Here is a 72,089-nt window from a genome sequence, read left to right as displayed (position 1 = left end):
TGAAGTTCATAGAAAATACACATTCTCAGGCCGGCGCCGCGGCTCACTAGGCTAATCCTCCGCCTTGTGGCGCCGGCACACCGGGTTCTAGTCCCGGTCGGGGCGCCGGATTGATTCTGTCTCGGTTGCCCCTCTTCCAAGCCAGCTCTCTGCTGTGGCCAGGGAGTGCAGTGGAGGATGGCCCAAGTCCTTGGGCCCTGCACCCCATGGGAGACCAGGAGAAGTACCTGGCTCCTGCCATCGGATCAGCGTGGTGTGCAGGGCGCTGGAGGATGGACCAATGGCAAAGGAAGACCTTTCTCTCTGTCTCTTTCCCTCACTGTCCACTCTGCCTGTCAAAAAAAAAAAAATGCACATTCTCTTTTAATACGAGCTTCCATGAGCTTTTTGAGGCTCCTTTGTGTTTGTGCCCCTGTTGTGGCAGCATTATCCACAATGGCTAAATGTGAAGGTGACCTGCTGTCCTTCCACAAATGAAGGACTAACCAAAATGTGGGCTACCCATACGGGGGAACAACCTCCAGCCTTCAAACGGGAGGAAACCCCATCAGATTCTACAAAAAGGATGAACCTAACAGCCATTATGATAACAAATATTACATGATTTCACATACATGAGGAACTTGGAGTTGTGACAATCGTAGTGACAGGCAGTAAAACAGCAGTGACAGAGATGAGGAGGAAACGAGGAGACAGTTGTTAATAGGTACAGAGTTTGGATTTTCCAAGGTGAAAAGACTCATGGAAGTAGATGGTGGTGATGGTTGTGCAACAGCGTGAAGACATCTACTAATACCAAAGTGTACATTTAAAAATGTCCAAGATGGTAGGTTTTATGTGAGAAAAAGGGAGGAAATATTTCTAACTGTCCAGAAAAAAAATCAGGTCTATTTCTACACAATAGCAATGAGTAATCCAAAAGTGAAATTTGAAACATTCATTTATTTATACTACTGAAGTAACCCCCTGACAGTAGGGACTCCATTTTAGAGTCCTTGAGACTCCAACACCCCCCCCCTCACCGTGAGACTCTGGTCTGAAACTATGGTTTCAAATAGTCAAACAATAGCAGTACACTATATCACCCTTGGCAGAGCACAAAAACCCCCTAGCATGATTGCTCAAGCTTACAAGCACAAAAAGTTGCCCCTGGGTTACCTGGGTTCATAATGAAGATGTGATTTGTCTGTGTCTTACATTAATGTCAAGTCCTAATTGCTAATTGTAAGATTGTAACTAGTATTGTCAAGATTATGATAAATATTAATTTCACTTAGGTTTTGGGTTATGTTGACCCCAGTAACCATGTACTCTTTTGATTCTCCTTTGGTCTTAGCAACCGTGCATAGCAACCGTGTATCCCCCCCTTCCCGGTTTTGCGGTTTTTGCCTTTATAAACCCTAACCTTTGGTTATTCGGGGCTGCTCTGTTCATGTATGATCAGACAGCCCCAGCATGCTGGATAATCAATAAAACTTCCCTGTGCTGTTTGCATAAGAGACGTGTCTCTTGGTGACGTTTTTCGGGTGGTCGACTCTCACACTACCTCAAAAAGAATAAAGAATTATGCTTGAAATTAACAAAAGAAGTACCAGGCTGACACACAACAAAGGGTCATAGCAAAAAATTAAAGAATTAAATAAACAGGAAGAATTAAATAAACATGAACCCCATGTTCATGAACTGTAAAACTTCAAATTGTTAAGTGATCAAACTTGTTTAAATCAATCCTTAACCATAAATGCAGTCTCCACCAGAATTCCAGTTGCCTTTGTTTCCTTCGTGCTAAAATTCACAAACTTGTCCCTAACCTCATAAGGAAATGCAAAAGACACAAAACAGTAAAATCGGTGTGGGAAAAGTACAGCAAAGTAGGGAGACCCATACTTAATGATTTCATAGCTTACTACAAAACTATTGAAATAAGGACTGTGCTGTGCTGTCATGTTTATAGACTTACAGATCAATGAAATCCAGTTGAGAATTCAGAAATTAACCTGTACATTCGTGATAAATTGATTTTTGACCAAGGTGTCAAGACAGTTCACTGCAGAGATATTAAATAACAGTCTTTTCAACCAATGGTGCTGAAACAATTAAGTATCTATGAAAAAAGTAGGACATTGCAACTCCTCCTTCCTATCACATAAAATAATTACCTCAGAATGGAATGTATACATAATATAAATGCTAAAACTATAAATTTAAAATAATTTCATATGTTCATTATTTGAAAGTCAGAGAGAGACAGAGCAGGAGAGCAAGTGTGCTGCCATCTGCTGATTAACTCCCCAAATACCTGCAACAGCCAAGGCTCAACCAGAACCAACCCAGGTCTTCAACATGAGTGGAAGACACCCAATTACTTGAGCCATCACTGCTGCCTAACAGGATGTGTATTAGCAGGAAGATGCCGTCAGCAGCAGAGAAGGGTGTTGAACCCAGATACTCTGCTAGGGGACTTGGGTATCTTAACTGGCATCTTAACCAGTAGGCCAAACACTTGCCCCTAAAACCATACGTTTTCAGAAGGAAGCATAGACACAAATGTCAGGGCCTTGGATGAGGTGGCAATTTTTTATATACAACACCTAAAGCACAAGGAATTAAATATAAATCGAATTTCACCATAACCAGTTGTGCCTTGAAGGACATTGTCAAGGAAATAAAAAGTCATTCTAAAAATTTGAGGAAATAGTTGCAAATCATAGAGAGTCTGGTCTCAGTAATTTATTTATTTATTTATTTATTTATTTATTGTTTTGACAGACAGAGTGGACAGTGAGAGAGAGAGACAGAGAGAAAGGTCTTTCTTTGCCGTTGGTCCACCCTCCAGCGGCCGGCGCACCACGCTGATCCGATGGCAGGAGCCAGGTACTTATCCTGGTCTCCCATGGGGTGCAGGGCCCAAGGACTTGGGCCATCCTCCACTGCACTCCCTGGCCACAGCAGAGAGCTGGCTTGGAAGAGGGGCAACCGGGACAGAATCTGGCGCCCCGACCAGGACTAGAACCCGGTGTGCCGGCACCGCAAGGTGGAGGATTAGCCTAGTGAGCCGTGGCGCCGGCCTTTTTTTTGGGGGGGGGACTGGTCTCTGAAATTTATAAAAGACACAACTAAACAATAAAAGATAAGCAGATTAAATACAAATAAAATCATGTCCATCAGGTAGGGAGGACTTAAATAAATAAAAGTTTGAACAAAACTAATATTCAAATGTGTAGAGTAGTATTATTTATAGTAGCCCAAAGATTAAAACCCCCCAAATTCCAATCTATTGAAAACTGGCTAAACAAAACATCATAGGTATATACAACGGAATAGGATTTAATCATTAAAAGCAGTGAAGTTCTAACACACCCTAAAATGTGAATAAACCTTGACAACATGTTAAGGGAGGAAACCAGACACAAAATGCCACATATCATGTGATTCCATTTATACAGAATGTGAAGAACAGGAAAATCCATAGATTCAGAAAGCAGAGCCGTGACTGCTGGTGTGGGAGGGAGAAGCACTGTGGACCCACTGCTAAAGCACATTCGTTGCTTTTTGGGATGATGGAGTTGTTCCAGAATTAGAGGACCTGGTTGCAACTTAGTTCCATCTACCAAATACTGCTGATTTATATACTTTGCAAGGGTGCATTTCATGGCATATGAATTCTATTTTAATTTTAAAAGCATTTTTTGGGCTTAAGCTAGTACTATGATAGTACTATGATAAAGAACAATTTTGGGTTTCAATAAACAAATAAATCACAGTTCATTATTTATAAAATTAAAGCCTTTCGTGCATAGGGAGATTACTGATGCCATAAACAGGAGTGTCAATTTGTAAAGTCAACAACAGGAGTCACTGTGCACTTACTCCTCATGTAGGATCTCTGTCCTTAATGTGCTGTACACTGAGGCTTAATGCTATAACGAGTACTCAAACAATATATTTCACTTTGTGTTTCTATGGGGGTGCAAACGATTGAAATCTTTACTTAATGTACACTAAACTGATCTTCTGTAAAAAAAAAAAAAAAAGAAGAAAGAAATTATCAATTCCCAACTTGACTCTCACTGGGATTAAACATGACAATAGGTCTGATCTGATTTCATCATCATTTAAAAAAAATCATCTATTATTTTTCACTTTATGTTTCTGTGTGGGAGCAAACTGTTGGAATCCTTGCTTAAGGTATACTAAGCTGATCTTCTGTATATTAAGATAATCGAAAATGAATCTTGATGTGAATGGAAGGGGAGAGGGAGTGGGAGGGGGGAGGGTTGTGGGTGGGAGGGACGGTATGGGGGGGGAAGCCATTGTGACCCATGAGTCGTACTTTGGAAATTTATATTCATTAAATAAAAGATAAAAAAAAAAAAAAAGAAATATTTATCTGAGGCCGGTGCCGCGGCTCACTAGGCTAATCCTCTACCTTGCGGCGCCGGCACACCGGGTTCTAGTCCCGGTCGGGGCGCCGGATTCTGTCCCAGTTGCCCCTCTTCCAGGCCAGCTCTCTGCTGTGGCCAGGGAGTGCAGTGGAGGATGGACCAAGTCCTTGGGCCCTGCACCCCATGGGAGACCTGGAGAAGCACCTGGCTCCTGCCATTGGATCAGCACGGTGCGCCGGCTGCAGCGCACTGGCCTCAGCGGCCATTGGAGGGTGAACCAACGGCAAAAGGAAGACCTTTTTCTCTGTCTCTCTCTCTCTCTCACTGTCTACTCTGCCTGTCAAAAAATAAAAAAAAATAAAAAATTAAAATTAAAAAAACAAAAAAAAAATTAAAGCCTTTCTATCATTAATTAAGGAGCATTGTGGCTAGGCATCCCCAAGGGATGCTTGCATCCCACATTGGAGTGCCTGTGTCCGGCTCCAATTCCAGTTCCAATTTCCTGCTAATGTACTTGGCAGGCAGCAGGTGATGGCTTAAATACTCAGGTCCCTGCCACCCACACAGGAGACCCAGATTGAGTTCCAGGCTCTTGGGTTCAGTCTGACCCAAGAGCTGTTGTAGGCATCTGGGGAGTGAATCAACAGATGGAAGATCTCTATATGTTTATCTATCTGTCTCTATCTTTTTCTCTGCCTTCCAAATAATTTTTTTGTTTTAAAAAGGAATATTGATATAAACAAGCAGTTTGCTTAATGTTCTTTGTGTTTTACATATGAAGTTGAAGGTAACGTAATGATTCACAAGGCTAAATAAAGCAATTGAAAAGGAAGAGCTTCCCCAAGAGGAAAATAATTCCAGAAAAAATACACTGTCACCTTGATCATCACTGTGTGGTCCTATGGAACAGTAAATTAGTTCATAGGCAAAATGTTATAAATTATCTTTGATTATGTTTTTTAAGTTTATTTCTTTGAAAAAGAGAGCGAGAATGGGGGGGGGGAGATAGAGAGAGATGTGTGTGTGTGTGTTTGATGGGGCTCCCACCTACTCGTTCACTCTCCCAGTGCCCACAATGTTTAAAACTGGCCCAGGCTGAAGCTAGAACCAGAAAATCAGTCCAGATCTCCTTTATGGGTGACAGGGACCCAGCTACTTGTGTCATCTCTGCTGTCTCTGAGGGTGGGCGTTAGTGGGACGCTGGAATATGGAGCAGAGTTGGAACTGATGTGGGATGCAGGTGCCTTAACCACTATGCCACAGACCAGCCTGCTTTCCTTTTACAACATCATACGGATATACTTGTTCAACAATATCTGAGGGACTCCAAACCTCCGAAAACTAAGCTAGCAGGTGGCAGTCAATGGAACTCGTTTTATAGATGAGAGAACAAGTTGGGCTACAGAAGTGACAGACCTGAGGTCACCCAGAGACTCAGTGGCTGAGCTCCTGGTGTTCTAACAGCCTGTCCTAGGCTGGCGCATCCATGGAGTTCCATACCTTTGTCTTTATTTGCACCTTGCAGAAGATTTTATAGGGAGCCCTTGCAAAGTCCAAACTGAAGCAGGTGTCTGGAAGCCAGTGAAGTGCAGAGTAGGAAACTGTTCAAATTAAGACAGCTGACCTTTCAAAAAGCAGCCAGTAGATGGCAGAAAAATCCACGCTTTTTGATATGGGACACCAGCTCCAAAGATTTCAGAGTTTTGAGAATCTAGAGACTTTCTACGACCAGCTCATTGGCCAAGTGGGTACTGTGAGCTACGAGTCATTGTGATATCAGCAGATTTCCCAACAAGGTGTTTTCTTAGCCTATTCTAATATGCTTCACCTCCATGTCACACATCCAACCCTGTAACTCTCAGAGAGTCTTGTGGTTTTTGTACCTATCTCTTCATTAAAACCCTCCAGGGGGAAATAATCTACTTTAAACCATTTTTCAAAAGACTTAAACGTGGTATTTTCTGTTTCCCACTGGATATTTCTGCAAGACAGTAAAGAACGTGTAACAGTGACAATGACAAATCTCTGATGGTTGGTGTGGTCATGTTAGGGAGGGTAGCACTAGACTTTCAGTAAGGTAATACGGGCGGTGCAGTCGTTTTATTGGCACTTGGGATGCCTGTATCTTACATCGGAGTGTCTAGGTTCAAGTCCCAGCTACTCTGCTTCTGATCCAGCTTCCTACTGGTGCACACCCTGGGAAGCAGTAGCTGATGGCTCAAGTACTTGAGTCCTCAATATCCCATAGGAGACAAGAATGGAGTCCTGAGCTCCTGGCTCCAGCCTAGTCCAGCCCAGGCTGTTGGAGGCATTTGGGAAGTGAACCAGTAGATGTAAGATCTCTCTCTTCCCATCTGTCCATCAGTATCTCTCTTTCTCTGTCTTTTGAATAAATATGAAAAAAGTTCTTTGAAAATCAGCTCATTATTATTACTGAAAGTATAGCACTGCCTTCACATTTGTAATGGTTTCAAGAGGGTATGGTCCCCAAAGTCACAATGGTGCTGAGAGGGTAGAAACTTAATTCAGTCAACCATAGTGTCTGGGAGTGGGCCTGGTGGTATCCTTCTGTCACTGGGGTGCTGACCCTAGAAAGTAGTTCTGAAGAGAGGGCTGATTAGGAAAACCATGGTGAGCTTGGCTAGTCTCAGCTTCCTGGCTCACCAGGAACCATGTTATGTTTCCAACACTAGCTTTTGGGTGTGACTTTTCTTCTGCAATACTCTGCCACTGCCATCCTCAGGCATCACCAAGAGATGGACCTAATGCTGTTGCCCAATCTTGAACTAGGAGGCAAAACCATGAGCCAGAATCAACCTGCTTTCTTCAAAATGTCTTGCCTTAGGCATTTGTAGTACTAAGGAAAATCTGATACAGGAGGTCCTGATGCCAGAGAGTAGCAGAGCTGCGAGGGGCAGAGGCAGACGGGGAGCTGTAGGGTTACTGAGTCAAGGCATCCCTGAAGTCAGGTGCAGTTCTCTCATCCAATTTATCAATCCTTTCTTTTTCTCTTTTGCTTAAACGACTTTGAGTTAGTTTTATGTCACTTGAAACCAAATACACTACTATGTACCCCAATCCACGACAGTCTCTGAGAGGCCCATTGGCCATATTTAGTCACTCTTTTAATGACAAGATTGTTTTATGCATAAAGATCTCCAATTAGTCAGTAACAGAGCCCCAGAATGTTACTACTCATCACTCTTCAATGAACCCCCTATGTCCAGTGCTGGAATTTATAACATAGGGTTTTGCACCAATAAATAATTCACAGCTTTAAGCATTTTGTCTTTTTATTATTTGTTTTCTCTTAGGTGAAGAGGGTAGGGACAAGTCATGAATTCATTTTCTTTAGTGTTTTTACTTGAACGGGAACAAGAGGGAAGGACAGAGTGTTCTCCCATCTGCTGGCTTGGTTGAGCCCACAATGGCCAGGGTTGAGCAAGGCAAAAGCTGGGAGCTGGGAACACAACCCACGTAACCCACAGGGGTGGCAGAGATGCAACTCTGTGAGCCATCACCTGCTGCCTTCCAGGGTGTACATGAGCAGGACAGTGAAGTCAGCGCTGGATCTGGGAGGCAAATCCATGCACTCTGATATGGGATGCAGGCATTGAAAGCGGTGATGCCAAATGCCCACCTCCATGAAATAATTTTCTTTGCATAAATGATCTGACTTGAAGGGAGAGTCCATTAAAGTTTCTCAAACCTAACATTAGGCATTCCTGCAAAACTAGGTAAAATGCATTTAGCTATAATGACCCTCATCACACTGCATATTATACTTGCTTTCAGTCAATAATTTGCTCTTTCTAATTGTATTGCATCCTATAAATTTAATTCCATGTTATGTTTCCAACACTGGCTTTTGGGTGTGAATTTAACCATTAGAGCAGTATCAAAGCAGTTAGTGCTTGCAATATTGTGCAAAGACCTTAATTTTTCATTGTCTCAGACTTCAGAAGCTTTTATGCTTTGCTTTTCTGGTTGTGATGGGGCTGTTCCTGCTTTCTTTGATAAGCCTGCATCAGCACTTTCAATATAACCTGTTAATTTCAAGCCACTTTATAAGCTGGCTGTAATCCACATCCTCAGAATTGGGGAACATCTGTGTTTTTTGAGATAGAAGTGTTTTTTTTTCTTCTTCTTACTTTTTTCTTTCTGCTGAAAACATGGAGTGCTATTCTTTCAGGTACCATGTGTGTCTTTGACAACACACAACCTGCTCTAGCTGCCTTAATGAATATTACCCAGCTGCTCAGCTATGATAATGTTATTTTATTTTTAGTTTTAGGGATGACTAAGAGCCCCTTGTGCACCCAAATGTCAGTCTGAATCACCAAGGCCTTTCTGAGTACCAGGGACTCTGTGCTGCAGAGGGCGCTAGCATGCTTCATTTCTCTAAGCATACACGAAGGCAAAGCATTAGTTACAATTGGTAGTTGGCCGCTATACATACGGGGACCCCAGATCCCTATCTTTACTGGCCTCTCTCCCCTGTATGTCTATCCAAGCAGCATCAGAGGTGGCCCAATGGCACTTGTCTGGTTGTCTGGAAATTGATAAAAGAGACTCAAAGCCGAGAGAAAAGGGGCCAGAAGACAAACAAGTAGGGTCCGAGGCACAGGGATATTCTCAGGTTTCTTCTGTTGACCAGTCATCAACCCAGTCTCCCTGCCTGCCAAGCCTCTATGAACTAAAGCTGAGAAAGAGGGGCTGTGTTGTGCTATGGCTCCTCCCACCATGCTTTCCTCTTACACCCCAACAGTGGAGAGATTCTCCCAGAGGCTCACCTAGGCCGGGGAGCTTACGGACATTCATAAACTTCAGGGCAACACATCGGCATTGTTTTGCCACAGAAGGACTTCTCATCCAGGAACTAGCTTGCAGAGTGGGAAACAGAACCCAAGCCTGGGAACAGAAAGGAAGGAGGACGGAAGGCAGTGGCTTCTCATTGTGGAGCAGCCCCCACGTGTCACATGGATCCAGCAGAGGCTACTGGAGAGGAGCTGGTCTCAGGTCTTCTTGCCAGCTTTATCCTATGCTAATCAGTAGATGTTATAAAGCCTCCCTCTCATATCATTGATAAAACCCCACGGGGATTCTAGTTCTGCCCATGAAAGATAATAATGACCTGAAAACTCAAGATTATATATTTATGGCTTACTAGTTGATAATTATTTTCACAAGACACATGAACACATGTACAACCACTTCATAGGTCAACTTTATACATGCCAGATGTTTTATATAATTTGATTTGCTACTCACACAATCATGTGATTGGAGAATAATAGCCCTCTTCTGAATCTTGGAAAACAAAATTCAGTAGATTATCGCCTGCTGCCTTGGCAACTCGCTGGGGACATGAGAGTGACTGGAGTTATCTGGATCAAAGACCAGATCTGGTCTACCTGCAGGTGGAGTCTCAAGGATAGACGTGGAAACCTAAGCTATTTCCAAACAAAAGCGTTAGACATCCTGACATTATGAGAAAGCAAAACGACCCTAATACACAGCAAGTGCATGTTGTGTCACGAACTGAATCCGCTTACTTCTATGTGTTGCCTTTCTTAATCCTTAGCACGGTCCTATGAGGCAGATTTAATGATGAAGATATTGTAGACAACAAAGTAGACTGACAGAGTGGTTCTCACAGGTAGGTCATGCAGCAGCCGGGATTGGGATCCATGAAGCTGCAAGAAAGTGGTTTTCCAGAGCATGTACATCCACTCCTGGTCGCCACCATAGCACGGTCTTGGTTCCCCTTCTGTGGAATTGAAGGGCTTCCATGCATTTTATTTTCCAACAGTCAGTCCATGAGATATTTTTCAATTAAACTCGGAGTTGTTTGGGACTGGATCCATCTGGCTTTTGGATTTTTTTTTCTGAATGAGTTCACATAGGCTGTGTCCCTCTGTGACTATGGGTTTTCCCTGTGTTTAATAGAAAAGAATAAGAGGTACTTTCTTGTTAACTGTAGATCAGAAACAGAAGTCAGGGCTCTCGCCATAGTATTCACAGCTTATTCAGAGTTCTGCAGACACACAGGACCAATAGGGTGTAAAGTATATAGAGATGAGATACTTATTTTGAGAAGTTGGTTCACATAGTTGTAGGGGCAGGCTGGCCTCAGCAAGAGCTGATGTAGCTTTTTTCATTTTAAAGATGTGTTTGAAAGGCATAGTGACAAAGGGAATAGGGAGGAGAGAGAGAGACTTCATGCCCTGGCTCGATTCCCAAATGGCCACAACATCCAGGCCTAGGCCAGGCTGATGTAGGAGCCAGGAATTCTATCTGGCCTCCCACGTAGGTGGCAAGGCCCCAAGCACTTGAGTCATCATCTACTGCTTCCCAGGCACATTAAAATAGAGGTGGATCAGAAACAGGGTAGCCAGGACTGGAACCGGCCCTCTGATGTGGGATGCAGGTGTCTCAAGCAGCGACCTAATCTACCATGCCTTAGTGTCCACCCCAATGTTGTAGTCTTAAGTCCAAGGGCAGACTGAAGGCAGAATTTCTTCTCTCTCAGTGGACTGAATAAACCATTCAGTAACCTGGATGAGGCCCACTTCCATCATGAAAGTTAATGTGTTGGACTCAAACTTCACAGATTCAAATGTTAATCATATCTGGAAAATCCTTTGAGAGTAACAGCTAGACTGGTCTTTGACCAAACACTGGGCACCGTGGCCTCACCAAATTGACAGACAAAATTAACCCACATGATGGCTGTCTAGTCCCATGGGGAGAAGAATGTCTCACTCAGCACCTCAGTTCCAGGTTGAAGAAGCAAGTCAGGGTCTGTCCACCAGATGGGAGGGCAGGGAAGTGATGGAAACCAGAGTTTGCCCACAGTCTCAGCAGATGCCAAGTCAATGGAGAAGGGGTGATATGTCACCTTGTTACCACACCAGTGGGGTGTGATTCAGGCTCTGTCCCCAGTTCCTATGCTCATCACAACTGGTCAGGAAGAAGAGTGGGGTGATTACTTTCCCTGGTGATCACGTAGATGGGAGGAGTACTGGTCCAAGTGTTCTCTTTAATGGCTTGACACTTTCCTGCACCTTTCGCATGAGAGATCAGACTTTTCTTGGAGCTTTTTGTTTGCACCTCCTAGTTGTGGGCTTCTCCAGTACCCAGGCCAGGGTATACGGGAGCAGGCAGAGGAGGAAGACAAATGGAAGTAATCTCCACGTCGTTTCTTGAATTTCCGTCTCCAGCCATAGCACTTTCTCTTTTCCCTTCTTAAGAGTTTTCATGTTTGTGTTGTATTTTGCTAGTGTTTGAGGCTATAATTAGTAGTGTAATTACACTGCAATGCGTACACTCTACCTTGTTTGAGAACAAAAGTGAGCCACAGGTGCTCTGAAGATGTTGTTCAGCGAGTAGAGGGAGTTCCCTCTTATTCTTAGTTTTATGATTTTTTTTTCGACAGGCAGAGTTAGACAGTGAGAGAGAGAGAGAGAGAGAGAGAGAGAAAGAGAAAGGTCTTCCTTCCATTGGTTCACCCTCCAAATGGCCGCTACGGCCAGCGCGCTGTGCTGATCTGAAGCCAGGAGACAGGTGATTCCTCCTGGTCTCCCATGGGGTGCAGGGCCCAAGCACTTGGGCCATCCTCCACTGCACTCCCTGGCCACAGCAGAGAGCTGGACTGGAAGAGGAGCAACCAGGAAAGAATCCGGTGCCCCAACCGGGACTAGAACCTGGTGTGCCGGCGCCGCAGGTGGAGGATTAGCCTAGTAAGCTGTGGTGCCAGCCAGTTTTATTTATTTTTTTTTAAGAAAGAATGAGTGGAGGTTAATTTTCAAATGCTTTTAAATCTTTGTTTATGTTTATTTCTTCTTCTGAGAAAAGATTGACCTCCTAATGGAAAAGACAGAATATGCTTCATTCTTGGTGGGTGGGAATTAGTTTTCTCACAGAGGGTCCTTTTTTCTGTAGCTGTGATGGGACCTAATTTGTGCTCACATGGCCTATCAGGGCCTATTTCAGGATCATGAAGGGGTCTGCATCGGTGCGTGACTTGTGCTTCACTTTCTTAGGAAGTCACAGAGCTGCACGTCTGTCACTTACTGAGTGCTGTCTCTATTACTGCATATCATGGAGCCCACAGCCCCACTGATGTCACCAGAGAACTCCAGTCACTAACTCAAAGAGCCAACATAATGAGATTACAAGTTGCATATGGAAAGCATTTCAAAACCCAAATCAGCAAAACCAAAGTCTACCCCATCAACTCCTAAGACTACACATTTCATATTGTTGAATCTTCGGGCCCTTTTTGACTAAAACTGCAGACTCCTGCATCCAAGCTGACCTCTCCCTCTTGGCTTATTTACATATGGCCTTCTACTGACCTAGCAGATAACTTTATCATTGGTACTAGGCTATGCGCATGTTCAACCTCATGGGCTTCTTAAAGCCTACACACACATCCAAGTGTGTAAGGCTGTGTGGAAATGAGCTATGTCCATGCAGAGATGGTGTGGGTATCAAGTACGTGAAGTAAGCACGTTCAGATCTAAACTGGTGCTGGCATTCTAACCCCTGTCACTTCTTTTCCATGTTCACCTCCCTGACAAGGGCTATGGGCCCCTAAGTTCCCCTTAGCTGCTAAACCAAATACTGAGGTCAGAGAATGTGAAAGCAGAGGATTTGAAACATAATGACCAAGAAAATCTGGAAATTACCAAGCACATTATACTTCAACATATATGTGCAAGGCACTTTAAGGGCAGGACCTCTCATGCTATGCATTGGTTGTCTCACAGAGAAATAGGTAATGCAAATCACATTTTCACTAAACACCCTGAGCGACTTGGGGAAATGTCTCCTAAAAGATATTTCAATCTCACATTTTTAGAGTCTTTATACTTTCTTAGATGAAAAAAATCAGTTGAAAAGTAAGAACAAATAAGTAACTGCCACCATTTAATTTTGTTGCGTTATTTTAAAGTTAGTGTTTATGGTTATAGTCAGGTACATACACTATGTTACAATGGATTTACAAAGGAGTTGTAATTTAAGTATAACACATGATATATATTTAAGTAAAATTTGCTTTGAAAAATAGTAAATTTCTAAAATATACTTTTACATCATTGAAAAGAAGAGCTGAGGAGTACTGATCTATTGAATGTTAATATAGAAATAATAATAATAATAATAATAATAATAAAGAACATGGTAGTGGGATAGCACATCCAAGCTGGCAGTACGAGGAGGGTGGCAAATCAATTCCCGCCCCTTCCAATCAATGGAAAAACTGAGAAAAGTTACAAAACCAATCACTTAACGTCTGAAATCAAATGCACATAGCTAAGAAGCACTTATCAAGATGCTGGAATGAAACGTGGTAATAACAGCTACCCCCGAGACGTTTTACACTTGGCTGGGCCCATTATCTCCCAGTGCTGTGGCATGGAATTTCTACCTGAGTACCCTGGACATGTTGTGGACACTGGATGCTTTGCTGCTCTGCTGGAGGGGCTGACTCACCACAGAGAACAGAAAGATAGATGCCCAGGGACAATTATGAAAGCAGTGGTATTCTCAGCAGAAGACTAAGACCGTAGCCAGCCCAAGGTTGCAGTGCTGAGTGGATCAGGCAGCAAAATGACAAAGCAAGCACACACTACAGAGGAAACAGGCCCTACAGAACCAGTCCAGGAAAGTCACTAAATAAACCAACGACAAGCAAAATAACAACAAGAAATCAGCAACAAACTACTTTTGTGGGAGTAAAAGAATGTTTGTTATTATAACATATTCCACAAAATGCCAAACTTTGTATAATACATGAGAAGAAATGAGAAAATACGATTCAAACAGAAGAGAAATCACACCAGTAGAAACTCTTTTTGGAGGAATAAGCCATTAGACTTAACAACAAGGATTTCAAAACAGCTATTATAAGTGTGTTCAAATAACCAATTAGACAACCAATGGAAATGATGTTTAAAGAATTATGAGTCAGGACTGAACCATAAGATGGAAATATCAATAAGGATATTGAGAGTGGAAGAATAAACAAATAAAATTATACAGATAAAGAATAAACTTAACAGAATATTTGAGCTGCTAGAGAAAGAATCAGCAAACCTGAAGATAAATCAGTAGAGATGACTGAATTAAAGAATGTAAAGAAAAAGTAATACAGATAAAGGAAGAGAACTTCAAAGACTACTAAGAAACCATCAAGAATGTCAACATGAATATAATTCTATACCCAGCAGGAAAGGAGAGAGAAAAAACAAACCTACATTAAAATAATAATGGCTAAGGTTACTTGAATTTCCAAGAAGCTCAATAAATTCCAATTAGTTACAACAAAGGGATCCATACCTAGACGCATCAGGGAAGTTATTGAAAATCACATTCAGAAATAAAATCTCAAGATCAGGAAAAGAAAAATGTCTCATCAGTTGCAAGTAAATCAAATCACCATCAGAAACAACGGGGAACAGAAGTCAATGTAAAGACACATCCAGACTGATGAAATAAATAAGCAAACAAACTGTCAGCCAAGGATTAATTTTTCTGGAAATGCAATGGCAATTGCATTCTGGAAGGATACTCTTTTCAACAAATAGCGAGGTGTTAATTGGCTCATGAAAGGATTTATAAAAAGCAATAAAAGAAAAAATAATAAGCTGAACATCAAACTCCAAATTTGCACATCAACAGACATCATTTAAACAGTAAAATAAACCACAGAATGTGAAAAACAGGTTTCAAATAACATACCTAACAAAAGCTTTGTATTTAAAATATAAAAGATATTTTAAACCCAATAATACGAAGATAATCTAATTTAAAAGGGGCACAATGGATATATCACCAAAGATAATATACGTATGAACAATAAGCAAAGGAAAGGATGCTAAACATCATTTTCATCAAGGAGATGCAAATTAAATCCATAATGAGATATCACTTCATACCCACTAGGATGGATACAATGAAAAAACTAACAAGTGATGAGGGCAAGAACCCGAAAGGCTTGGAAACTACTTCCGGGAAATTACAATGGTGCAGCCACATTTCAAAATAGTTTGGCAATTTATCTACAGGGTTAATGTAAATTTTAGCACCCAACTCAGCAATAATCTAAATATCTCCTCAAGATAAATTGGAACATATGTGCACACGATTACTTGCATTTCAGTCTACATAGATACATTACTCATCATAAGCAAAGTATAGAAATAAACAAAAATGTTCAGCAGCTATTTAACAGGTACATGTTGTATATCCATGCAATGGAGAGCTGTTAGTCAACAAGAAAGGAATTAAGTGCTCATACAGGCTACAATATGGACATGTATGCTTAGAAATGCCATGCTACATGAAAGCAGCTAAACACACTATACTACCTGCTTTGTGACTCCATTTATATGAAATGCTGGGATGGGATTATGAGCATTTAAATGGATGGACTCAGTGCTGAGATTGCTAGCACCAGTGAACTGTAGAGCCAATCATGGTGTTCTGTGGGGCTATTACACTTCAAAACCAAAGGGGGATCAATGGTAAAGGTTGGACTGACGGAGATAGCAGATTTTGGGGGTGGTGATGGTTGGAAGTTATGGTGGTGCTCAAGAAGACCACAGCCAATGATGTGGGAACTGTTGGTTGGGAGGTGGAGATAGGGTAAGAAGCAAGTACTTCCCCCGCTGTGGGCTGCCCTAGACTCACTGATATCTGATAGGCAATAAGTTATCCAGGTTAGCGTACCTTGCCCTCACAAGATTAATCAGGAGTATCTGACCAGGGGCAGGGAGAAGTAAAGAATGGATGCAGGGTCTATTGTGGTCACTGAAGGCCAAGAGAAATAATATGAGTCGTGAGTATTTTCTGTCCCAAATCTCCCCCCATCTCCAGCCAGAAAGAGAAAGAGGGCTGCGTTTGGGAGAATTTCACTTTTCTAAATGCTTGGGGGGCCATGGGGAGAAGGCACAGGTGTTCTAAGTCCCATGGTCCTGTGAGCAAGATGCATCTAACACTTTCCCCGATTCTGTGCAGGATAAATAGTTATCTGCATTTTGAATCTTTTGCGCATGTTAGTAGGGGAGACACCAGGTGATGATGAATTCAAAAGTTAATTGCAATCATTTTTCTCAGCTTACTTTCTATCAGCCACTCTTGGACTTAGTGGCTTTATTTTCTCTTCTTTTTGAAGTAGCCTCACAATTTAAGCTGTTTTTTTTTTTTTTCAAAGATTTATTTGAAAGGCAGAGTGGGGGAGTGGGAAGAAAGAGAGATATCATCTATCATCTGGTTCACTCTCAAAATGACCACAAGAGTCAGAGCTGGACCAGGTCAAAACCAGGAGCTAGGAGCTTCATCTGAGTCTCCCTTAGGGGTGCAAGGGCCCACATACTTTGGCTATCTTCCACTGCTTTTCCAGGCACATCAGCAGGGAGCTGGATTGGAAGTGGAGCAGCGGAGACTTGAACTGGTGCAAATATGGAATGCTGGTGTTGCATGTGGTGGCTTAACCTACTACGACACAATCTTGAATAAACTTAAGGTTTTTTTAAAAAATATTTTTCATAGGATTTGAAAGGCAGCAAGATGGGTAAAGAGAGAGAGAGAGAAAGGAAGAGAAAGAGACACAGAGCTTACATCTGTTGGTTTACTCTCCAAATGCCTGCAACAGCAAAGGGTGGTTCAGGTTGAAGCCAAGGGCTGGGTACCCAGTCCAGGTCTCCCACATGGGTGTCAGGGACCCAAGTAGGTGAGCATTGGTGCTGCCTTCCAGGGTGCACATTAGCAGGAAGCTGGGTGGGAAGCAGAGTAGCCAAGACACAAACCAGGCACTCGGATGTGGGAGGAGGGCATCCTGGCAGCAGCATAACCACTGCATTGCACACTGTCCACACAATTTAAGTTTTTCAAAGAGCTATCTACTTTGGAATACTTTCAGGCTTATAGGAAAGTTGGAAATTTAGTGTAAACACATTATATACCTGAGAATTTGTCAAAACTAAAATTTGAAATGCTGTTAACAAACTACAAGCCTTATTTGGATTTAGTAAGTTTTTCTGCTTATAGCCTTGTCTAGTTCTTTGATGGAATCCAGAATTATGGATTACAGTGAGTCTTCACATGCCATTAGTCTTCTTTAATATGTGACAGTTCTCTTAGTCCATTTGGACGGCTACCACCAAATACTGTAGACCCAGTGGCTTTTAAACAACAGAATCTGATTTCTTTATTTTTTTTATTTAGTAAATATAAATTTCCAAAGTACAGTTTATGGAATACAATGGCTTCCCCCCCCCCCCATAATTTCCCTCCCACTTGCACACCTCCCATCTCCCACTCCCTCTCCCATTCCATTCACATCAAGATTCATTTTCAATTCTCTTGATATAGACTAAATCAATCTTCTGTATATAAAGATTTCATCAGTTTGCACCCACACAGAAACACAAAGTGTAAAATACTGTTTCAGTACTAGTTATAGCATTACTTCACATTGGACAACACATTAAGGACAGATCCCACATGAGAAGTAAGTACACAGTGACTCCTGTTGTTGACTTAACAATTTGACACTCTTGTTTATGGCGTCAGTAATCTCCCTAGGCTCTAGTCATGAGTTGCCAAGGCTATGGAAGCCAGTTGAATTCACCAACATCGATCTTATTCTGACAGGGTCATAGTCAAAGCGGAAGTTCTCTCCTCCCTTCAGATAAAGGTACCTCCTTCTTTGATGGCCCCATTCTTTCCACTGGGATCTCACTCGCAGAGATATTTCATTTATGTATTTTTTTTTCCAGAGTGTCTTGGTTTTCCATGCCTAAAATACTGTCATGGGCTCTTCAGCCATATCCGAATGCCTTAAGGGCTGATTCTGAGGCCAGAGTGCTATTTAGGACATCTGCCATTCTATGAGTCTGCTGGAGATTGGGACGTCCAACATCAAGCCACTGTGGATCTCATGTCTGGCGATGGCGCCCCCTAGCTGTCTCCGCATATGCCTGGAGGGTCCAGGCATATGAAGGCACTAATCATTTCTATGAAATCTCTGCCTTCCTGACACACTTACCCCCTACTACCCTGGGTGTGGGGATTCAGCATAATCACATTTCCCTCTTTCCATATCCTATTCATTGGAATATGGTAAGTCCTCCCATGCTTACGGGGAGGGAAATTACCTTCTACCTCCTAGAGAGCAAGTTCTGATATTTTACTTGGAATTCTTCTGAAAGGAAAAACTGTCCGTTCTCTCCACTGAGTTATTGATTCAGTCTTTTATTAGAACCAACTTGAATTAAAGAATATTTATTTTATGCTTTGAATTACAGTTCAAAGCTATATTTTGCAACATTGTGTCTGCCTTGGTTAGCTAGAAACTCTCTCTGATCCGCATGTCATTCTGAAACACTCAGTGCTGTCCACGTTTTCGATGTCCTGGCTCTGTGTTCAGCCATTTCTCTAAAGTACTCTTTTTTTTCTTTTAAAGAGCAATGATGCTGAGAAACCAATGGTATTTCCATCTGGCCCTAGGTATGCTCACTGCTTATCTGTGACCATTTCTGCATGTATGTATCTGAACAGGTGTTACAATAAAGTGAATTCACATTGCACTGGTGTCTCTGACCAATCCGTTGCCGCAGGCTAGCATGCAGCCTCTCTCGTTTTTGCTTATGCAGGAGGATTGGATGAATTCTTTGGTGGCACTAAAAGGTCCTGGAAGAGACAATGGGACAAAACAGCTGGCTCTTGGTCTTCTCTGGAGTCAGAGGCTGAGTAAGTGGTTGATCCTAGGTTTCGTGGCCTGCAAACACGTGCTTGTTGTATACTGGGGGGTGGAGTGTATTATTGTGTGTCGACAGACCCTTAATCAGTAAGCACATTCTACTACATGCTTGCCTAGGCCTGGGAATCCGCACAGGGAGGGGAGAGCTAGGGTGATGGCCTCACCTTGGGGCCTTGTCAGCCTTGTCAGCCTTGGGGTGAGGGTGTAGGGGCAAGGCTACGTCCAAAAAGAAGCATGATCAATTTTGAAAGATAATGGAGGATAACAATAGTTGGGACTACTCTTTGAGCTGTTTGTGACATCATACAGAGTCCTTTCATAACCCAGGAGCCTTCAAGGTCAAAGAACATGGCCATAAGTATACTGGTGGGGCCAGTGTGGTGGCCCAGCATGGTAAGCTACTGCTTGCAATGATCATATCTCATATCGGAGTGCCAGTTGGAGTCTTGGTTACTCCATTTTTGATCCAGCTTCCTGCTGATGCTCCTGAGGAGGCAGTGGAAGATGGGCCAAGTGCTTGGGTCCCTACCACCAAAGTGGGAGGCCAAGATGAAGGTCCCGGCTTCTGGCTTCAGATGGCCCAGTCCTGACTGTTGTGGGCATTTGTGAAGTGTCGCTCCCCCTCTTCGTGGAGGAACGACACAGGACCCTGCGCTGTTCTTTGGTCTGCTCGGCCCTCCCCGGGTTTGCTGCTGGTTCTTCCCGGGTTGGCTGCCGTCCCTTCCACCTCCGTGGAAGGGCGGTTCCCCCTGGCCACTTTCCCCACTTCCGCAGGGGAGCGGCACACCGCCGGCCGGCTCTCTCGGGGGCTGCACAGGTGTTCCTTCAGATAGATGTTCCCCTTAGATGCTCCTGGTGCATGTTGTCTCTCTCCTCCTTTATAGTCCTCTTCCACCAATCCTAACTCAGCTACCCACACGCCGAGTATGCTGCTCTCCTCCAATCAGGAGCAGGTCCTGCTGTTTATTGGTTGAACTGGAGGCAGCTGTGTAGAAGCTGCTTCTCCCTTCTCAGCGCCATATTGTGGGAGAGCAGATGCATAGAATAAGTCTTAATTCCAGTAACTTAGTCTAGTCCGAGTTGCTCCCAGTTGCTCCCCACAGTGAAGTAAATCAGCAGAGGGAAAATCTCCCTTTTAGTACACTGTTCATTTGCAGTAGCACAGCATCATAACCATGATTAATACTAGTCTGGTGGATTGTGTTGCTCCCCCTTAATCTATGTGCAATTGGGAGATTTATGATGCATCATTGATGATTATTTGCATTTATATTAGCAACATAATTGAAATTAATACTATAATTAGCCATGTAGAGATACTTTTAGACCAAGGGGATAAATGCATATTTTAATGGATATTGTGTGACTTGAAAGGGGTAGCTCCTCATTTATTAAAGCAGTTTTAATTATTGCTAATGTGTTAGTAATAATAAATACTAACCATACAATAATGATAAAGAACATAATACAAATACAAAATTCATCGAGTGCTTACTTGGTTTCAAGAATTTCAAGTGCATTCCATGTATTAAATATTCAGTCTTGGTAGAAACCCTGTAGAAAGTTTCCATAATTATCCACATGTCACGGTTGAGGAACCTAAGGCAAAGAGCTTTTGAATGTCCTGCCCCGAGGTACTCCAGTCATGAATTAATACAACTGGGATTTTAACCCAAGCACCTTGAATGAGGCTCCATTTAGTTAACCTCTAGGTTTCTCAGGGTGATTAAAGAATACTTACCACAGTTACTATTTATACACATTTTGTCAATATTATAATGTTGCATCAAGGAGGACGAGGAACTGGAGGATGTCTTTGTCTACACCTTTTCTAGTCCCCTGGACTTTGAGCTGTCTCACACCTTCCTGCTGGTCTCTGCACCCTGCTGTCATGGGCTCATGCTTCTGCATTACTACACCAGACCGGTCAGGTGGAAGTCGATGCTTCTGGTAAGAACACAGAATCTGGGACAGGTGTTTAGCCTAACAGTCAAGATACCTGTGTCCCACAACAGAATGCCTGGGTTAGATTCTTGGCTTCAGCTCTTGACTCCAACTTCCCAATAATGCAGACTCTAGGAGGCAGTGGTAATGACTCCAGTGACTGAGTTCCTGCTGCCCACATGGGAGGCCTGTATTGCATTCCTGTCTCCCATCTTTGTTCCATGGCTGAGGTCTGGCTGTTGCAATCACTTGGGAAGTGCATCAGCAGATGGTACCACTCCCTTTCTTCACCCCTCCCCAACCCCTGGCCTTTCAAATAAGTACATTGTTTAAAAAAAGAGGGGGTGTTGATTCATTCATATTGTGTCTTACTACTATGCTGTCATTATGAAGGGGTGAAAATTCTACCCCCTCTGGAAGTTGAGTGGGGAAATCTTGGGCACGGGTCCAGTGGGTCTGCATATTCTTTTCACACTCTGAGTCACCATGTCTTTACTCCAGGGCCTGTCCATGTCAATGGGAAAATGCAGCATTATGAGACCACATGACCTGGGTAACCTGCAGCTCCTCCCCATACCCACCCTCTCACCCAAACATAAGACCTTCCACCCTGCCTTGAGAGAGTGTTTGGAATTCCAGTAGGCCCTTGTTAAATGACAAGACTCCATTTCTACCCCATAAATACTGCTGAATGCCATGTCATTTTTGCCTCATTTCTCCATAGATGATCAACGCCTCTAAATAGAGATTTGAATTTACCTACAAAATTGTTGAGGAAAGCTATCATGGTTATATTCATGTTATTTTCCAGTAAAAAGTACCTCATCCATAATGAGCTCACATACTCTTAGCTGATTAGCTTTTCTGATCACCGAGATAGAAGTCTCAACTTTGGCCAACAGACCAGAAACACAATTGTGGTCTGCCTTGACTATCTCAGGACACTGTGCTTCCCAGAGTGTTGGGTCTGTGGCTTGCCTAGGGCATCCCAAGGTGTAGGGCTGGATTCACATAAAACACAGGGTGGATACAGTCTGCTGACCTTCGGAGTATGAGTTCTGTCTCCTTGAACAGTTTTGAATACCAACAAATTAAAATTGAAGAGGTACAGCATGAAATACTAAAAATAGTGGAACTATAAGGGGAAAGAAGGCATTTTGATATCATCAGGGCAGATGGTAATTCTACCATGACTGACCTGCCCAGCAGTTCTTTTAGCTTTGGATCTATGCTTCTGCCTCTCCCTCTTTCTTTTCTCCTTTTCTTTTTGACTTTCCCCTACTAATAACTTTTTTCTGTGTTTTTCCTCTTTCTTTCTATCCCATGAACCTCTTCTGTCTTTCCTTCACCATTGCTATCTGCTAGTACTTGCTGTTATTTGCTTCATATTCTGTTTTTCCATTCCCTCCCTCTGCTTCATGTTCCTCCTCTTTCTTCTCAGGACTCTTCCCTGTCCACCTCCCTTTCTTCTCTACTGTGTTGTCTATAAAAGCCAGAACACAGAGTAAAATTGTGCTCAATTGTATTTTCTACTTTCTACCTGCCCCAGTGAGACTTGCACATAGATACCAATCACAGCATGCACAAATCTTCAAGGTGTGGCCCAGACTGATTCTACCTGTGTTCAAGGAGTACCATTTGCCAAGCCAAGCACCTGCCCATGCTGTGTGGATAGCTCTTTTGGGAGAACTCCCATTACACACTCACAGAATCTGCTTCTGTCGACACTTACTTTCTCAGCATTCTCTTAATATGGGTTAACTGAAAGGAGTCTCATAGTTTGTTAATTTGATAGAACTGTGGCCTTATGAAACACACATTTTTCTATAGCACTTTTCTTTTTAACTGACAAATTAAAAAGAGCTACAAACACCATAATTAGAATTCTGATCTTCATCTTAATTGCATTAGGAAACAACCAATGTGTGTGGCAAGGCTGAAGAGACTTCCCATGGCCCAATATAGTCCTCAGCATTGAGCACAGAATTTATAGGAAAATCCATTTGAAACTGAAAGGGTATCCACAACAGATGGAATCCTCAGGCAGTGAGTAGCAGGGAATGCCATTCTAGAGAACCTGTGTAATAGACCTCATCCAAAGAGGACTGAATGCTCACTACCAAGACCATGGCCAACCTCACAGAACCTCCCCTTGTCCAGGTGCGTTTCCTCTGCATTCGATGAGTTTCCTTCCCTGCCCTGTCTCAGATTCCTCAGAGTCTCTGTCACAGACTTGAAGGAAGTCCCTCATCATGAAGAATTTTTGCATAAATCTGCACAGAGCACTCCTTTGGGACTCACAACAAAGGTGAAACAGAAGGCAAAGTCCATTGAAGGAGAAAGCAGGTGAGAGGCATAATCAAAAGCCACATTAGGTGAAGCCAAAAGATGGCAAAGGAAAAGCACTAAAGCAAAAAGAAAAAAACTCAAAATTTACATTGATAGCAAGCCAACTCTATTGGGAATAAAGAAGGGGCTTAGAATATTGCAAGATGATTAAACTCCAGTAAAGTTTTCCAAGAAGCAACTCTTTACAGCTTTGTCAAGTAGACAGGGGCTCATTTTACCCTTGTTGACATTTCACATTGTCTTCACGTCAATGATATTAGCCATACATGTTCCTGAGTAGAGTGTAACCTGTGGTCAATGGAGGCCGAGAGCCATTTCTGTTCCAATAAGTACAACAGGACAATATTTATTTGCCCAAGCATCTTTTTTTTTTCTGTCTGTATTTCAGATATGATCTACTAGGAACACTTCAACATTTGAACTACAGAGAAAAATGGTGTAAAACATAGTACATTTCACACATCCTAAGATAATAAAAAAGGATGCCAAAATGAAAAATATACATTTGGTTTATAAGTTCCTCAGGATCTGCCCTCACTCTCTGTGTTGCCCAGGTAGCAAAAGAGGTAAAAGCCAAAAGATACAGGACCCAGGATAGGTACAGTGCAAATCACTGAAATAAGATAAACACATGGATGAATCTGTGAATATCCTGAACACAGGTCAGCATGAACGAGAGGTTGAATGCCTGGGGGGCCGTACATGAGGCTACTATAAGCGTGGGGTCTTTAAAGCCCACTGCCTTGAGCTTCAGACTACGTGAGCTGACACACTCGAAAATTTTAAAACCTCAGATTTCTAGTGACTATTAGAATTAGTTCACTGTTCCTTATTAAGAATGGTATTTCCCTTTGCTTGAAAATAACACAGAAGCTATAGCAGACCAGACCTGAGCCAGCATCTGTACCTGGAACCTGCTGAACCCAGAAGAGAACTGGTACACAGGTGAGAGGACCCTACAATGCTAGGGTCAGTTTGTATAGTAAACAGAGGTTCCAACAGTCCTTCCCCAGGGCCCTTTGGGTGACTGTTTGCTCAGGCCAGGAGAACAACTGTGCATTTTCAATATTGTAGGACACAGTCAATATTTACATTGATTGCAAGAGAAGCCAGGTGTTATCAGGACCCCCTGGTTGGTTGGGATTACACAGGGTACAGGAAATGACTAGTGTTCTGGTCTTATGGTGGTCGGTGTAACCGCCACACTGGGCTTTTTCCTTCTGGTCTAAGATCTGTCTTAATGAGTAAGGTCAGATGAAAATTTCTGAAGTTGACCTCTGGGCCAAGAGAATGAAATGATATCAGAAGTCGTGGATAATGGCAGCAGTCAGCCACTGTGAATGTCCTAAAAGAACAGTGAGTTATGGTTCCCCAACACATTTAATTTGTCAGTATGACCTTTAAGAATATAGTTCATAGGAGGTCGCTGCATCATCAAAGAGACACTCAAGTGCTGTGTGGCCAGAACTGGGTTTGCTCAAACCCCCAAGTCAAACCATTCAGCAAAAATTCATTGAAATATAAAATGACTGTACTCGTGTCAAAAAATAAAGACAGAAAAGGGCTACACTCAGGATTGAAAGTGAGGGCATAGAGGGAAAAAAAAGCTTTATAAGTGAGGGCAGCCCAGAGTGCCATCTATTTCTATGAGTAGTGTCAAATCTCCTTTCTGTCACATCCAAAATATATTTCATTTTACATGTTATAGTTTACATGTCTGGAAATTCTCTGGTTCATTTTGAGAAATGGTCCATTTCTTACCCCATCATGTTGAGATTTTCAACCACATTCAGGATCCTCTGAAACATATTTATAATAGTTTTTTCTTTTCTTTTTTAAAGATTTATTAATTAGAAAGAAACAGTTACAGAGAGAAGGGGAGACAGATAGAAACACACACACACACACACACACACACAAAGGAGAGAGAAAAGTACTTTGATTTGCTGGTTCATTCCCCAAGTGTCTGTAATGGCTGGGTCTGTGCAAGTTTGAAGCCAGGAACATGGAACTCCATCCTGGTCTCTCACGTGAGTGCAGGGGCCCCAGCACTTGAGCCATCTTCCACTGTTCTCGCAGGCACTTTAGCAGAGCTGGATGGGAAGTAGAGCAGCCAGGACTTGAACTGGTACTTATATGAGATGCTAAGGTTGCAGGCAGTGGCTTAATCTGCTACACCACAAAGCTGATCCCTATAATAGGGTTTTGACACACTTGTCTGCCAATGGCATCATGCCTGTCACTCTTGCATCTTGTCCTACTAATTGAGTTGATTCTTGCTTTAGGTCATTCTTTTGTTGTTGATTTAATTTTATTATTTTTTGTTGAGGTGGATTCGTTCTGAGAGGAGGAGCATGGTGGGGGCAAAAGGCGCTGAGTCACCACACAGACCCTGGGAGCCGGGTGAAAACAGGCCAGAGGCGAGCAGCCTGCAGACTCATTTATTTCAGTTGGTACAGCAGCTGAAATAGCCAAGGCAGCCAATCTGGTCAAGGGGCGGTCTATGCCTTAACCAATCACAGGCTGTTGCCAGGCAGTTTCCGTTGCCAGCAGCCATCTTGGCATGGCCTTCTCATTCTACCACAGTTTTTATTTTTTTTCCTTCAGGACACTGTCATTTTTGATATTTAGAAGTAATTTTAAAGAAAATGTAGAGAGATTACTGAAAATTGCCATATACTCTTCACCCAACCGTCTCTAATGGTGACTGGAAAGAAACTCTCCAAGGCAAGCACTGAGCCAGCACTATGAACCACAGATGTGCCTGGAGTTCCTCGTGTTTCCAGTGCGCTCATGTGGCCCTGAGTCTAATCTAGATACCGTACTGCATTAAGATGCCATTTTCTCTTAGTCTCCTCTAAGTTGTGATAATATTTTTCAGTTCTTTCCTGTTTTGTAACCTTAATAGTTTTGAATAGGACTTCTGAATATTTTGAAGAATGTACCAAAATTTCGGTTTTGGATTATGGGTTTCTGTGTGTGTGTGTGTGTGTGTGTGTTGAACACCTCAGAGGTGGGTTGTGTTTCTTATTCTCATTATGTCTTATGCAAACCAATCACAGCAATATGATGCACTACTGGTGGAGGGAACATTGGCTTTTTTTTTTTTTTTTTTTTTGACAGGCAGAATAGTGAGAGAGAGAGACAGAGAGAAAGGTCTTCCTTTGCCATTGGTTCACCCTCCAATGGCTGCCACCGCTGGCGTGCTGCAGCCGGCGCAACACGCCAATCCGAAGGCAGGAGCCAGGTTCTTCTCCTGGTCTCCCATGGGTTGCAGGGCCCAAGCACTTGCGCCATCCTCCACTGCCTTCCCGGGCCACAGCAGAGAGCTGGCCTGGAAGGGGGGCAATCGGGAAAGAATCCAGCACCACAACCAGGACTAGAACCCGGTGTGCCAATGCCGCTAGGTGGAGGATTAGCCTATTGAGCCACAGCGCCGGCCAGGGAACATTGACTTTTAAATCAAGGTGGTGTCCGTTTGGTTTCTGCACAGTGTCATCACTGTCCCTTTCCACCTGCATTCTTAGGAAATTAGAGTCCCTGTGCCTATCCTATATTCTAGAGAGGGGAAATCCAGTTTTTTCCCCCTCCTGGAAGAGTAAACATCTATATGGGCAGAAATTCCAAAAAGTTCATGGAAGAATCCGTGCATAGTTTTCTCATGATCCACAGTCTCCATGAACCTTTGAAGAGTATTCCTTTGTTATGTTGTTGATCTATCTTAGGTATGAGTCCTCTGTTATACTCATATATGTGTACATAAACACACATATCAATGTAAAAATTTTAAAGAAATGTAGAATATGGGCCGGCACCACGGCTCAATAGGCTAATCCTCCACCTTGTGGCGCTGGCACACCGGGTTCTAGTCCCAGTTGGGGTGCCAGATTCTGTCCCGGTTGCCCCCCTTACAGGCCAGCTCTCTGCTGTGGCCCAGGAATGCAGTGGAGGATGGCCCAAGTGCTTGGGCCCAGCACCCCATGGGAGACCAGGAGAAGCACTTCACTCCTGCCTTTGGATCAGCACGGCACACCGGCCGTGGCGGCCATTGGAGGGTGAACCAACGGCAAAGGAAGACCTTTCTCTCTGTCTCTCTCTCTCTCACTGTCCACTCTGCCTGTCTAAAAAAAAAAAGTGGAATATTTAAATGAAAAACATTGAAATACCCACACAATTTCATTTAAAGATTGGCTCGTCAGCCACCTTATTGGTGTAAGGGTAGTCACTGTAAAAATTAAGAATGGGAATAGGACAGGGAAGAGGAAGAAGTGTGGGAGTATGGGAAGGAAGGAAGGTGGGGTGGGAAGGTTCACTATGTTCCTGAATCTGTAGATAGGAAATATGTGAAATTTGCATACCTTAAATAAAATTTTAAAACAATGGAAGAAAAAAGAATGAATAGAACGGAATGGAGCCCAGAAATAGTAGTCATTATCTATCTATAAATACAATTTTGCATTGATATCACTGGCTGATTCAGCAAAATAGGACTTAGTCTAGCCTTCCTCTCTGTTTTCTTTTTTTTATAATGCAACCCTCTGACAGTAGGAGATCTGTCTCCTGCCACCCAAACTGTAGTTACTTATTTCCTCAAATGCAGTACATTAATTTCCTGTTGTTACTGGAATAAAAGTCTCAATAACTTTGTGAGTTGGCTGCGTATATCAGATTTCATTCCACTGGGCAGAGGCTCTCTGAAATATTTTTCCTGTGTGTCTCCATCTGTTTTTTCTGGCTTCTGGTGATGTGACTGAATGGGTCCATGGGTCACACGCCCGGTCTCTTCAAAGAACCTTCCAACCTGTTATCCTGCTGAGGCCCTAGCGAAAGAAGGTCTTGGAGCTTTCTTGGCTTTCTGTTCAAGTCTACTTTCCTGACTGTGAATGGACTAATTTTAGCATGTTTTGCAAACTTGAAAGACTTAGAATTTCCTGTGTAATTACATCTGGCTCCTTTTATTTTTAACATTTCTTCCTTCAGTCTATCATGTACTCTTGCAGTTTCCTGTAAGTAGCCAAAGATACCAGGCTGTACCTCTATCATCTTGCTTGGAAATATGAGAAAAATATCCAAGTGCACTGCTTATAAGTGTGCTTTCTATATAACTGTAGAACACAATGAAGCTTAATAATAAGCATCTCTCTTCTTACTGTTTCTAATAGCATATTCCTCATTTTCTTCTGAGTTCTCACCAGCAAGGTCTTTAACACTCCTATATTTACTTAACAATCTTTGTTGATGATTTCAGTATTTTCTCAATCGATGTTTTCTCCACCATCATCTTCACTTCCTTCTGAGTTCTCTCTAGCCAAGGGAACGGCATCCACATTTCTAATTCACACTCTTTTCTAGGCTGTCAGAACATTTTCTGTAGCACTTCTTAGCATTTTTCATCGGTCATCACTGCTTAATGTAAAGTCACACCTGTATTTTGCAGTATTTGCTACAGCAGAGACTCACTTTCTGTTAATAAAAACCCATATCAGTTTACTATTTATATTATCATAAATTACCCCAAATTTGTAGCTTAAATGACACAAATTTATTAGTTTATAGTTTGGGAGGTCAAGAATCTAAACAGGGGTCTCTGTGTGTCACAAGACAGTTTGAAGAAGGCTGTGTTCCTTCCTGGAGGCTGCAGGTGAGAATCCGTTTCTTTGCCTTTTGAGGCTCCTGGAAGCTGCCTGCACCCTTTCAATCACGGGACCCATCTCTGTTTCCAAAGCACCAGCCCTCAGCTCACCCTGACCTCTGCTGCTCCTGACACCATCTCTCTCCCTCTCTAGCTCTCCCTTACCTCCCCCCCGTGTGTGTGTGCACATGTGTGTGTGTGCATGTGTGTGCCTGTGTCTCTGGCCTTTCTCTTTTACTTCTAGTCACACTTGTGATTACATTGAGCCCACCTAGATAATCATGCATAATCATGCATAATCTGCCTGCCCATCCCAAATCCTTTTCTTCCCCACATCTTCATAGATCTTGTTGCACAGAAGGTAACATAGTCACAGCTTTTCCCAGGCATTGGGATGTGGACATTATTCTTGCCAGCAAAACAACAACAACAACAACAAAAGCCCCTGTAAAGTAGTTTAGAATTGCTAACCTCTACTCCTGAAAGAAACAATTCATCACTAGAGTTTTGTAGTGTTTTTTGTCTTCAACTTCATAATACCCAGTGAAAGTACCATGTCTCTGAAAGTTAGTTTTATTTTATTCTCTCCCTTTAAAGTGGTTACATCAGGTATTTGTACAAAAGGCAGATTGTTCAGCTACAGACTGTACTGATTCCACCCTGTTATCCCAAGGCGCCTATCTATCTACCAAGTCTTATCTACTTCCCGGTTCGTATTGGAAGTTCCACTCAAAGTGCTGTGTGTGCGTTTCACAGTTTAGGCAGGTGCACAGAGTCGTGTCTCTATCAGAATCATACAGAACAGTTTCATCCCCTTAAAAATTCCCCTGCACAGCCCCCTTGCTGTCACTTCCTCCCACCTCCCATAAGTCCTGGCAATCATTGATCTGTTTTCTCTCCTTACAGGAAAGCCTATAGGATTTCCCACTCTATAATGCTATATGAAATGCAGTCACACAATATGTAAAATTATGGCTCTAGCTTTTTTTTTACTTAGAAAAGTTAATTTGATTAAATTATACTGTTACATTAAATCAATCTCTGGTTACTCTTTTGTTTTTTTAATTATATTTTTATTTCGAGATCACTGTAGATTCAACTGCCATTCGGAGAAATATTGCAGTGAGGGGGCTACTGTTGTGGCACAGTGGATTAAGGCACATGCAACATGCAACATGCAACATGCCAGCATCCCATATGAACTCCAGTTCACAACCTGACTGTTCCACTTCCAAACCAGCTCCTTGCTAATGTGCCTGAGAAAGCAGCAGAAGATGGCCCATAGGCTTAGGCACCTGTCAACCTCCACCAGGCCCAATCCTGGCCATCACATCAATCAGTTCAGGGAGTGAACCAGCAGACAGAACTTTTCTCTCTCTCTGTCTCTCCTTCTCTGTAACCCTGCCTTTCAAATAAATAAATAAATAAATAAATCTTTTTTAAAAATCATGCAGTCAGATCCTGCATATCTTTTACCCAGTTGATCCCAACTGCAGCATCTTAGAACACAATCAGTGGCGTAACTATCACATAATATAATCCCAGCGCCACAGCATGTCTCCTACTGCCCATTTACTGCCACACACACTGCCTCCCCTCCTTCCACGTCCTCCCTTTCCTCTCATCCCTAAGAACTAGTGAGGTCTTCTCCATTTCTCTGTTTTTCTTCTATTTCAAGAATGTGATGGTGATTGTGGACTCAGTACTTAGGGTCTGAACCCTCATGGGAGACTTGGAAGAAGCTCCAGGCTCCTGTACTGGATCAGCCCAGCTCTGGCTGTTGCAGCCATTTGGGGAGTGAACCAGCAGATGGAAGACCTTTCTCTCTCTAACTCTGCCCTTCAGATAAACAAATAAATTTTTCTTTTTAAAGATTTATTTGTTTATCTGAAGGGCAGAGTTAGAGAGAGGCAGAGAGAGAGAAACAGAGAGCAAGATCTTCCATCCACTGGATCACTCCCCAGATCGACACGACGACTGGAGCTGGGCTGATCCAAAGTCAGGAGCCAGGAGCTCCTTCTGAGTTTCCCACACGGGTGCAGGGGTCCAAGCACTTGGTGCATCTACCATTGCTTTCCCAGGTACATTAGCAGGGAGCTGGTTTGGATGTGGAGCAGCCAGGATATGAATTGGTACCCATATGAGATTTTGGCACTACACCACAGTGCTGGCCCCAAGATTGTCTTATTTTTATATAATTCTGTGTTTTTAAAATTTCTATAATTAAGCATATATTGGTTTCATCATTGGGAAGGGGAAATCAATTTTTTTTAAATTCTGAAATTTTATGAATTTCTGACATTTCATAAAACATCTCTAGTTCACATCCTGCAAATCATACCATCCAATATCCCGACACTTTTTTTCTTGTGAAGATGATTTATATTGCTTTTCACTTCCATAATATGTGTTATTTCAGGAAGATTTCCCAGAGAAATCTGATAATCTTACTTGTTTCCTCCTTTTCCAGTGTAAACAATTAAAATGAAAATGACATTTGGTGAAGTATATTTTATTTCCAAAGCATCTGAAATAATATTTGAGGAAGGGTAGAAAATACTTTCAGTTGATTGAGTTCTGTGTCTGTTCTTCCCACTTCGTAAAGGTGAGTTGTTTGTCTTGCTGTCTGAAGTATTTGAAATGGAGCAATGATCACTGTAAGATTTATTAATGAGCCATAAAGGTGACCCCATGACCTTTCTTCTCAAGTGTTCAGGGTCTTTTACATCTTTAAGTGGGGAATGTCACTCTATTGGCTTTTGAGCCTAGTGTCCACGTTGCAGCCATAGGAAACCTTCTGGTACCAGGTGTGCCACCTATTGCACGCGTGTTCTTTCTCTAGAATTCTCCTCTGCTTCTGAGTTTGACAGTTGAACTCCAAGGACAAGGAGACCAATGACAACTGGTGCAGGTTATGCAGTCTCCTCCCTGACTACAAGCCACAGCTTAGCCCACATGGATTTTCCATTCTTTGGGAGACTCTTACTCTGAGAGTTTTCAATGGGAGAGCTACTCATTGGAAGGTTGAAATGGTACATGTGGGTATATAGGGTGGTGACAGAGATGTGTAACACCTAGCGCTGGACCTACACCTGCTCAGGTTTCTGCGTCTCTGCCAGGAGCACCATCTCTCCTGCAAAGCCTCCTTCTGGACTAGAACCAGGTGGTTCTGGGCACCTTTGGGGCCAGAGGGGAGAGATCATGTGCGTTTGAGTTTGAGGGAGCCTGGGGGATTTGTGTAAAAACTGTCTATAAACCTAGTCCTTTAGTCATAAATTTATTTTGCACAGGTGCATAAGTTGACAATTCTCAAACTATGTATGCTAGCCTTGAGCAAATAAGTAAATAAATGATATAAAATCAGAGTCAGATTTCTAGTTGTCAGAAAAAAAAGTACAAATAATCAAGATTTAAGGGCTAAAATGAATCTTAAGTTACTTGAATAGAGTTGAACCTATCAGGATCAGGTCAGGTTTACTCTAAGATATATATTGAGAGAGACACAGAAAGATGTATGACTAAATAAAAGGACTGGTGTACAGACATGTGTCTCCTAGCTCCATCTACTGCGAAGGCCTAAAAGCACCAACCCTTTCTCTGGATTAACCTCTTGTCTGGTACCAGAGCTTTTGCTTTTGGTAGGGTGAAGAGAAGAGAGGAACTTTGGAACAAGAGGGATTTATGTCAGGCGTGTCGTTACAGAATGAATGAAAGATTCAAAGGGAAAATGATGGAAGCAGGCATGTTGCCTAACGGCTGAGATCCCACGTCCTGCAGTGGAATGCCTGGTTTTGATTTCCAGCCATAACTCCCGACTCCAAGTTCCCATCAGTGCAGGCACTGGGAAGGGACGGGTGTCAGATCTGGGCACTGGGTCCCTGCAATTGCCATGAAATACCCAGGTTGTGTGCCTGGCTGCTGGCTTCAGTTCCTGCTGTTGTAGGCACTTGGGGAGTGAACGAACAGATGTGAACAACCTGTCTCTCTCTCAAAAATAAATGAAATTTCAAATAAAGATGAAAGAATTCAAAAGATCAAGGAGATTTGTCACCAGGGCGGGGTTTGCCAGCTTAGGATTTATTTAGCTAATTTTGTTGATACAGACACTACTTGCAGACAGTAAGCAATATCTCAGTGAACAACTCCATGAGTGTTTCTAACACTGACCTACTTCGGTCAACATAACCCAGATCAAGACCGAGAATGTTAAAAAGCTATGACTGAGTTCTCAATTGGGGAGTAGTGGGACTGAGCGCTAACTGAGTCCTAGATAAGTAAGAAGTGGGGGTCGGCCTGCGGCGTGGAGCTCTGGTCCACTGGCACTGACCAGACACCAAGGGAACACACATGGAGAACAGGGACAGGTTTCCCGTCCAGATATTGTATTTGCAGTTGTCCTGTTTCCACACACAGTCTGTAACATCGACTTCAGGGCATTTGCGCCAGCAGAGGATGCAGGTTTCAATCTAGGGTCGAGGGGACACAGGGCTTGTTGGCACTCCCTTCCCACCTCCTGGCAGCACTCCCCTTCCAAGAAATAACAGGGCAACAGGAAGCTGGGTGGGGGCTGGCAGAAGCCAAATAGAGCAGTGATGGGGGTGGGGAACTGGAAGGACAGAGAAGAAGGAGGTAGGGGAACAGGGGCCTGGCAGAAGGCAGAGATGAGCAGGAAAAGCGTGCGGGGACCGAATGTGTAAGAATACTGCGGCGGCCACTCACGTTGCAGCTGCATCCCACACTGTACCCCGTGTCGAAACCCAGCCTCTGCTCTGTGGTGAGCTGATACCAGTGATACACCAAATGACATCTGGTGAAGATCAGTTTCCCTTTAGTCAGATAGCCTGTGCCAAAGAAAGTCATCACAGCATGGACAGACAGCCCTCGGGAGGAACAGGCACCCGGGGGACCTGGGTGAGGGGGCCTGGGTCCCTGGTGCTCCCAGAGCTGCAGAAGCAGAGTGGTATTTTGTGGGGGCTGGGGCAGCAAGGGGTAGCAGCTGGCATGGACAGGGTTGCTCACCTGCAATCAGTAAATCTGACTGGAAGGAAGTTCTCACCAGATAACCACAGCTGTAAAAATCGAGGGGTGTGTAGATAACATCGAAGGCAGTAACATTTGAGGGAGCCTTGAATAACTGTGATAGGGAGTGAAAAGGCTAGGGTTGAGGGTTTTCGTAGGTGTCTTGGTGCTCCAGAGTCCTACCTGTGCAAGGACAGACTCTGTTACGTTGTGAGCAAGGTTGAGAAGGAAGGTGCGATGGGTTTACCTTTTTCATCCGGATTTTGAAACCTCTCCTAGTACCGATATTTTTTGCTGGACCCAGGATGTCGGCAAGGATGACTGGGAGGATGAAGAAATGGGTCAGAGGGTCCACGCGGTCACTGAGTGAAGATCCTCCCGCCTCCACCTTCCTATACCCCCGGTGAGACCTCCTCCTTGGAAGAGGCTTCCCTGTTGTCTCCCTGGACTCACCAACATCAGACATGCAGTAGACTGTCTGGGGGTGCAGCAGCTTACATTCACAGGTATCGCAAGGTCTTGCTAGGACCAGGAGCAAAGGCAAGGCCAGCAGGAATGAGGCGTCCATGGAGGGCACTGAGGGACACAGGGCATTCACAGAGGCATGAGCACTTTCCAGCCCAGCTACCCTACCCATGTCTAGACAGGAACTGTGCTGGACTTGGAGCCTTCCTGCCTCTTTTCATGTCTAGGGATCCAAGAGGGATCCATGTTTGTGTCCCACAGTTAAAAGGCCTTACCAGTCAGTCTCAGTGAGGGTGTGCCACAGCTTCTGCAGAAGACCCAGGGCCAAGCAGGGTAGATAGTCACCTGCACTTCCTTTCCCACCCTGGGGCATACCCACAGGGAAGGAACAGACTGATTACCATTTGTGCTCTTCTCTCATCTGCATTTCCTTTCCACCCTGTCAGGCGCATCAACCAGGAAGGTACATTCTGCCTATTGGGTGCTCTTGTTACGTAGAATCCTTCTCTGGGTGGTTACACCAAGAGCTGCCAACCCCATGCATTCCTGGCTGCACTGTGCTCCAGCCCCAGCTTTCGCCTTTCCCCAATGTAAACGCTGAAGTCCTAACCCCCAGTCAACCCCACAGTGTATAGCTGTATTTGAAGACTGGATCATTGAAGAAGTAATTAAGGCAAAATGAAATCCAGAGGATAGGCTTTAATCCAGTGAGCAGTATCCTTACTAGAAGAGGAGATTGAGACAGGGATACACGGAGGGAGGACCATGGGAAGACAGAGCATCCACCAGCCAAGCAGACAAGCCCTTGGAAGAAACCAGCCCTGCTGGCACTCTGAACTCAGCCTTCTAGGAAATAATCGAGAAAATACATTCCTGTTTTGTGCACCAGTCTGTAGTTACTTGTGGTTGCTGACCTAGAATACTAAAGGACTCTACTTTTTTTTAAAAAAAATATATAAGTTATCATTATCTACAATTTATAGTAGGATTTTGAGAGGAAAAAAAAATCTCACCTCCAACACCACATGTACAAAATAAGATTTATTTAATCACTCAGCCTTCCACTTGGTGTTTTGGACTGCTGTTGACGGTGAGGAATGGAAACCGCTATTCCTTTCCCATCTATTCTGTCTTATCCCCACAGCTTTTATTTATTATGTCATGGCTTATCTTCCCACCACCGTTTTAATTTAAACACCCATAAACACAGACATAAATAAATACATCTGCTTTCTTAGGTCAAACTGCAGCATAGTGTACGTAGTTTTGTTGTGTTGTCTTTTTAAATTTTATAGCATATCCTAAGATGATACCATGGTAGTGTATACATTCTTCCTTCTTTGTATAGTTGTATAATACTCCATGTAGATGCATCTTAGATGATCCGACCAGTTCCTAACCACACACTCAGAAAAGTCCTCTGTGGTTTACTCTTACAGATAACGCAGGAGTACCCTCCTATCCATGGGGAATGTGTTTGAGGACTCCCACTGGATGTCTGAAACCTGTGCAGCACCAAATCCTGCATGTATATTTTTTCCTATACACACATACCTGTGAGTAAGTTTGATTCATGAAACAGGCAAAGTAAGAGACTAACACCAATTATGAAACACTTAAAGCAGTGTACTGCAATAAAATTTGTAATTTGGGGCTACTATTCAGTGAAATAAGGTAGACGTGAACCCAAGCACTGCAACCAATTGCCACAGTTAGCCAAGATGGCCACTAAATGACTACTGGGCTGCTAACATGTTCTTCCCGCAGTGATTTCAGTGCCTCCCTCCTTCTATCTGAAGCACATCTTTCTGAATGTTCATCTGAAAGCCTGAATCTGGAAAGCCTTGGTCTAAGCCTTTTCATTCATTCAAATCTATTTTTGCCTCTTTTGAGAATATTTATAGTTTATAGTTTTGCGACTTTCAATTTCTTCTTTAAATTTATTTATTTATTTATTTGAGAGACTGAGAGAAAGCTCGTCCATCCACTAGTTTACTCCCCAAATGGCCGCAATGGCCAAAGCTGTGCTGATCCAAAGCCAGGAGCCAGGAGTTTCTTCTGTGTATCCCATGTGGGTGCAGGGGCCCAAGGACTTGGGCCATCTTCCACTGTTTCCCAGGCCATAGCAGAGAGCCAGATTGGGAGAGGAGTAGCCTGGACATGAATCTGTGCCTAGATGGGATGTCAGCACCACAGGCAGAGGCATAGCCTACTACGTCATGGCGCCAGCCACTGCAACTTCCAATTTCAATGACATAAGGTTTCTAGCTCTTTAAAAACTGTATGCACATTTAATTACTCAATTTTTGAGGCAAATTGTAAAGAGGAAGATATTGTATCTGTGAATTCATGGATCTTCTAAAAACAAGGATGTTTTAAAATAGGGCCAAGAAATATTTCATTGATTCATTAAGTTTACTTAATGTATTATTGATTTTCAATTTCTTTTTGTCCACATGGCTTTATGGTTGGGCTCTTTTAATTTTTTATCTGTCTATCCCTAAATGCAATAGAAATCAAATCTTGCATTTAGTTACTATGCCTTTTCAGACTTCTTTACTAAGAAGAATTCCTTGGATACTGTTTTTATCTCAAGACCTTTACACTTCTGAAAAGTTCTGTCTTGCTATTTTATACGATATTTCTTCAATTTCACTTTGCCCGTTATCTCCCATGACTGCATTCAAATTATGCAGTTTTGCCAAGAGTCTCAGTGAAGTGAAATTGTATCCTGGTGTTGGTCCATCTGTGCTTGCATGTTCCTTCCATCTATTGACTTACTTAGTGAATGTATATGTTCCACTGGTTTAGATTGATGTGTATCCAGGATATTGATTTTTGTAGGTTAATTTTATAACTGGCTATTTTCTTAAATATTGAAGTTGCTTGCAATGATTTTCCCATTATTCTTTCTGGTTTTCCACATTTACAACCACTTCTGTTGTAAGTAATGGTAAGGGGCACAGCATCCCTTCTTGGGCCCCTTGAAGTATCACAGGACTGCCCACATCTTTCGGCTGAACCACCCTGCTGGACTGCTCCCCTCCCATTCATGGGAGTTCCAACGGGCAGAGTTCTGCTTGCTGCTCACATAAAGCTCACTGCTAACACAGGCTCCAGGGGTAACACAAGTCTTCACAACCAGCCGCACCCCTGATGTTCTAGTCCCATGCCCTCAAAGCCACAGATGGAGTATCACTGACCCAAAGATGTGCCATGGCTGACTCCACGCCCTCCACCACTGAATCCACGGTGCAACCTCTACTGACTCCAAAGATCGAGTCACTGCTTTGGAGGCCACATTTCATTACACTCAGACTCTCATCACTGCCACGGAGAACCTGCGTCTCTGACACATAAGGTCCTGCATCCCAAGTCTGAATTAAAATACGAGCATTTGGGGGATTCAAAAGATTCATGGAAAAATAGGACTAGAACATGTTTACCTCAGGACAACATATTTTGAAGTCCATACTGTTTTTTTCATAATATGCACGTCTATGAACTGTCTGAAGACCCCTTGGATGGCTCACCTTAAGTGTAGCCTTTTCTAAACATGCCAAATTGACATCTCCATTCCTGTAAAATACTCCGGTATGTATAGATGCTCTGACACAGTAAACAAATCAATTAAAAAATACGTTGTTGGCACTTACAAACTGGCCTGATAAACATGGGTCTCCATGAACCCCTAGTTAAGACAGTCACTGTTCTAAGGTGAGCTGAAACGGAGTCTTCAAGGATTAACACCTACTGCATAAAACCTCATTAATAAGGGAGTGATTGTCTCCACTGGTTCTTCGTTTAACAGCCTGTTGTGGGTTAAACAGAACTGGGCCGCCGCAAACTCAAGCAGATATTTAAACTCCAGCGTCTTAGTGAATGGTGGGTGGATTACTAGTGAAGACCCCATCTAATCCTGAGAGGTGGGGCTGGGCAGGGGTGGTTAGGTAGCTGAGAGCTTGCCCTCACAAGGCAGCTCTCATGGGAGGGTTGGTTAGGCGAGTCAAGTGTGCTTCCTGAATCTCCCTCTGCTTCAGCATTCACCACGTGATTGCCACTTCCCATCCCCCAACATTTTCTTGCCTGAGGATGCCAGACATATAAACCAAGGGAGCTACCTGATCTTAGAGTGTGAACTTCCAAATTCAAAGTCGAAATGCAACTCCTTCCCTCTTAAATCGGTCCTTTGGGTATTTAGCTAAGTAATGAAAAGCTGACTAGTACACAGCCCTGTTTTGTATATTTTCAAATCCCACCATAGGATGGATGACTACAACCTTAATGCTGTGAACCTAATTAATATCTAACATTGAAATTGCTGATCCTATTCAATCAATATTTTCCTCTTAGAGATTTGCTTGATCTTTTCTACCCTGTGCCTGTTTCAGTGCCTCTTGGCTGTCCAGGCTTCCCATGGGGACCTCCTCAGCTCTGTCATCACGCGCAGTCTGCAGGCAAATTGCTAATGACAGGTTGGAACCAAACCGGGGCCCTCTGGTACATTCCACCTGCAGGGGGCAGGGGCAGCTCCCCCATCCTCGGTTCCTTGCCGGATGCCAGGGTACAGAGGAGGTCCTGCTCCCCCAGGCCCCTTGACTACCTGGAAAGCCCAGTGGGATCCACTGCATGCCTGGTAATGGAAGCTCAGACGCTGCAAATGGCACGGCTGACCACCATACGCGGTGGAGCTGAGTGTAACTGGTCATTTTCCACCCTTCAGCCAGGAGGTCCCTAGTCAGGATGTGACTAAGAAACAGCGCTTGGCCCCACTCCCAGCAGTCTTCCTAGTGTGGTCCACGTATGACCCAGCTTCACGTCTATGATAAACTGATAGAGCGTCACTTAAAATGGTCCCCTTCTAGGTAAATACTGTGGGAATCTCTTGCCGAGAAGATACCTGAAATGTTCACTAAAATCACACATCTCCAGGTGTACAGAGGCCATACGCAGGACTGTGCTAGGGCCTTCATTTGCTTTGGATCCTACAATGTTCCTTTCGATACCTCATCCAGGATTCCACACCATCGATTCTGCTTTCCCTTATGGGGTTCATGTTCAAGTTCAAAATCATGAGCAATTTCCCAGAGCCCAAGGCCTCAATCACCTCATAATTCTTCTGGATAACTTGCATCTGGCCACTCGAAACTCAGAAGATGCACATTGTACAAAGGTCGTGTGTGAGTGCCTCTGACTGCACAGGTCTCCAGGGCCCAGAACTGTAACCACCCCCACCCCCCCGCCCCGGAACAAAGCCAGTACGCAAGAATTAGAAGAGAGGAAGGAACACGGAATCATCCCAGGTCACCTGATGCCGGTTGAATAAGACTTGAATGGGCTTCCTCATGTTTCAAAGGACTTCCTTTCAGATGGCTAAGAAATTCATAAAACCAACAACGAATTTTAGTGCCTGCAAGTGTAAACAGCTCTGATGGGAGGAGCCGCTGCTGACTCAGAGAGCATTTTAGGAAGAGGCTGAAAAGGAGCCCTGAGGTGGGGAGGGGGGGCTTTCAGATCATTATCCTGCACATCCTCCATGGCTCACAGCAATCTGCTCAAGACTGTGCCATAGTTTTTCTTTTAAAATGCACATGGAACAACTGGCTTAGAAGCAACACTTTCCTTTAGAAGACTACAAAAAAATTTTTTTTGGCAACCATTGTGGATGTTAGACTTTTCCTCTTTAAATCTTTTTCTTTTAACTTTTCCCCTAGAAAATTCCTTGAGCGGTAGAGACAAGAAAACGATGCGGTTATGTTCTGGATTTGTGGATCAGGATGGCGAAAACCACCTCCTCCACTCCATCTGTGTGTAATCAGAAGACAGAAGGCTCAGCGTGAGCATCAGCCGACTCATTTCCTGTTCCTTGGATTTCCATGGAGACCCAGGAGTGGCCTCTTCACTTAGCCGAAGGGTTGAAAGTTGCAGCTAAGAGTCCTGTTGTTATTCTTTAACTTTTGATTTATTTATCATAGAAGAACAACAATTGCATCTTTGAGCATGCTTCAAAGAGTTCATGGAATTAGAAGAAAATTCAAAAGTTCGTATCTATGGGGTACAGAGAATATTCTGATACATCTAGCCACAACAGATGGAGCAAATCAGGGTAATGAGTATTTTCCTTTCCTCCAGGTAGTTATCATTGCTTTGTGAGAACATTTAAAATTCTCTCTTTTAGCTATTTTGAAATATGAAATACATTACTATTAATTATAGTCCCCTTGATGTGCAATGGAACACCAGGACTTCTGTGTAACTTTGTGACCTCACCAACCTCTCCCCTTTCCCTGCCCATCCCACCCCTGCCCCTGCCCCTACCCCGCCACGAAAGACATTTCCCTTTGTCCCATAATCTGTGATGGACTTCCCCAAGCACACCCGTGGCAGCCTCTGGTTCTCTGACCACTGTGATGGGTCATCTGTTGTCACGTAATGCGGCATCTGCTAGTGGTCATATCACTGGGTACCCCAGTTATCTGAAACAATGGTGTAATGCTTCATCAGTTATGGCACCCCACAGGCAGACAAGAGACAGGAGCACTTCTTCACAGGCCGCATCTCCCAGCTGGACACACCCTATTCCCCTTCGTCCACCTGAGTGTTCCAAGTTCAGGTCAACGCCGCCTCGTGGACGACAGAACTCTCCTTCTCATCAGCAGATACCTCAGAACCTGTGAGCTCTCTTGATGAGCCGCAGCATCCCCAGGCCCACAGAGCAGACTGCAGTTCTCTCATTATCCTGGGATCACTTAGCTCTCACTTTATTCCCTCCTCTGCTTCCTCTGGCAGACAGAATGAAAATCAAGACCCCATGGCCTCTGACCTCTAGGAGGGGCCAGTCTCTTGCGAATAAGAGAAGGGAACAACTCCTGTAGCTCAGCATCATTCTTTTCTCAGATTCAAATGGCTCCAAACTGAGCCTCATCTTCCTTCCCAAACATTTTTCTTTTTGTTAACATCACTGGCCATTGGATCTACAGCGACTCAACTCTGTCAGCTTGGGGTCACTCTGGAATCTGCCTTTTCCCTCACAGTCAGGTCCAATTATTTATGACCAAGTTAGGCTCCCGGGATCTCGGTGAGCATTTCTGGGCCTTCAGCCACGTTGTCTCATCTACCCGAATGCTCTCTTTCAGTCTGGTGAAATTGGAACAGGAGTGACTTTACGAAGAGTCATGGGAATATACACAAAGTTGGCTTGGGGTCTGCATGAATTATGAGTCTTCTCGCTTGTTATTGCAAAAGGGAGAAAACCCAATTCAAAATGCCTTAGGCGACAATGGCAGTTTGTTGGCTCGTGGAAGAGAAGGGAGGACAGACTTCAGGCCAGGGCTGAGTCCAGGCCTCCAGCGCTTTCACCAAGACTCAGCTGCCTTGCTGTTGCGCCCTTTCACAGCAGGTTCTCCCGCTGTGGTTTGAAGATGCCTCCAGCAGCGTCTGTGGCTCCCTGTGCACTGTGTAAGGCCAAGAGGGACTGAATAGAATCACCCACTTCTCAGAGGTTCTAGTGGAACTTCCACTGACTCCTGTCGGACAATGTGTCCACCCCAACCTTATCACCATGGACAGAAGAAGGGTCCATGCAGCGCTGTGTACTGTGTACTGTGTCCATGCAGTACTGCTCACACCATAGAGGGATGGGGGCAATCATTTTCTTTTCTTTTTTTTTTAAATTTTTTTTATTTTTGACAGGCAGAGTGGACAGTGAGAGAGAGAGAGACAGAGAGAAAGGTCTTCCTTTTGCCATTGGTTCACCCTCCAATGGCCGCTGTGGCCGGCGCGCTGCGGCCAGCGCACCGCGCTGATCCAAAGCCAGGAGCCAGGAGCTTCTCCTGGTCTCCCATGCAGGTGCAGGGCCCAAGCACTTGGGCCATCCTCCACTGCACTCTTGGGCCACAGCAGAGAGCTGGCCTGGAAGAGGGGCAACCGGGACAGAATCCGGCGCCCCGATCGGGACTAGAACCCGGTGTGCTGGCGCCGCTAGGTGGAGGATTAGCCTACTGAGCCGCGGCGCCGGCCGGGCAATCATTTTCCAAAGGAAAGCCAGGGTGCTGCAGCTGGCAGGGGGTGATGATGCCAAGAAGCAGTAGGCACATGTCCCCCAAAGATGACTTCAAATGTCATGGCGCAGGCTTAAACTGAGTGATAGTGATGAGAAGCCAGTGAAATATTTGGGTACAATGTAAGAAAACTACAAGGAGATATTTCAAGTATCTCATCACACAAAATCTAAGAATGTGAGAATATGCATATATTAAACAGTTCTATAATGGATACATACACCAAAACATCATGTTGCACACCATAAATATATACAATTCTATTTGGCAATGAAAACATAAAGATTCTTTTACCTCTCTTACCTGATGAAATCATGATGAAGGGGAAGAAGCGGTTTTAGAAGCAGGCAGAACAGAGAACAGTGTGCAGCGTTCTTGGGATAAGAGTCTGAGAGGGCTAAGAAGCCAGTGTTGCCGCACAGAAAATGGAAAAATGATAGCTTAAACCAATCCTAACAACTGTGCATTATTAGGTTGATAAAAGCCTTTCTAACATTCATCACGGATTATCTGAATATTAGAAACAAGCAACTTGCTCACTGCTAATTAGAATTTCACTGAAGAACTTTGGAGTGAATGAATCAACGTTCACACCGTCTCTTTCAGGCAATTAAAAAGGAAGAGCTTCCCCACGAGGAAGATGATGTCAGAAATTACACTCAATCACCCTGTCACTGAGTCGTCCCAGGGAAGAGTAAATTAATTGCCTCAGTGTTATATTTTCTCCTCAATTTCATTCTGTTAATGAAGGAAGTAGAAATATACTTGTTCAAACAAACATTTAAAATTGGAGGGAGGGGCGGGTGTTTGGTACATAGTGGCAGAGGCTGCTGGCGACACCTGCAGCCCATGTTGCAGTACCTGGGGTTAAGCCCAGCCGTGCTCCTGGGGCCAGCCTCCTGCTAATGCACACCCTAGGGGGCTGCAGGTGATGGCTAAAGCAGCTGGCTTCCTGCCCTGACACCCATGTGGGAGATCCAGACTGAGTTCAAGTTCCCCGCTTCAGCCTACACCCTGTCGTGAGCATTTGGGAAGTAAACCAGCAGATGGGAGCTCTTCGCGTGTCTCTTTGATCTCAGATAAACAATAACAATTTTAAATCAGAGGACTCTAGAATATGAGAGCTCACAGGGGCCAACTAATGTGACTCACCTTACAGAAGAGACCACAGGTTGGGAGAGAGAAGTAACTTGGCCTGAGACCACCCAGGAAATCCTGTATGGCTACTGATACCCTGATAGTCTGTGCTAGACTTGTGCCTCCCTAGAAACCAAAGACTCTGATTTTTTCCCACCTCTGCATAAGTGCAAACTGAAGACCCCTGGGCAGTGGGCTTCCTAGGGAGGGCTCCAGGTTGAACACCTTGGCTCACATGAAGACAGCTGGCTTTCTCCAGAATGGCCACTAGATGGCAGGACAAATCCGTGTACCTGACTGGAGGTACCTGCTCCAAAGACTGTGGAGCTTAGAGACTGTCTCACACCACTAGGTAGCTCATCTGTCTGGTGAATATTGAGAATTTGGGATCACTGTGACATCAGTCCCCACCGAAGCAAATCCTCCCAATCTATACCTCTCTTAGGAGCCCTGCAGTTAATCCCATCTTCTCTTCCTTAAAATCCATTAGGAGGAAACAATCTACTGTGAAAACTAGTTTGTGAAAGGCCTGAATGACTATTAGATATTTCATGTGTTTCATTAAATACTTCAGGTTTCCTACTAGCATTTTCTGCATTACAGCCCAGGTTGTCTGACAACCCAAAGTGAGGAATCTCCCATGGCCAGCGCCGCATATGAGCTAATTTTGCTCAAGGCAGAGTCCATCTGCCTCTGAAATCCAGCCAGTGAGGAAATCAGGTACTTCTAGTAATAAGAGCTGACACGGATTCCACACTTACCACGTACCAGGTGCTGCGTCAAGCACTTTCTATGGGCAAATTTATTTAGTCATCACAGTTATCATTTGACAGAGTATATATGAAATCTTTTCTGTAGAAGAGTACAGAGAGGCCCAGAGAGTTCAAGCCATTTGTTCAAGGTCACACAGTTAGGAAAATGTACTTGATTTTCCTTTTTAATCTATTTATGCTGCACGGAATTAACAACATGATGCTTGATGTTTGTTGTGCTTAGGCCATATGAATTTATCTGGAAAGTAGCTGCCCTCTTGGCCCCGTGACACATAAATTAAGCTTCACATTCCAGAGGCATCCTGACTTATGATGGGACTTCTTTTCCCATATACCACCCATTGTAAGTTAGGGATGCTCTATACTAGACCAGTGGAGAAAGTGGGTACGGGGAACCCATTCAGCTGTGCTACCCGGAGTAAGTGTGACCATTGGGTAATTCCTAAGGGAATGTTTTGCTACCACCCAGGCAGATTGATGTTAGCAGAATATTTCGAACCGGGCCTGTTCTGTGGGCTCCAGGCTACAAGACCCTCTGCAGTGTGGAGAAGGGAGAGGCGGAATCATAGTTGTTGTGAAGGCTCAACTCAGGTCTGTCCCTAACCTCCTTTGCAGGCAGAACAGCACGCAAGGGCTTCCTGTCTGATGTGTGTCTTGGTGCTGTCACTTGATGTTCAAGAGCTTTGTGTTAGTGTCATTAGGAAGGAGTGAGCTTCGTTAGGGTTGTGGGGTGTTGTGCCAGCATCCTTAGCCTAGGAAAGAACACCCACTCACTGGTCCATCTCGAACAACTCACTTTGGTGATTCAGATTCTTGATTGACAATGAGAAGAATCAACTCCAGCTGTGACATCACTTAAAGTGGACCTCAGCGTGGACAGACAGCTGCAGGAGGAATGGACTCTGGAGCTAGGGAGATCCTCAGAACTCTGCTGGTTTTCCTCTGCCCTCTCCTAACCCTTGTCCTCTCCCCACACCCACTTCTATTTCTCTCCATACATCTTCATTATCCTCTTTACTTTGCCCCCAATTTTTCCTGCTTTCTTGGTAAAAATTGTGGCCACCCACAGGTCTAAAATTTTTACTGTTGGGTGTTCTACACAAGAAAATCTGGCTTGGCTCCAATTCCAGGTTCCTGAAGAAAATATATGATGAACTCACTTTATTGCAATGTTATGCAAGGACCTTAATTTTTCACTGTCTCAGCTCAGAGCGTGCTTTAGACATTTTTTGGCTTTGCTTTTCCATCACAATGTGATTGTGTTCTGGCTCACTTTTAGATAAAGCCCTATCAGCTCTTCTAATATAACCTGTTAATTTCAAGAGAATTTTCAAGTTGGCTGTAATTCACATTCTCATAATAGGGAAAATCTGGGTCTTTTGAGATAGAAGAGTTATTTTTCTTTTTCCTTCAGCTTTTGCTTATTTATTTACGTGCTCTAAAACGCTAGAATGCTATTTCTCCAGGTGTCATGGAATTCTTTGACAACATAGGCTGCTTTCCTTGTGTTTTAATTAACATTATCTGCAGCTTCTCAGGTCTGAGGACTTTATTTGTTTTTAGGGGTAATGGAGAGCCCCTTGTCCAGTGTGTACATGAATGCCAAGCCACCTCTCCCAGAACCTCCCGTGTACCGAGGGACTCTGCTGCAGGGGGCGCTAGCATTCTGGATTTCTATCACCTGGAAGTAGAGCAAGCCTCAGGTCAAAGCGGCAGGTGGACATCACAGAGGCTTGGACCCCACATCTTGTGGCCTTTTCTCTCCTTGTGTCCACCCAAGTGTGACAGGAGAGTGACCTGTGCACTTGCCCAGTCACCTGGGAGTTGTTAAATGGAAACCCAAAGCTGAGTGAAAAGAAGCATCAGAGACCCAAGGAATAGAGTCAGACCCCGGAGCCATAGCGAGGAGTCCACGTTTTCCCTGCTGCCGCGGTCACTGCCGGCCAAGCCTCTAGGAACAGAAGAAGACGGGCTGCAGCGTGCTGTGCTCTGACTCTTCCCACCGTGATTTCCACGTGCATCCCAACAGTGGAGAGGTTCTCCAGGACCGTATTTAACAAAGGATGGATGCATAGGGCGCACAGACAGGCCACACCATTCCGTGTCTACTCATGCAGGACACCAGCTTGAAAAGTAAGAAAGACAATGTGTCTGAAGCAGCAGCAAGGGAAGGAGACAGTGCTGGGAACCTGGTCACTTGGTGGGAGGCAAGGTCGTTGGAGTGTCCCCTGGATCAAGAAGAGTCTACTGAACTTGGTTTTATCTCGTAAATATCCATGGTTATTATGAACTCACTTTCTGAGGTCATAAGCAAAAATAAATTCCAGATGCACTGTAAATCTAAATACAAAACAATAATGATTCTAGAATAGAAATTAGAAGAATACTTTCCTGACTTTGTGGCTGATTTAATCTCTTCTGTGGGGCACACCCATTCTCACAGAGCCCATGTGCCAATGCAGTGCAGTGCCAGGTGTTACACACAGTTTAATTTTCCACTCATCGAATCTTGTGTTGAGGAAAGAACAACTCCCTTCTTCTGAGTCTCCGAAAATTAAAATTCCATATTTGACTGTCCTCCACTTTTGCAAATCCTCTGGGTGTGTGCTGAGAGTATTGTGTGTGTGTGTGTGTGTGGCGGTAATTTTTTAAGGGAAATTGAGAAGTTGATTGAGGCTCTCATCTGAGCTCTCATATTGTTTTGTATTTAAAATCAAGGCTCTTTTCAAGCAGAGATTTTGTCAAATTAAGAAAACTATTTGATATTCATTAAGCACCTATGATGCCAGAGATTGAGCTTACTCCTTCACATGCATTGCCTTGTTCAGTTCTCACAATAGGCCAATAGAATGATGCCCATTTTTGTAATTAACAAAGCGGACTGGTAGAAACGTTACATATCCTTCCCAGGGTCACAAAGACAGCAAGCAGAGAAGCCAGGACTGGGATGGGGACAGCTACCTTCACCCAGGGTAGAGGGTAGAGCCAATGAGAGCTGTTGCTGACTCCATCTCCAAGGTACACTTGGTTTTCCTTGTACAGAACTGCCGAGTCTCCATGCCCTCTCTTCTCGTCAACAGCCATTCAAGAGATTATTTTCCAGTTACGCTGAGAAATAATTGGGGCTGGATTCATTTGGTTCTTGCATTTTCTGTTGGCTGGTTTTAAATGGCACGTCTAACTATAGGACAGCAAATGTTCTGGGCTTGATATTTCAGAGTAGTGATGAGTGCTTCTTGTAGAAATAGGTTTAAGTTTTCAATTTGATCAGATTCACAGAATTCCAGTAAATGGAAAATAGTATCATGGGCATAAGCATAACATACATTCTGCTATCTTAGGAAATATTTCTCTTTACTGACACCTCCTCTCTCCCCTGCTGCCCTTTCAAAGGTTAAGAAGTAGAGGGTGCCCTGGGTGAAGATCACTGAAAGTCATTTGTCCTAGGCCGGCGCTGCAGCTCACTAGGCTGATCCTCTGCCTGTGGCACTGGCACCCCGGGTTCTAGTCCCGGTTGGGGCACCGGATTCTGTCCCGGTTGCCCCTCTTCCAGTCCAGCTCTCTGCGGTGACCCGGGAGTGCAGTGGAGGATGGCCCAAGTGCTTGGGCCCTGCATCCACATGGGAGACCAGGAGAAGCCCCTGGCTCCTGGCTTTGGATCGGCGCAGTGCGCCGGCCATACCAGCAATTTGGGGAGTGAACCAACAGTAAAGGAAGACCTTTCTCTCTGTCTCTCTCTCTCACTGTCTAACTCTGCCTGTCAAAAAAAAAAAAAAAAGTCATTTGTCCTAATCATTGGTTCAAATCTTTCTACGTTTTCCCTTTCCCTGGTTCCTAGTTCTTTCCAGGTTATACAACACACACTTTTCTTAGAACTATGCAGCCACCTCCCAGCCTCCAGCCTCTGAAGCCAAGTTGTAAATGGCAGACTAAGCTCAGCGGCAGCCAGTTTTTTGGTCCTTCTCTGCTCCACTGTCCTTACAGCTGGTTAGAAAGTAATTATGGGCCGGCGCTGCGGCTCACTGGGCTAATCCTCCGCCTAGCGGCGCCGGCACACCGGGTTCTAGTCCCGGTCGGGGCGCCGGATTCTGTCCCGGTTGCCCCTCTTCCAGGCCAGCCCTCTGCTGTGGCCAGGGAGTGCAGTGGAGGATGGCCCAGGTGCTTGGGCCCTGCACCCCATGGGAGACCAGGAAAAGCACCTGGCTCCTGGCTCCTGGCTCCTGCCATCGGATCAGCGCGGTGCGCTGGCCGCAGCGCGCCGGCCGCGGCGGCCATTGGAGGGTGAACCAACGGCAAAGGAAGACCTTTCTCTCTGTCTCTCTCTCTCTCACTGTCCACTCTGCCTGTCAAAAAAAAAAAAAAAAAAAAAAAAAAAAAAAAAAAGAAAGTAATTATGTAGAACCTTATAGTAGTAATAGGAAAATATGTGTGATATAGCCAGTGACTAACCAAACTGGAGGAACAGCAAATTGTGTGCAATCCCTGAATGCCTGCAAAAAAGAAGGCTCCTACTGCAATGATGTTAGTAAAACAAAAAGCATTTGGGAATATCAAAGAGTGTCATGAGCATCCCTAAATGAATAAGGGAGAGTGTTGCTGTTAAATGGGCAGAGAGGAGACAATGCAAGAGCCAGTGGTTCCTAAATAGGCTCCCAAGAGGTGGATGAACAGATGCACTGTGGGACAGAAAATGGAAATCACCACTCTGCAAAGAAACAATTTGTTGTTTTAACACTGCAGACCTTCCTTTTGTGAACAGGATGAAGGCTTTGAAAGGAGCCAAGGAGATCAGACCTTAAGGAAATAATGGAGGTTTTGTTATGACTGTCTGCACTTGCCACGTGATTCGCAGGAATTATGTTTTGTCCTATGGCATTGTCATTGATTCTCTTATGTCACTGATGTCACTGATTAAATAACAGACACTGGATCCCACCGGATTGACTGGTTCTCCCACGAGCTTTCTGGTTTGCTAACTCAGTCCTTTAAAGAAATATGAAAGGACTTTGTACAATGGTGACTGAGATTTTGGAAAATCTCAAAGGAATATAGCACTCCTTTGTCTCTCTCTGAATTGTAAAAGTTGTATGCAAAGCAATCATATATATATATATATGTATTTTAAAAAATGTTCAGCTCAGTTGGCCCTGATCTTAAAATGTTTTTATTTCTTTCTCTGTATTTCTACTGTTACTGACTTAAAATCTTCAATAGCAGGCTGATGTCAACATGAACATAATGGAGTAGTGAGCTGAATACAGCTCCATTAAGGGAGGGGAGATGATCATGGCAGGATACCCCAGGTACTGGGCCTTTTCTATTCCTAGGGGGAACATCCACCAATGTATAAGCATGCACCATGCAACAACTCAGTCAATGCTGCGCTGTGTATCTCACAGTGGTTCCGTAAGGTTATAGTGGAGACAAAAATCTTTGATTGCCTAGTGATGTTGTAACTGCTAAAAGCCACAGCATGTGTGTTACTTACATGTTTATAGTGATGATGACATAAAAAAGCCTACTGCACCACCAGTTGTGTAAATGTATAACACATATGATTACATATAGTACATAAGACTTGATATTAAATGACCATGTACAGTTGGAGGATTTCTGCCTGTCTCTCCCTTTCTCTCTCTGCCATTCAAATAAATAAATGTTTAAAAATTGACTATGTAGCTGGTTTATGTGTTTGCTATATCTTTTAAAAATGATTGTGTTGGAAGGTACTCCTGGGAGTATACAAAAAAGTCTGCTGTAGAAAATTATGGAATGTTATGCCAGCAGTAGTCTTGTTTGTCTCAGGTTTACTCTGTCTCCTTACCACATGAATTTCTCTTGTGCTTGACTTAATCTCATGTTGTTGATCAAGGTCATAGGAGCTCTGGGTGATGCTATACACATGGTGCAGCTAGCTGTAGAGTAGGTGACACCTTCTGGTAGGTTCACTTGATGATGTTCTCACCAAGGTGAAGTGACCTCACTGACCCACAGCTCACAGATGTGAGACAGTGATGAGCACTGAGTGTGGCCGTACTGACTCAAGAGTTCTCTGTGCTTTCGGGAGTATACAGTTTCCTCAGTTCCTTTCCACCGAAGTCCTTTTTCTCTTCCCCCAACTATTTGTTTCTTACAGTCTTTCCTTGCAAATTCCTGTAAGTTTCAAGTCCTGACCCTTTACCGTACTAAGTAAAATGTATGGGAAGCTATTGTTTCATGCTGAACTCCTAGGGTATAGACCTCGACAGTAGACCAGACTGAAGCTGGAGGAAGTCACCTGTGTTGATGCCTCACCAGCCTGAACTTGGAAATGAGCAACTTTCCTAAGAAACAAAGATTCACAGCAACCAAGCCAGAGGGGCTCGGGATGATAAGAAAGTCATCTGTTTTAGCCCTCTAAGCAAAGTTGCTGTGAAGATACTGATTGACTTCTTCCTTGTTTCTGCTTCCTTCAGCCTTTTCTGCCCATGAAACCCACCTCTCTACCCAACTCTACTCCTTTCTCTTTGTAGATGGGATGCTGATGGAACCATGAATTGCTAATAAAAGCCAACTAGATCTTTAAAACTCAATTTGCTAAAACTTTGTTCTTTGACAGTGCCATCAAGTCAAATTCATTAAGACTGAAAGAGCACATGGAATTTCAGCTTAAAAAAATCTTAGTATGACAGGCTACTCATGCCAAAGGTCCAAGGATGGGTCAGGTGAATCCCCCTTAGCCTAGTGGGGATTCCTAGGGCTAGATATTCTTTTATTACTTCTTTTTAGTTGGAGACACAAAGAGAAAGAATGGGAGGGGAGCTCCCATCCATCGATTCACTCCTCAAATGACCCCAGTCCTGGGCCTGGGCCAGGATGAAGCTGAGAGCTGGGAGCTCAGTCCAGGTTTCCTGGGTAGGTGGCAGAGACCCGTGTGCCTGAGCCATCACTGCTGCCTCCCAGGATGTGCACTAGCAGGAAGCTGATACCAAGAGCAGAGTTGGGACTTGAACCTAGAAACTCTGATGTGAGATACAGGGACCTAAGCAGTGCCTTAACTGACAACACCTGTCCTAGAAATGTTTCTAATACTCTCATCACAAGAAGCCTCAGACACGCCTGTTGCTTTGAGCATCAGACTCTGCAGCAACCACACGTCTATCAGTGTAAGAATTCTCCAGGGAACACTGTGGTCTGGGATAACGCTGCAAGCAATGAGTAAGGAAGCATTAAGACTTTTTTCTTCTGTTTTAGATCTCGCTCCTTTTAACAATGGTTGCACCTGAACACCAGGGACAATCACCCAATCTTAAGGCAGTCTTACCAGTTGCTTAATTATGTCTGCAAAGTTCCTTCTGCCCTGTACCATAACATAGACTCTGACAGTTTTGGAGGATTAGAGAAAGTTATCTTCAGGGGGCTATTAAAGAAATTCTGCTTCTCCTGAACTTGGAAATCCCAGCAGAGGAATGCTCTGTCAGAGCCCCCAGCCACAGCATCAGGCTGTGCTGCATCCTCACTGGGCCACCTTCCACATCTCCACTTCCATGACTCCCTCCCTGTGTGCTCAGATTGCTGCTGCCCAACTTCACTTGCACATCACTCAGTGTAACGGCACAGATCTTGTCTAGACTTCAAACTTCCAACTCTGGGTTCCACTGATTCCTTGAAAATGCTTTGTATCTGTTCCCATTCCTAAGAATGAAAAGCAGCCTGGTCCAGATCTTTTAAAGCCAATCTTGCAGGCTGTGGGGCATGTCCCACTTTTATATGGGATGGTCCCTACATGGGCCAATCAGACAAAGTCAGGTGGCATCAAGAGAGCAGGGAACGAGTACTCAATGATGAGTCAGAGGAGATTCTCTGCAGCTACAATGGCTGGATACAAATTCTGACTCCTCTTGGTAAATTGTGTCTTCACTGAGCTTCTGACTATTAATCATAAAAGGTGATGGTAATAGCACCTGCTTTATAGGCTCACTGTGATCTGAAATGAGACGTCATGTGATGGGCTTAACTCAGTGCCTGGTACACAGGAAAGGAGCCATGGATCATTAGCCTTCATGAGGAAAACACCATCTTAGAACCAACAACTGTGGACAGGGAACTTCCCTTAAAACTGGGAGTGGGCTTGGTGGACGGGGATTGTCATCTCACGGACAGCTTCACAAGGAGAGATCCTGGCTTTGGACATGATAACCTCATTCATACCTCTATCGGCATAGAACCATGAAACCTAGTAGGCTGTTTTTAAAATTATTTCAGGTGTTTGAAAGTGCTGAGGGCAGCTCCATTGAGAAGTGGGTTATCCTGGATGGAGAGAGACAGACATTAACAAATGTTTGTAGGCACTCAAATATTTATGTAAAAGAGGGGACTCTAGTCATGAGAACTGGACAAACTTGACTGCAGGGTTGCAGGCTGGTGGTAACCTGTAGAACCAGAGAGGTTTAAGCCTTGGGATATATGCAAGTCTGTTCAAATGTTACCTGTGAGGAGGGATTGGATGCCCTGGAAACTTTAGGCAGTAGGACCTGAAAGAATAAGCCCCAACTATTGTATGTGTGCAGACAGAAGACAATGGTTTCCTGTCATCTGACAGCTCTTGTCTGACGGTTAGTAGCCAGATTTCAGTTTTAAGAAGGGGAACCTGGCATAGTGTGTTGGTTTAGTGTACCCAACCTTGATGAGGGCTCTACCTCTTTGTAGTTCATTCTTCACATTATTTAGGTTAGCAATAACACAGGGCATGCTTGGTGAAACCTGGCTTTCATATTTTTTACATTTTAATAAGCAGCAATGACAATGGGGTATGAAATTGGTTATCAGTGGACTTTGAAACCTCAGTTTGCTACTTCTTAGCTGGGTGACCTTAGTTGGATTACTTAATTACTTTGGCTTTTAGTATCTCATTTGTAAAATTTGGATAAGATATATAACATTTAGGGATACTTGTATAAAACAAATGAAATAATGAAAAACCTGAGTTCAGGGTCTGAAACCTAGTGTGCAACCAGTAAACATTTTAGTATAAATAAGTATGACTGCAGCCTCTTGGTCACATGTGTTGAAGGAGTTAAATTTTCTCCTGAACCCTTTCCTAGCTGTTGGCCTCAACCTGTGTAGCAAATAGAGGACATGCAGGTGTAGAGTTCATGAGGAACCAGCAGATCTCTCAGTAACTTATTTCACAAATGCACTGATTTTTAATAATAGAAAATTCCCTGCTCACAGCTGTGAAGCTCAGATTCTGTTGTGTGTGGCATCATCCCCTCTTGCTGTTGTAAAATGCTCGCGTTGATAGGAATGAGTAACAACGAGTGTCCCTGCAAGAGCATCACTAACTCCTGGACGTGGAGAGGTTGGCACCCTTTGGGAGGAAATAAAGGCCTTCTTTACCTCAATTAACCAGCAAATTCAGGCATAAGCCTCTGATAATCTGCCTGAGTGATGAAGGTAATTGAAGTTGCATATACTCATACATGTCACAAGAAAACCGATGCTTCTTTGAGAACGAAATCTGAGGAGTGCTTTAGAGATGATTCAGAGATGCATAGCTGCAGGCACAACATCCAAACTCGGTATCATAAGGGAGAGCTTGAGTGTGCAGAATTCATGGTAGCAGTGTTTTAAAACTTGTTAGTGTTCCAGAGTTTGGGAAAATCCCACCCATCCCACTCCATTTAACACCTATCTCCCAGAGCACAGTCCTCTAGCAGAGGCAGCTTCTGCAAGGCATTGGTGGGACTTAGCTCCCTGTTCAGTGGGGCTGCCTCAGGAGCAGGTGGATAGTAGTTTTAACAAAAAGAAAACCAGTGCAACCAATGTGTCCATTTATTCTATTCTTGTTGGTAGTGATATGTGCAGCCATGGAAAATATCCTGGATATTTTTAATAACATTTCACTATTTTGCAAAATCAGGATGACAATATGGAAGGCTGTGAGTATCAAGAACAAAGAAAACAAGTCTAGGTAACTTAGGTGCAAAAGGAAGTTATTTCAAGACCGCTGGGTAACTCATCAGGTCAAAGAAAGAACCTAAAACCATTCAAGGATGGTATCAAAGGCAGCTCCAAGGGTCCAGTAGCAGAAGTAGTTGGTCAGTCTCCTTCGGACACTCTTAGAAAAAGGCTAAGTTCCAGCTCCAATTGTGTGGTGTGTTATTGCTCCTGAGACTCGAGTTCTGACAGAGGGAGTTGGACTGTCCTGAAAATCCAGTGCCAACAGGAAGTATGGGACAAGTGACTGACAGTAACCAAAGAGATTGATCAATTTTGCAAAGAAAAACCAGAGCATTGTTACCTAAGGAATGCTGGAAGTATTCTAGGCAGGCAGAGGCTGTCGCTACAAGTCACATCACACTGGCAGGTAATGATTTTACCTGGACTAAAGGTTTCCCAGTAAATCAGATGCTAATGATGACTGAAGTATTACAGAAGCTAATTAGCCCACCTAGAGCCCAACAATGGCAGACCGCTTTGGCATAGATAATCTTGCCAAAAGAGAAGAGGAAAGAACAAGGAAGCAGGGTTGGGGGTGGATTAGGTCATAGACACCATAACTCAACGAGTACTAGGTGACAACACCATTTCCCCGCACATCTGCCCCGTGTAAACACTCTTCTCAGAGCAATCTCATGCCACGTGGTCACTGGAAGGGCAGGCACGCAGTGCACATTCCCAGAAAGAAAATCTTTCTTCCAGACCAGCCCTGCCTAATAGGAATATAATGCCAGGCATGTGATTAATTTTACCTTTTACAGGGACATGAAAACTAAAAAGTAATGGGAGAAATTAATATTTAAATCAACAGACCCAAAACCCTATCTCTCTCTCTCACACACACATACACACTATACACTATCTGTATGAACAACATGAAATTATAAATGAAATGTTTACACTAAATCCTTGAAATATGGCATTTTATACCTCTAGCATGCTATGGACTCAATTGCGTGCCACTAAAGGTCAGATGTGATGTCCCCACTGCTGGTATCTCACTGTGTGACCTTTGGATCAAGGGTCATTTCACTCATAGTCTAATGAGATGGGGTCATACTGAAGTAGGGTAGGCTGTCAGTCCAGCACACGTGGTATCCTTGTCAAAAGGGGAGTGTGGACACACAGACATGCCCACAGTGGGGGTCCTGGGAAGCCTGGAGTTAGGCTGCCCTCAGTGAAGGGAGTATGAGAATTTAGGACAGAGAAGTCCTGGTCCTTCCCCACCACCTCAGAAAGGAGCGTGGCCTGCTGCACGTGGGCCTCCGACTTCTGGCTTCCAGAACTGAGAGACAGGAGTTTCTGTTGTCTCAGCCACTCAGGCCGTGGTACTTTGCAGGGACAATCCTAGAAAACGAACACTCCACACCTCTCAGTTTAGAAGGGCCGCATTTCAACCGTCACGGCTGCTAGCTACCATATTTGCTATGTTGGTCGGAAGATTCTGATATTCTGGCTTTCCTCTGAGAACAGGTGGTTTTTCTCTTTCTACAGTTATAGTTGTACAGACTGTGCTTTGGTTTTCTTTCATTTTATGGAAAAGTAAAGGCAAACACTTTTATCTGCATTGTGGGTTTACTGAGCTAAGATGCTGTGTTTGCAGTTGGCATTTTTTCCACTTCCTGTTGTGAGGAGTCAGTGTTCTATGGAACATCAGCAATGGCTACTTCGAGATGAAACAGAAGACCTTTCTCCGGATGAGGAGGACAAGGACAGGTGAGTTCATTGCCCAAGTTCATTGCCCAAGGGTCAGAGGACTACTTGCTTCCTCCGTGGTAAGGTGCCCTGCTTTGGACCCACTGGGTCTGATCAGATCAATTTACCCAAGACCCCATGCCTTTGATTCCAATCTTAGTGTGTCACCAGATGCCCTGGGCCTCCCAGAAAGGATGGAGATGGTCAAATAGTCGGCTGCCCTGCTCTGGGAGGGTGAAGAGGCAGCTGCTTCCAGGGACAACCTCAGTGCAACCTGGGCAGGGGCAGAGTTATCTGAGAAGCCTGTGGTTTAGTGACCAGGTGCTTGATGAAGTGAATCGTTCAAGCGTCATTCTCTCAGCTACAGGGAAGTCATCTCTGGGACCCAAGGGAGCTTGGAGAGGGGCCGTTTCTCCCCTCTGGACTCCAGCAGCTCCAGGAATAGCTCCCTTCCCTCACAGCCCAGTGGGGTCACTGGTAACCTGCACAGCAGTTTCTCCTCATTATGACAATGGTATCGCAGAAAATTCAGAGAAAATAGGTCTGTGTCACAAGCTAAATAAGTAAAACTATTCTGCACTCCTAAAAGTCAGGGCTTGGGATAAAGTCCCTCAAAATTCAGATTTCTTACAATATTTTTTTTCAAAACCCAAGAGCCTATGTGCATTTTACTGTTTCTACAACAACAGGCTAATACAATTTGTTTTTCCCCCTTGCCTCATGAGTTTGTGGGGGCAGCTTTTGTATTCTGGACAGCCTCCTGGGTCACCAGTTGCTTCATGTGAGTCCTTTTACACCAGTACCTGGACCCATCTGGCCCATGATGTATGGGAGGGAAGGTGTAGGCCAGTGCTCACAATGGCTCCTGGGGACAGGACAGGCAAAGGAGGGTGCTGGGAGTGCATGGAAGTGGCCAACTACCCTGACTCCCACTCTCTGCCTTTAGGGGCCCCAGGACAAGTATTGTAACAGGTTAAATTTTCAGAATACAATGCTGTGGTCCATTTTTTTTTAAAAAGATGTATCTATTTATTTGAAAGCAGAGTTACAGAGACAGAGAGGAAAGAGAGATATTCAGCTTGCTGATTCACTCCGCAAATGGTCACAATGGCCAGAGTTGGGCCAGGATGAAGCCAGGAGCCTAGAACTCCATCCAGATCTCCCACATGGGTGCAGCAGCCCAAGAACTTGGGCCAGCTTCTGCTGCTTTCCCAGACACAGTAGAAGGGAGCTGGGCTAAAAGAAGAGCAGCTGGCACTTGAACCCGTGCCCACGTGGGATGCGCAGCAACTTTGGTCCCAGTGCTTTGGCCTCTTGACTGTTCCAATGTTGCAGGAATCACATCTAAGGAATTCTGTGGGTTTGGTAGAAGGGTCTTTCTCACTCTGAGACTCAAGAAGGGGTTTCGGCAGGATGAAATGTGTGTTCTCAGCCCAGTCAGCTGTGAGCAGACACAGTTAAACGAACTCTAGGACACTAGCCAGTACATGCTGGGTCCCCTATACCTGGCAACACACATTTAGACATTTCCAACCCAGTCTTCACCAAGGCTTAGGTTTCCTTTCTTCCAAAGGGTAATTTACAGAACCTAGATAGGCCTTGGAAAGCAGAGTGGCTTGCCCAGGTGGTTTGTGGGGGGACCATGGACAGAAGCAGCCTACATGTCTGCCCCTGTAAGTTAGTGTTTCCACAGCCCAGCAACATTTGGTTGGGGCCGAGTGCTCATTGTTCCACTGAGAGACAGACCCTTCCTCCCCTTCTTCCAAGAATCAATAAGCAGTTCTGTGTATTTTCACACTACCAAGAAGTGGCACCCGTGTGTCTCACTAGTTTTTGACAAATTCATTTGTTGACCTCCTCCCAAAATTCATCATTATGTGTTGTACTGATGACCACAATAGAGAAGCAAAGCGGACAGAGATTTTACAGCTTGCTGAGATAGGAATAATGACGTATCTGTCTTTGTTCTTTACCTAAAAAATAACATGTACTTTCTAAAAACAGAAAAGATGATGGGGTGTATGCAGAGGCAATTATAAGAATTCAGATCTCCATTTGCCTAGGGAAATCAGCCGGTTCCAAAGAGGATAAAAAAACTGCTTTCTCATAGTTCTTTTCTCCTGTTGATCACCCTTTGATTGTTGACAGTAAGGTTTGCCAATTTATTTTTCTCGGAAACTTTGGGCTCATGTCAGGATTCTCTCAACACAGTTCCCGCAGATGTATTGATTACCCTTTCCCACAATAAAAGAACAGCCAGGTCCACCCTCTGCGAGGACACTCTGGCTCTAGAATAATCAAACGCTATACTATCTACACAGCATGTGGCTCTGGGCAGATCACACCCTGTTCAGGAGCCAGCTAGCCAGCTACACGGTGGGAGCAATGCCCTCCACCACACTGGATGGTGGGCTTGGGCACAGTGAGACACATTTGTGAATACCCCTGACAAAGTGCACGACTTCTCAAAGCACTCAGTAGGTGTTCTCCCTCTTCTCTCCCCCAGCACAGGATAACAAAGAAATTCTTGCCATTTATTGAGCATGCAATGTACACCAGGCATCTAACCCGCAGTTTTCTCTTTAATCCTAAGACCTGGGTATTGCAAACTCATTTTGCAGGCAAGAAAAGTAAGAGATTTAGGGATGGGACTCCAGTCTCTTAACTATTAGTGGCAAAGTCAGAAGTCGAAGCTGCATGTGTCTAACGTCACAACAGATTAGATCACACATTGCATTGCATTGGACCCCTCCTCGTGGGGAGCCATCTTTTCTGGAGCGCTGCAAACAAACCAGTGGGGTGCATGTGTGTGTATGTGTGTGTGCATGTGTTCTACCACTTGAGACTAAAGTATGCTCACAGACACCATCCATTTCACCTGTCTGTGTCCTCCAAAGCAAGCAGAAACCAAGCACGGGTCCCCTGTCTTCGGCCACGTGGAAGACTCCCTCTCAGAGGCGAGGACTCACAGTGCTGGATGCTGGGAATTTTCTGTCCTGCAAAAGGCACCTGACCTCTCAGCCCCTTGCTGTAAAACTCAGAAATTCACTGCAGGGCTGACACTGCCTCTGAAGCAGCCATGACCTCTATGGCAACTTGGGCAGGCAGCGTGGTAGCCCTGGGGGGCGGTCCTTCTTCCCATCCTCAACTCAAGCTATCTGGTAGTCACCCCTCTCCCTGCAATCTTAGCTCACTTGGATTGTTTTACTACTATATGGGGGCCTCTCCTGCCACAACAATGATTTATAAACCTTGTCTTTGAACCAAGCCCTAGCCTAGAAGCTGTGGATTCAGTAATGGCAAAAAACAGGATATATAAGGAGTGCTAAGCATTCTCACCAGCACAGGGACATTAAAAAAATATTTAACCAAGCATTTGCAAGCAATCGATGTGCAGTTAAGACAGGAGCAGAGTGCTGTGGTAGCCCAACACAAGGGCCTGGGCCAAAGGAGCTGATGGGGATGTCAGTTTCATATTGCTGCGATAGCCAATGACAGTACATGTGGTGGCTTAAGACGAACATCTTACAGTTCTAAGGGCAGAGGGGGAAATGAGTCTTAAGGGACTAAAAATCAAGGTGTTCCAGGGCTCTGTTCTTTCTGGAGGCTCTAAGGGAGAACCCATCTCCCTGTCTTTCCCAGCTTTCAAGTGCCCCCTGTACTTGTGTGAGTCCTTGACTCATGTCTCTGTGCCCCCAGGCACAAACTCCCACCTCTGCTCCCACCAACACATTATCTTCCCTGATTCTCCTGTCTTGATCTCTCCCTGATAAGGACCCCTGCAATTACACTGTGTTAGCAGAAATAATTCAGGGTAATCTTCCCATCACAAGGTCCTCAACCACTCATGCCAACCATGGGCTTGGGGGATTAGAATCTACACGGCTCTGGGGAGGACATTTGCCCTCCACATGGGTAAAAGAAGAACTGAGAAAAGGCCATCAGGAGGAGATAATATTCAGGAGAGCAGGAGGTAAGCACAGGTAGTGGGAAGCCAGGACACACCCATGAAATAAACGGTCTTAGGGAAATTTCCCAAGGCAGGAAGGGATTTGGCAGGCCGGACTTCAAAGGGCCCTGGGTAGGTGGGGAAGAGGGAGACTCAAACAGCAACGTGTGGAATATGTGACTGTTCAAGAGGACTTCAGAGGGAGGATTCAGATGGATCCACATCTGAGCATTGCAGATAGTGGGGGTTCTCTGGGTGAGTGGAGAGAGATGATCAGAATGGGTTCTGGGGTGGGAGGGCAATGCAATAAGATGGAAGAGATAGTGGTGGTCGAGCTCAGTGGAGTCCACTGAGATGGGTGACCTACATGATTGCATGGGGGGAGGTGAGGTGTTGGGTGAGCGCCTCGGCGAGTGGGAGAACCTGCCCCAGGAGGAAGATGCGAAGCAGTGGCAGAGGTGTGAGCAGACTCGGGGAAGCGAGCTTGGGGCCCTGCTTGAGTTACCCAAATGGCACTCGCTGTGAGCTGCTGGGTAGATACGTGGATGTGAAAGCTCACTCCAGGCTTCTCTTTGATCAGTTATTTCAGGGAGCAACACGTGCCACAAGGGGAATACGATTTCAGTCCAGAGGGTGGCCCGAGCTCTGCTTCTCCACCAACGTGCTCTGTGACTAGGTCAAGTCATATAACTCCTCAGAGCTTCGGTCTCCTCACCCTTAAAATTGTTGTAACACTTCTTGCTCTGCTGGCAATACCAGATTGTTCTGTGGCTCATATATAAAATAAATACAGAAGTGCTTTGTAATGTTCAAATGCCTTAAACATGCTATTTTTAATTTTTAAAAAAGGACTAATTATTAGTATATCAGAGGAGCCTATTATTGTTATTTATTACAAGATGATATTAATCGCATTAATTTTTTCTGGCAGCTTTTCTCTACAAGAGCTAAGTAAGTTCACCTCCTGTGTCTTCTTTGACATCTCCTGTTCTAATCCTTTGGTCATTTCTGTGGACAGAGCTGCCCTGGACAAGACTGCTGGGGAGTGGGGGACGGGAGGTCTTTTGAAGAGGGGTGGGGAGAGGAAACTGGACATTACTTGGGAGAGAAGAGGCCAAGAGAACATTTCCCAGATGCCTACTTTCTGCGTGTGTCTTGCAATTAATTGCTTTGCCAGATGGGTACTCTTTTCCCATTTTTGCTGACGAGGAGGCAGACCATGCAGGGTATTCATTGATGCTGTCAAGGAACTCAACTGAGCAGCATCAGGACCTGGAGCGAGCGCTCTCCTGCCTGCCCAGAAGCCTCCAGTAAATAGGAAGATGGGACTTCGGTGCCAGTTACCACCGGGAGGTGCTCATGGAACTGACACTTTCCTGGCTGAAAAACAGAAATCTGTTTGTCTGATACTCACTGGTGCTTCTGACTTACTTCTGAGCTCCTCATTCCAGAGAAAATCTCCTTGAAAAATGGAAATTCTCTCTTTTTTGTAGCTGTTTTTAACATTGTGAAGCTTTTAGTTGATAAGCAATGTGTATTTCTTGAACAATCCCTCTCAGTGTCATTTCTATTTTATATATATATAAAATATTATATATATTTTATTCTATTTTATATATAAAATATTATGTATATATAATAAAGACAGAAATGGCGATGGCTCCCTTTGGCGATATCACAGATGGAGAGATTTTACAGGAGCAATTAATGTTTTGTGCTCTGGCATCTAAGGGGGCGTCCTCAAATCTGGCTTCCTACTCCACTGACAATTTTTGGTAGGGTTGGAACTTGCTTTTGGAAGGCATTTACTCAAATTCTCCATCTGCCCCTGCTTGAATTATGGGTGAGTGCAATGACGCCCAAGTTCTCCAGCCTGCCCCAGTATATAGGTCAATGTTTCCCATTTTCTCTCTTTCCTTGGGAAAATGATTCAATGCCAGGAATTTCAAAAGCTGTGGTAGACACATGCATAGTCATCTGCAGTTGTGAAGTTTGGGATATTTGCCCTTTTATTACAATTAGGATTCCTGCTTGTTCACTTCAAGCCTCAGTCATATCTTGACATCTTGCCATGTTTCTGGATGGGACACTTTCCTGTATAGATGCAGATAAGACATGGGCATTCACTTTCCATTCGGGAAGAAGTTGTTACTGCAGCACTTGTAGCTTAGCAAGGCACAGGAAAATGATTCATCTTTGCATGATTTATCCCCAAAGCTCATTATAAAAAATGCCCCTGATAATTTCAAGTTCATATTAAATTTCTGCCATTCAGAGAAAGGACAATTTGGGCAAATAAGTGCTCATTAAAATTTATTTACAGGGAATATTTTCCATTAGGGTGTTTCATTATTCAAGAAGAAAATAGAAGCCTACGCAGTAATACATAATGCTCCAACCAACACGGCATTTCAGATAAATCACATTTGGATAAAGATGAACGTGTTTGGGTTTGGGAGACCAGTGGATTCTAGCAGGTACTACAGTTGCATAATTATAAGTCAGAATGAAAGGAATTGCTAAAAAGAAGGAAGAGCTCAAAGAACTCCACCAACAAGCCTGGAGAAAGTGATGCTGGCTGGTCCAACTTTCACTCATTTTGGAACTGAGGTTTTGGGGGCTCCAGATCCATGGAGCAGACCCTTGTGCACTTGTGAGACTGAGAGGGCCTAGGGGAGAGGCACTGGGGAGGGGGTGAAGATGGAATAGGGACACCTGAAGAATGTGCACACTGCCTCAAGCCCCTGCGATGTGTTCTATTTGGAGGAAATAAAGCCTGACTTGGGCTGGATATGGGACGTGGGCTTCCTTTTTGCAGCCCTGGAATTTAAGTAACCACATACCCCTCTGAGGTTGCATTTCCACCTACAACTGTTGCTTGAGAACTTTCTTTCACACCATCCCACGGTGACTTCTCAAGCCTTCTGCATCAATCTCCATTCCCTGCACACCCTGGGTGATTTTAGGTTTCTTTCCATTTCCCTCCAGGTCTCCTCAGTGAAGCCCCATTCTGTCTCTACAATGTCCCCACCTGGGTTTTGCTCTGCAAACAGCAATCATGGTTGCTCTCTTCTGTCTTTCCGTCATTCCCGCAGCTCTTGGAATCCACGATGTTTCACAAACCCTCACTTTACCTACTAGGAGACACTTGCACATATCTACCCTGCCTCTTAATTTTGACTCCAACTCCCATATGACTCCCCAGGCCACACAGTTGCTTCCCATGGATCCCAAAGGAAGAATGAACACAGCACACCCTGGGAGCATTGCATACTCACCTAGAGGTTCAGAGCCTAGGTCACGGAAGCCCAACAACTGCTGTCTCAACTTCACCATGCATAAAGTGGGCATTAAGGAGTAGATACAGAAAAGCCTTGCAGGTCAAATGATGAGGTGATGTATAGGAAAATGCAAGTCCGTGACCGACTCCAGCAAGTATTATTTAAGCAACATCCTCACATATGCTTTATGCTGCACTATGTTTCCAGGTACTGCTTCTCATTATGCACAGTCTGCTATCTGGAACAACTTCGGTAGTCAAAATTAACAGAGTGATACTACCAGAAAACCAACTATTTGCTTTACTCTATGCGTTGCATAAAATATTTAACTTCTTTACTCAACTGTGTATACGATGAACATTCATTTACATTCCTAAGTGGGTTGTCTGCCATGGTTTGCAACTTTTGAATGACAAGTCACATTCTCATCTTACGCAACAAAATCCTGAGTGGAACCCTTGATGGATTTCATCCTTAAGTTATTTAGCATCCATTAAGAAGCAAGCCTCGAACATCCTATTCACCAAGTGCTATCCAGTGCGCTTAAGATATGAAGTATGTGCTTACCCAACTGAAGCGGACAGTTGCCAATAAAGTGAAACTTGGCATAGTTCCCTTGTGTTATTCTCCAAGTTAACTACCTGCTAGCTAACTTGAACTTGAACTGTAAGACCTGTCAGATAAAATGGACTTTAGTTCTAGATGGACCATAAGTTCCATCTTTTTGAACTACCATTTACTGTGCTCATCTGAACATCTCTTTGGGAACTGGTATTGTCACCTTTGCTTCCTCAGGGAAAAGCAAATTTGTACCACAATTTAGATAGAAAATTTTAAGAAATGTCACAACAAACAGATGGGAGGGAATGGACATACTTATTTTATCTCAAGATATTTCTGAAGCTCTAGGTCCCATGTTTCAAAGTTGACTGATGGGGTTCTTATGCTGAGAGTAACTACTCCTTGTGTCTATTACTCCTTGTTACATGTTGCCATCCTGCTAAGAACCTGGCTTTGCAGTCCCATGCTCTTTCTGGAGTCAGGCAAGACGTATCCTGTAGGATAGAAGTCAGTGGCACACTTCCTGTTACAAATGCCATACAGCATCTTTGGGTGCCTGTATATTCAGGTTTAGGTAGTCATATGGGTTTACTTTTCATTTTATAACCCTTATTTTAGCACCCAGAATGAACGGTATTCTCACATGAGATGCCCATTAAAGTTGTGTTATTTATTTTATTCTTGGAAAGATGCTGTTTTTAATTCAACTGCACAACTTGACATTCATCCTTGTTAACATTCAACTTAGTTCATCTCATTGTGCATGCAGTCAGAAAGGGAAATTAACAGAGCAGGTGAGTGCATGTTCTTGTTTATAATAAACTTTTATTCTCTTAAATGCTGAGTTCTTCTAAGAATAGATTTTCTTTTTTATGCACTCATAGAATTGGCTGCAGGGTTGGAAAAGAAAATGTAGATATCCGAAAGAAATCTGGACATTGTTTCTACAGGAACTACAGAGAAAGCCTAACTCATGAAACTTCACAGTGGTCAAGTAGAACAGTGTTATCTTGCGCAACCTCACCAAGCAAACATGCTTTCAATGGACTTAAATAGAGAAAACTTAATTGGGTATAGAGGCCTGAAATAAAGAAAATATCTCCTCTTAAAAAGTGATTATTACCTTTTTAAAAAGTTTAAGTATTTTATGTATACCCAAACTAGAATTTATCATAATTTTTACTTTCCTGGATATAGTGAAGTATACTGATCAATAATGCTTTTTAAAATATCTTTGCTTAACTTGTTTAAAATAGAATTGCTTTGTCTAACATTTTCCCCTTTTAAAAATCTTTTATAATGTAACAGACACATGAAAATTATACACAACTGTGGGCACCATGTGATATTTTGGTAGATACATACAACCGTGTAGTATCCAACTGGGGAAACCTATCTTTCTCCTCAAATATTTAACATTTGTTTATGGAGAAAACATCTAAAAGTCTTCTAGTTTTATTTAGAGAAATATGTTGTGCATCATGCCATCATCATCTATTTTTAAAAATATACCAACTACCAGATCATTCAGTCGAAGCTCCATAAAGTCAGACCCATATGGGTAAAGACATACATGTTAGAACAAAACTGAAATAGGTCCAAATTAACATTGTCTAAAAGTGGACCTCACCAGGAGCAAAGTGATCTGCTGGAACTTTTAAAAAATATATGTAGTTATTTACTTTACTTTATTTGAAAAGCAGAGGGAGGGTCAGAGGGGAGGGAGAGGGAGAGGGAGAGGGAGAGGGAGAGAGGAAAGCAGAGGGAAGGAGAGGGAGAGAGGGAGAGAGTGAGAGAGGGATAGAGGGAGAGAGGGAGAGAGGGAGACAGGGAGACAGGGAGACAGGGAGAGAGAGATCTTAGATCTGTTGGTTCACTCTGTAAATGCCTGCAATGGCTAGGACTGAGTCAGACTGAGGTCAGGGGTGTAGAACTTAGTATGGTTCTCCCATGGGTGTGGCAGGGACCCACACACTTGGGACATCACTGCTGCTTCCCGGAGTGCACATGAGCAGCAAGATTGAAAGCAAAGGCAGGATTCAAACCCAGGCACTCTGATATGGTATACAGATATCAAGGAGCATCTTAACCACCGACCTAAATGCCTGCCTTAGTGCTTATTTTTCTCCTGTTATTTGAGAGGCTGAGAAGCAGAAAGAGAGTGAGAGTGAGAGAGAGAGAGAGGGAGGGAGGGATGGAGGGAGAGGGAGAGGGAGGGAGGGAGATCCCTTATCCATTGGTTTATTCTCTAATGCCTGCAATGGCTGGGGCTGGCCTGGCCCCCAGACTAGAGCAGGAAATGCAGGTCTCCCCATAGGGTCGAGGGAACTCAGTGACTTGAGCCATCACTGGTGCTTCCTAGGTTAGCACTGACAGGAAGCTGCAGTTAGGAGCCAGGACCAGGAATCAAAGACAGACACTTCAGTGTGGAACACAGGCATCCTAACGGCCAAGCTACACTTCTGCCTCACATCTGGCAGTATTTTAATTGTGACCCAGGACAAAAGTCATCACTTTTTAGCAGAAGATAACAAAGTTTTACCTACAATGCCCAGCACATAACAGTCATGATTCAAGACACAAAGCAGGAAAAATTGTCCAATAATAGATAAAACAGTCAATAAAAAGAGGCCCAGAATGATCCAGAGTTGGCAGGAAAAGAGTTTCATGGAACTTGATAATATGAGGATTGAAAGAAAAAAAATGAATCTAAAATGGAATATTTCACTGAAGAATTGTGATCTCTAAAAAGAATCAAGTGAATGTTCTAAAATATAACAAGATAGAGTATTTGAAATAAGGAGTCATGGAATGGGTACTGCATTATGGGTATAACAGAAGACAAGATTAAGAATCCAGAAGAGGTGCCAGCGCTGTGGTGCAGGGGGTTAACACCCTGGCCTGAAGTGCTGGCATCCCATGTGGGCGCCAGTTCTAGTCCCAGCTGCTCCTCTTCTGATCCAACTCTCTGCTATAGCCTGGGAAAGCAGTAGAAGATGGCCCAAGCCCTTGGGCCCCTGCACCCACATTGGAGACCAGAAGAAGCTCCTGGCTCCTGGCTTCGGATTGGTGCAGTTCCGGCCATTGCAGCCAACTGGGGAATGAACCATTGGATGGAAGATCTCTCTCTCTCTCTCTGCCTTTCCTCTGTATGTGTAACTCTGACTCTCAAGTAAAAAATAAATAAAATCTCTTAAAAAAAGAATCCTGAAGAAAATTTTGAGTACAGGTCTTTGCACTTGAAGCATGAAGAACAGACTAAACCACAGAATGAGCAGGAGAATGTGGCACATTGTCCACAGTTACAATGTACAGAGTCTTCAAAAATTAATGGAAAACATGAATTACGGAAACTTTGCATGGATTCCAAAAACTTTTGTACCAAAACAAACTTTCAATTTAGGTTTTTTTTCACAGACTTTTTAAAGTACTCTCATGTTTGTAATTCAAAAACTAGGGAAATTGGAAAAAATATATACAAGAATGATGCTTAAAGAACTAAGAGCCAAATCTGATGACAATTGGTACTGCTAAAAGCAAGAACCTCAATTATCACCAAGGCAACTAACTGCAACAGATATCATACCCAGGCAAACTATATAAGAAACATTCAACTGGGGTTAGAGATACTGTAGTTTTTAACAAATGCAAAGGAATAATTTTTAAAAAAGATTTATTTATGTATGCATTTGAAAGGCAGAGTGTTAGGTTGAATTCTGTAATTAACACACATTTTTTCTTAGGTGTTGAAATTTAACTGAAAAGTGATCCCTGTTTAATATAAGAGTGGGAATAGTGGGAATAAGAGAGGGAGGAGATGTACAATTTGGGACATGCTCAATCGTACTTGCCCCAAATGGTGGAGTTAGAAACGTGCCAGGGGATTCCAATACAATCCCATCAAGGTGGCATGTACCAATGCCATCTCACTAGTCCAAGTGATCAATTTCAGTTCACAATTGATCACACTGATAGGTATAAGAGTCAAAGGGATCACACAAACAAGACTAGTGTCAGCTAATACCAACTGATAAAATAAAAAAGGGAGAGAACGATACAACATGGGAAGTGGGATACACAGCAGACTCATAGAATGGCAGATGTCCTAAACAGCATTCTGGCCTCAGAATCAGCCCTTAAGGCAGTCAGATCTGGCTGAAGAGCCCATGAGAGTATTTCAGGCATGGAAAGCCAAGACACTCTGGAGAAAAAAAAAAAAAAAACTAAATGAAAAATCTCTGTGAGTGAGATCCCAGTGGAAAGAACGGGTCATCAAAGAAGGAGGTACCTTTCTCTGAAGCGAGGAGAGAACTTCCACTTTGACTATGACCCCGTCTAAATAAGATCAAAATCAGCAAACTCAAGAGGCTTCCATAGCCTTGGAAACTCATGACTAGAGCCTAGGGAGATTTCTGATGCCATAAACAAGAGTGTCAAATTGTTAAGTCAACAACAGGTGTCACCGTGTACTTACTTCTCATGTGGGATCTGTCCTTAATGTGTTGTCCAATGTGAAGTAATGCTATAACTAGTACTGAAACAGTATTTTACACTTTATGTTTCTGTGTGGGTGCAAACTGATGAAATCTCTACTTAATATATACTAAATTGATCTTCTGTATATAAAGAGAATTGAAAATGAATCTTGATGTGAATGGAATGGGAGAGGGAGTGGGAGATGGGAGGGGTGCGGGTGGGAGGGAAGTTATGGGTGGGGGGAAGCCATTGTAATCCATAAGCTGTACTTGGAAATTTATATTTATTAACTAAAAGTTAAAAAAAAAAAAAACAGAAAAAAAAGAAAGGCAGAGTGAACCAGAGAGGAGAGATAGAGAGAGAGAGACAGAGATCCTCCATCTGCTGGTTCACTTCCTTAAACAGCCAGGGCTGGGTCAAGTCAAAGCCAAGAGCTCAATCCATGTCTCCCACATGGGTGGCAGGAACTCAAGTACTGGAGCCAGCACTGGCTACCTTCCAGCGTGCACATTAGCAGGAAGGTAGATTGGAAGCAGAGTAGCCAGGACTTGAACCTGGCCCTCTGATATTGGATGTAGGCTTCCCAAGTGATGGTTGAACCTACTGCACCACAACACCTATTAAAAGCAATATCCTTTTCAAGGTAGCAAAAATAAGAAACAAAGTCTAACTTCCTTACAAATGTGGAAGCATTAGAATATTTAAAGAGCCAAAAGGGCCAACTAACTGAGCACCAAAAAGGAAACCTGTTAAAGCGAAATGAACACTATGAGAAACGGTGACTTGATCAGCCCTTGCCCTAACTGTTGATGAACAACTTAATATGTTATCCCTCTTAGTATTTTTTTGTTTGTTTGTTCTACTTAATACTTTTGGTTGAATACTGTAATCAATACACAATTCTTCTTAAGTGCTGAAACTTAATTGAAAAGTGATCGCTGTTAAATATAAGAGTGGGAATAAGAGAGGGAAGAGATGTGCAATTCGGGACATGCTCAAGCTGACTTACCTCAAACGGTAGAGTTAGAAAGATACCAGGGGATTCCAATTCAATCCCATCAAGGTGGCATGTACCAATGCCATCTCACTAGTCCAAGTGATCAATTTCTGTTCACAATTGATCATAAGGATAGGACTAAGAACCAAAGGGATCACATAAACAAGAATAGTGTCTGCAAATACTAGCTGATAGAATAAAAAAGGGAGAGAATGATCCAACATGGGAAGTGAGATACACAGCAGACTCATAGAATGGCAGATGTCCTAAACAGCACTCTGGCCTCAGAATCAGCCCTGAAGGTATGCGGATCCAGCTGAAAAGCCCATGAGAGTATTTCAGGCATGGAAAGCCAAGACACTCTGGGAAAAAAGAAAAAAAAAAACCTAAATGAAAGATCTCCGCGAGTGAGATCCCAGTGGAAAGAACGGGTCATCAAAGAAGGAGGTACCTTTCTCTGAAGGGAGGAGAGAACTTCCACTTTGACCATGGCCTTGTCTAAATATGATCAGAGTCGGTGAACTCAGGGGGCTTCCATAGCCTTGGCAACTCATGACAAGAGCCTAGGGTGATTACTGAGGCCATAAACAAGAGTGTCAATTTGTTAAGTCAACAACAGGAGTCACTGTGCACTTACTCCTCATGTAGGATCTTTGGACTTAGTACGCTGTACATTGAGATTTAATGCTATAACTAGTACTCAAACAGTATTTTTCACTTTATGTTTCTGTGTGGGAGCAAACTGTTGAAATCTTTACTTAATGTATGCTAAACTGATCTTCTGTAGATAAAGAGAATCGAAAATGAATCTTGATGTGAATGGAAGGGGAGAGGGAGTGGGAAAGGGGAGGGTTGCGGGTGGGAGGGACGTTATGGGGGGGAAGCCATTGTAATCCATAAGCTGTACTTTGGAAATTTATATTCATTAAATAAAAGTTAAAAAAATAAAAAAATGCTACAAACAGAATGGTATTTCAGAAAAAAAATTTAAAAATCGAATAGCAACATTTGCAGTCACAGGAAATGAGAATTTATTACCAGATCTGCCAGATCTATGAAAACTATTAGAACAAGCTCCTCAGTCTAAAGAAAAGAACCCCAGATTTTACCAGCTTCTTCTGCAGGCTTTGAAGAAGGAATAAGGAAATGTAGAACAACAAACACACCATTGTGAGGTTTCTAACAAAAGTAAGAGTAAAATTTATGATAAAAATAACAACGGTGACAAAAAGCCTTGCGGAGAAACAGAAATAAATGTCTGAGAGCTTCAAGCAATATTTAGGATATGGTAGAAGTAAGAATTTAAGATCTGCTTTAATAGGTGAAGTATTAAATGTATTGCAAAGTCAAGGGTAACCACACACATGAATCAAAGTCACAGGGAAAACATGGTCATAAAATTAGGTGAAAAGTGCAAAGGAACACACAACGAGGTTGAAAGACAGGAGGAGAGAGGAAACCCAAGGCACAAAGGTGAGATTCCCTACACGCTCTGTTCCCAGGAGATTCTTAGTGGTCTTCTTACCACAGTATCACATACCAACTATTTGAGAGTGCACCAGAACTATTTGATGCTGCATTCAGATTTTGTTTTTAAAACCTTTTTTTAAAACTTGTGATTCAGTTTGGGTAATTTATTTTTAATTTTGCTAACTAGTTCTTAACTGTGTAGAGTCCTCTGATGAGCTCATCAAAGACTCTGTTTATCTCTGGCTACTTTCCCTATAGCATAGGTATTCAACTCTTTTATATGGTTTTCTTCTCTCTGGTGAAATTGCTAATCTGTTCTTGCCTATTTTCTACCTTTTCCACTATGAATTTTAATCAAGTGTGTGTGTGTGTGTGTGTGTGTGTTTGGATGTTTTATTTTTAGGAGCAAAGGACTATGTCTCCAAATTAAGTTCCTAAAACTATGTTTATTGTTTGATTTGTCAAATTTTATACTTTTTCAAATTAAGTTTGGGAGCCCTTTAAGTTCTCTAGGGAACTTCATTATCTGTGGTGCATGTACAACAGAAGGAATCTTCCAAAGACCCTAACAGACACATTTGCATTCATTATAAACTGCCCTAAACCACAATTCAACACTGGCTGAACCATGACAACTTATCTTCCTGGGGAAGTGCACTTATTGTAAGGTTTGCCTGGAGGTCTGAACTTCGAATAATTACTCAAAAAAAGGAGGGGGAGAGTATTTACCAAGAGGAGGAAGGCTCTGTTCTACTGCACTGTGAGGAATCCTAGCTGCTTTTGCAATAGCCACTGCCCTATTTTTCTTTATAAAAGCATGAGTTTGCTCAGGTACACAATTTCCTTCTTAAGGTCAGGTTTTTAAGCCACTCTTAGTCATCCCATTCCTCCTACCAGGGCTGATCCAGGAACAGACATGGGGAAACTGATAATCATGGTGGTGTGTCTGTGTGTGTGTGTGTCTGTGTGTGTGTCTGTGCGTGTGTTTGGGTACCTGTGGGGCACAGCCTACTGGACAGTCTGCAGGTTACTTCTGTATTCTTTAAAGATACCATGAAAGTAGCATCTCCTGTTTCACTGTATTTTGTGGGTTTTTATATACTGAGGTTGCACCTGCCAATATATCTTCCTGCAGATCAGCA

At 43.7% G+C, this 72,089-nt stretch overlaps 1 protein-coding gene across 1 annotated transcript; it reads right to left on the bottom strand.

The window, feature by feature from the left end:
• Positions 1-33,149: 33,149 nt before the first annotated feature.
• LOC103348521 (metalloproteinase inhibitor 1) lies at positions 33,150-34,917 on the bottom strand. The gene is made up of 6 exons (XM_008257637.4): positions 34,843-34,917; positions 34,556-34,678; positions 34,350-34,423; positions 34,103-34,217; positions 33,803-33,924; positions 33,150-33,549 (listed from the first exon to the last, which is right to left on the bottom strand). Exons 2-6 carry the CDS (start codon positions 34,668-34,670, stop codon positions 33,298-33,300), a joined length of 678 nt encoding a protein of 225 aa, XP_008255859.3. The 5' UTR covers positions 34,671-34,678; positions 34,843-34,917; the 3' UTR covers positions 33,150-33,297.
• Positions 34,918-72,089: the final 37,172 nt, after the last annotated feature.

Source organism: Oryctolagus cuniculus, chromosome 18, assembly GCF_051225735.1.
Source record: "Oryctolagus cuniculus isolate XC-2025 breed Fujian yellow rabbit chromosome 18, ASM5122573v1, whole genome shotgun sequence".
NCBI lineage: Eukaryota > Metazoa > Chordata > Mammalia > Lagomorpha > Leporidae > Oryctolagus > Oryctolagus cuniculus.
The sequence above is the reverse complement of the archived record's forward strand: the minus strand, read 5'-3'. Positions and strand labels throughout refer to the sequence as shown.

Bases quoted from the DNA above. Each gene is read 5' to 3' on its own strand.
- LOC103348521 (XM_008257637.4), bottom strand. From the start codon at position 34,670: ATGGACGCCTCATTCCTGCTGGCCTTGCCTTTGCTCCTGGTCCTAGCA. The intron at 34,218-34,349 runs GTAAACCCATCG...TCCCTATCACAG, and splicing joins TCAAAATCCGGATGAAAAAG to TTATTCAAGGCTCCCTCAAA. The intron at 33,550-33,802 runs GTGAGTGGCCGC...CCTCGACCCTAG, and splicing joins GTGTGGGATGCAGCTGCAAC to ATTGAAACCTGCATCCTCTG.